Source organism: Rosa rugosa, chromosome 3 (assembly GCF_958449725.1).
Source record: "Rosa rugosa chromosome 3, drRosRugo1.1, whole genome shotgun sequence".
NCBI classification, from domain to species: Eukaryota; Viridiplantae; Streptophyta; class Magnoliopsida; order Rosales; family Rosaceae; genus Rosa; species Rosa rugosa.
Window position 1 is genome coordinate 21,016,313 of NC_084822.1, and position 70,290 is coordinate 21,086,602.

Below are 70,290 nucleotides of genomic sequence, written 5' to 3' on the forward strand. Positions count from 1 at the left end.
CCGAAATTTTATTAATATGGAAAAGAAAGTAACAATTAAATTAACTTCATAATTCAAATAATAATATCCATTTATCGGATATAAATTATTGGAAACTCAATGTCAAAAATAAATAGTAAAGCAAAGCCTTTCTCGAAAGTCAACATCGAAATAAATCATAATTAAATACTCCGAAATCCAATCATATGCTCCATTGATAAATAAAATTGTTCCTTCAGAAAAATAATTGCATGCACATAATTATTTAAAAAAAAAAGTCCACTCATAGTATACATCTAAGCCTGCCATCGATCAGCACTCACCTCATGTAGGGTCTCCTCTCTTCATGTACATAACAACACTCATAAACAACTAGACCATGTGTTGAAATATTTTTATGCTAATTAGAAATTGAACCCTAATCGTGGACCCTGAAAAACCTAAATGTTTCAAACTTCTCGGATTTAACCCAAACTTCACCACTAACATCGATTCGTTGATTTATAGGTTCTAGATTCTAAGGCAGAACCGTGAGAAATCCAAAGGTCGAATTTCCGTAAATCGACAATTCGAAACTCCGAACTTCGGAAATTCACGATCAATATCGAACCTTCTCCGATTTTCACCAAAAACATATCTACAAAATATACACGCTACATCCAATCCAACCAGCCAAAATAGAAGGTCAGAATCAGCCCAACGCGCCCCTAGGGCCACCAACAATTGCCGCGTGTGGGCATGCCGTCTCCAATCCCCAAACTGGGTGAAACCACCTATGCCAATTTCTTCCTCTCATCAAACCCAACAACTTTCACAACTACAACAAAGTCTAGAAATGCATAAATTAGCAAGAAATTACCTTGACAAATCGGGGTAAAAACCTAGAAATTCAAATCCTTAAGTCAGCCACCTCTGACGACAATTCTTGTCAGGTTTTGAAGCTTTTCGTACGTGCACCATTCCCTCCAAGTCTCCTGATCCAATTTAAAGTGTGGACATTTCTGTCTTCTCGAGCAGTGGCTACTCTTGATTTTTGCTTCGATTCGCTTTCCTCCGACCAAATCACCTCCAACCACCTCCATAGATTTCAGAGGACGACGACAAGGTTTGAACGATAGAAATATGGCTGTGGTTAGAGGTGATTTGGTCGGAGGTTTGGGTTGGGTTGGGTTTCCCGTCAACAGGAGAGAAATTGAACAGGGTAAAAGGCATGATTTTCCAGAAATGATAAGTAATCCAAAGTGAAAATTCTATTTATAGCCAATTTACCAGAACAATAACATTTTACGTTTTAGACTATAACTTCTTCATACGAACTCCGATTTAAGCGTGACACTAGTCCACAGAGTTGGTTTAACGTCATTGGATAACTTTCATGAAGAAAGTTTTCTCAAATTGTCATTCTATAAAAAGTCAACTCTTTGGACCCCTTTATCGGTAAAACGGAAATCTAGGAAAGTAAAACTTAAAGTAATTAACCTATGTACAGTAAAGGAGTAAACCAGATACGGGATGTACGTATCAAGTAGAGCAAAATGTTCATTTAGGAGAGCAAAATTGTTAAATATGTGGGAAGGTTATAAGTCTCGATCCAAATAGCTTAACAAAGGGGTAGAGTTTTTAAGGTTGTATCTTGTAAAGGGAAAACTTTCAATTTATACACTTCATCATTCAATTCAATATAGATTAATTTCTAAGTGTGACCATGGAATACACAAGCCAAACCTGCTAGAATACACCTACCTCCAGTCGCTAGCGGACACAAGTAAGGCCCAGTGAGGGCCACTACCCGCAGTGATTTTTTTATTTTTGTTTGATTTGCTTCATAGCTTCATACAATTAAGGTTGTGTTTCAGCAAGACAACTCCCATTGAAGTCCTCACTCCAAGGCAATACAAGACATTTTATATGTAGTCTTAGTAAAAGAACTGTGTTTGCTAGCTATAAACAAAAAAAAAAACTCTTTTTTCTATAGATGTATTGTTTGATTGATTGTGCTTTGCAGGTTGTTGATTGTCGTTCTCTTCCTATCTTTTTTTTTTTTTTTTCATCTATATATTTATAGTTGTATTAATTCTTAGCTATTTTGAGTTACTCATAAATGCATTTTTTTTTCTTTCCTATTGAGAAAGGGTGGTTTTAGTTGAACCTCCTAATTTACTCTTTGGACCTCCCATCCCAATTTTTTTTCAACAAACTTCCTATTTTGTCCTTGTTTGTATTTTACTTTTTTTTTTATATACCTCCTACTATGATACGTGCAGTTCCTTTGGACATCAATTTATCTTTGTCCGGTAAGGAACTATATACATAGAGAGGAGAGGAAGGATTAATATATGACCACACTACCAACTTTAAAGTCTAAACTCTATATATGGCATGAAGGGCCATCGACAGTTTCGTCAAAAGGGATAAATACAAGCATACAATAGAGTATTTAATTGAGAACTACAAGTGCAATTGTGTTGGAGTACAGAAGAAGGGCCAAGCTGGAGGCTATGTTCTCAACCCAAAAACCCACAAAAATTTATGGGTTCTTGCATAATTTAAAACCACCTACACATCTCAAGTGATGTAATCTGCTCTTTACTCGTTCTTCTTTTCCTCTTTAATTTCTCATGGCTATGGAGTTATGAAGTGCATCACAAATTTTGAATAAAAAAATTAAAAATAAAAACTCTATGATTCATATTTGTCAATTGGTTAAAACCAATTGCGAAGGAAGAGAGTGTTTTTAGAATAATGACTCTTGTGTATCAATGGTATTCATTCTATATATTCAGTTTTTTTTTTTAATTATAACAGAGGGTTAAAATAAGGATTAAATTTTGACATAAATTTAGATAGGTCCAAAGAGTAAATTGAGAGGTCTGAATAGAACCACTCACTGAGAAATGTATGAATTGGAAAAAAAAAAAAAATCTTGTTGTGAAAGTTGATATAGAATAACAGCAAAAATTAGCCTACCTTCTTCGTTAAGGTTTATTCCCCTTCTTTCAAATTTTTTTCCATGACATATTGTAGCCATTTAGTTGTTGCGGTTTTAGCAATGCGACATCAAGCTAGCATATCTAATTGTGTGCTTGTTTTTGACATCACTTGCACAATGAGTGACTAGATTAGATAACTCAAGAAAATTTCTTTTAGCTCCATTAAGCTAACTTCACACATGGTAAGTGATGAAACCTTTGTGTTGAGTTCCCACAGACGACGTCAATGTTAACTTATAGAGTCGGAGGGGGCTCTTGTTAACGTTAGAGATAAAGAAAGAGAGTGTGAGACACGAGAAGGATAGTGGTTTATCTCCCGCTTTGGGTAGGCTACGTCCACTTTAATATTGCACTATATGAGCTTGGGCGTTTGGGCCCAAATAGACTACAAATGTTGTAATGAGATGTTTGTTAAAAGGGAAGGAGTCCCCTTTTATAGGGAAGGAAGACTCCTCCACACAAAGTCCTTTCTAGTCTATAAAAGCTTATTGTGAAGCATCTTGGCAAGGCCCGAAATGTGGCTTTCCGACGAGGTCTTGGCAGCCTTCAACCATCACAGGGTAACTTGAATGTCGGGCTATGGAATGTATGCCACAGTCGGGTTCCACCATGGCTCGTGGATTCACTTATTTATATTTGGTAACATAAGAAATCCTCCATACTAGCTAGTGGAGGTATGTACACAAGAATCCCATAACTCAATCTTCAAATGTTGAAATCCTCAATAGCCAAATGAAAATCTTCAAGTTTTCTTCTTGGATAATTAAAACAAAATCATTAGTAATCACTACAAAAAAGAATTCAAATTGCCACGGCGTTGTGCCATTGCGGAAAGTGAAATTGCCGTCGCAAAAGACCAATGGCGACGGCTAGGCGACGGCAATTGCGCCGATGTCGTTGAGGGCGTCGCCATTGGTATTTGCGATGGCAATTGCGCGGTCGCAAGCTTAATAAAGACGGCAAACCTTGCCATCGCAAGAATTTTGCTACTGAAAAATGCCGTAGCAAATATCTATGGCGATGCCACCGACCACTACCAAAGCTTTGCGACGGCAATTTTGCCATCGTAAAAGTTTATTTATGAATAAAAAAAAAATCTAGCATGCAAAATATGCATGCTGGATTTTTTTTTTTTGGGTGGATAATAGCTATACAAAATGGAATTAAGCATATTGAAAAGGGAATGTTGCTTGTTAATTTTTCTCATGAATGTCACAAAGGAAATGAAGCTCTTAAACATGAGTTTACAAGATAATACAAGGTAGTTTTTTTTCCTATACTTCAAGATAAGCCTTGCCGGGACCTCCCAAGAACTTGAAGATGCTGTGAAACAGAATGGATGCTTTAAACCTGAACAATATCATGATTTAGTGGTAATCGCAGTTTACTTACTTTGTGCATGTCAGCTAAGCACCTAGTTGCTTCTTCAACTCGTCCCAGCTGAGCCTGAACCCTGTCTCTCACCTCCAACTTCTTCCTCTCAATCTCTTTCTCCTAGACATGGAAAATAGCCAATGCAGACCTTGATATATGTTCTTCCTTGTCGCAAAACTGGACTCCCACTGTAATAAACTGAGTACAAATTTTGCTCATCTCAAATTTTTACTTTTAGTTTTACATTAATGCAAAATAATAATGAAATAATGAGAAGAAAGAGTAGATATCAACTAAACTCTCACAATAGATGAATTCTGATGCATATAGAGATACCAATGGCAAAATAGGCATGAATCTGGTCATCCAGCCATTTTAGCCACTCCAAAAAATATCTGAAGACAAAATACCAAGTGATTGAGCAAACACTACTGAGGGCCTCCACGAAATTTTAGTGCCATCTCAAATGTCAATTTGTATTCATTTATTCTTTGATTGATAGAAAATTAAAGCACCATTAACAATTGATAGATGAACAATCGTAGCCTAAGATCGAATGCCAATCTCACAAAGGAAAGGATACTCTCTAGCCTTGGATAAGATCGAATGTTAATTGTCTAAGGTAGAGATGCCAGAAGAATATTTGCAAGTAATACATCTCATGAAACAATATCCATACGTACAGAAAGAACAAAACGTGTGTGTGTGTGTGTGTGTGTTATATATTGCTGACACGATAAAGTATGTTCTACCTATTTTAGATGTATAGATGGATCTTTAGCTTGCCAACTGAAGAAACAATTAGTAACCTAACCAAACAAAGGTGAGAAAGTTTAACCAAGTCTAAATGTCTACCATGACTTAAGGACAAGGACATAGCAACATCAAGCTCGACTTTAAAATAACAATCAATTTTAACATAATGGAACATTAAGTTAAGTTTTTCTTGCACCACACCATAAGTGAAAAGTAAATTAAAAGCTTTCCAACACTACCTTGAATTTATCTTTGGTCAATCATGCAACACAATATTAGGTCTGCAATTAAGAGAAAGAGCCTCATTTGGTGACTCAGCTAATGCAACCCCAGTTTGAGCAGAAGACTGATCTTGGTACTCCTCTGTTTTTTTTTTCACAAAAAGAAGAATTAATATTCGACAGATAATAGTGCTTGTAGACAGATATTGTCTTCCTCAGAAGATTGTAACTTTGGCCAGCAAGTTTTCACAAAAGGCCTCTTTAAATTCAATATTCAGTTCTTCATTCAATACCTCTATCATGCTAGAACTAAATTCAACAATCTATACGCGACATGGTTCAGTCATTGGTTCCTCTTTGCCACAACAAATTTTTTCTTTTCCTGATAACAAACAAATTTTATTAAAAAAAAGAAGCATGTACAACACAACATATACAACAGAGGACAAGTTGAAAACCATAAAAAGAAAGAAGCACAGGCAAAACAATTTACTAAAAACATGTGGCATTTAGGTTTGTTTCAAACCAATTTTTCTTAGAAACCCAAAAAGACACAACATGGTTTCATGATACAAATTAGAAGTTAATGGCTACTGGTCAAGGAGTTCATACCAATAGTTGGAGAAGGATGAACCTTTCTTCAACTAAAATTTTTGTTTGGCTCAGTGTTGATATGAATTTGTACTAAATTGAAACTAACTTTGCTTCCAATATAAAAAAAGCACACGACTCAGTTTCAGAAGGAATAGAAATATAAAGTTAAATAAAATAAAAAAGAGATAAAGAAATGGATTTGTCTCTAGATAGCTGAAGATAGAGGTCCAACAACTTAGAAATGCTTTAGATACAGGCCAATGAGAAATATTGGATCAAAAATATGTTAAGTATAATAATATTGCAGATAAGAACATTAGGGAAATTCTACAATGTGTTAACGTATGACATGCATACAATTGCCTTAAAAGTGGTAAAATGAGTCCTCAAAATAGTAATATTAGTCCTCAAAGTGGTAACATGAGTCCTTAAAGTGGTAAGTTTTCTTAGTTACCACATAAGTCCTCAAAATAATAATATTAGTCCTCAAAGTGGTAACATGAGTCCTTAAAGTGGTAAACTTTCTTAGTTTACCATATGAGTCCTCAAAATAGTAATATTAGTCCTCAAAGTGGTAACATGAGTCTTTAAAGTGGTAAAAATAGTTGATGTATGAGAAATGTTAACATACCATAGCTTTACCCAGAACATTAATCAAGACCAAAAGATTTTCAAATGTACACTGCTTACCCAAAGATCATATCTGATTTGGAACTACAAGGGATATCAGATGGGACACATACAACTACCAATCCTCCTGAATTAAGATACATTTGATATAGATAGCTTCAAGACATTGTGCATCGCAAGCAAGATCATCTTAAGTCAACATCTTGGCAAGTCCAAACAATCATCACCTGCACCCACATAGATCATTTGTTGTCAGCAAAACTATACGTCCCTTTGGGGAATATAGGAAATAAGAGGATAAATTACCAAAGCGTATAGTAGCGAACACTAAGAAAATGGAATATCAGTAAAAAACAACATCAGATCGAATTATGAAAGGAGATGGCAAAATTACCTTGGCCAAGTACGCAAGAACAAATATGTAATGAAACTTGACACTCTAGATGAAGAATATGATTCAAATGCAAATAGTCGAGGTTCATAAGAATTTGGCCAACAGGGCTTCTGATAAGAAAACCAATTCCCATGAATTAGTCATGCATAAAAGTAACTACTGAGAAAGCAAAAAAAAAAAAACTATAGAAGGAGAAAATAAAGAGAAAAACAAGAACTAAAATCATTTGAAACCTCTTCATGAAAGAGGAGAATATATTGGCCTTTTATATTTATATAACTTTTGCCTTGTAGCAGATCAAAGGCAGCATAAATGACCAAAATATGAAAATACTGCAAGTCAAAGCAGATGAATCCAATAATATAAAGGATATAGTTTCAACATATAAGCTAACTTACATCTCTAGTCTAGCACAATAACCCGTGAGTATGCATACATTTTTTTTTTTTGGGAAGCGAGATAAGGGCAAACTCAGCGCCCTCACCCGAAATTTTATTAATAACCAATAAAAAAGTACAAAGCAAGGGGGGCTAGACCAAAACCTTTCCTAGAGAGTACAAAGAAGAATGCACAAAACAAAAGTACTCAAGTCTCAAAAAGACATAAGAAAAACACAGAAAAAAATACTATAACCAAACTAGGAACACCGATAATAAACTGTAGAAATGATGTCTCTGCCAAATGGCCCAGAGATGAAATCAGGAACCTCGTCCCACCAAAGGGAGCCATCATTCGCGGCACCAAATCTTGCAAGACAATCTGCCACCGTATTTCCTTCTCGATAGACATGAGAAACTTTTATGTTTAACTGACGAGCAATATGCAGGCAATTCAACCAAGGAACCCGTAGCCGCCAAGGAATCAGAGTATGATTGTTAAAATAGTGAACTACCAGACGTGAGTATGCATACATGGAAACACTACAAACCAGAGAATCAATATAAACCAATTTTAGGTTATGAAAGCAATCATGCGCTAATACTGTTGTAACAGAAAATTAAAAACACAAAGTAAATCACAATTTAGAATACCAAAATAATATTGGATCACAATTTGAAGCAAAACAATTTTGGATCACAATTTGGTAAACATGAACTGGATGATGAATGCATATACTATTTATAAATGAGATTAGATTTGTCCATAACTTACTTGAAATTACCTAGGATTCATTGCATAGGATAGCACCAAATCTACAGACATTACAAACACTAAAACTTTGGATCAAGCTCACCAATTTAACAGAAGATTGTGTCGAGCAAAACTGCTCTCTAAAATGGCTGGCTTATAGAAAAGTACTCTGAATCTTAAGAAAACACTACGAAGTACGAACAGCTCAAATGAACCAAAAAAATGAAAAAAAAATACCGCAAGATATGGACGAACACTCACATTCAGATGTGAGTAGATCTCACCTTTTCCTTTGTGTTTCATCAAATTTCTTTCTAGATGAACGTCTGGGTTCGTAGATCTTCTAGCTAGTGAATCGACCGGATTTGATAGAAATCTAGTGAAGAAGTTCAATCTTAGCCAGCAAATTAAGTACATCGCTCTTTCTGGGCTCCTGGAGATTTAGGAATGGATGGGTGAGAAAGAAAGAGGAGAGGAGAAATTGGATTGAAGGGGTAGGAAATCTACAAAGGATGGTACGGATCGAGATGGACAAGATAGATGGCTGAGGGAGAGAACTTTTTCTCATCGAAGAGGGGCTAGGTTTTGTTGAGTAGATTTTTCTGCATAACATATAAGTAATGTAAACTGTTTTTCGTCTAAATTTGGGTGGCTAACGCGACGGTAGGTCGATGCGGTTGCAAATTTTAGGTAGCTTTGCCACTGCTAACGTTTGGCTACTGCCATTGCGACGGCACATAAACGGGGACGCAAATTTTTCATACTCTTGCGACGGCCAGCTATTGCCGACGCAAAATAGCTGTCCATGGCGACGACAAATGATTGCCGAAGCAAACCGGAGAAGCTAATGCAATTCTTTTTTGTAGTGAATTGAAATAAAGTGAATATATATTGGAATTGTATCAAAAGAACTCAAAAGAGATCAATATTGAAGGTCAACCAAATCTCATGCAAAGTTTCAGAGCCGAGTGTAATTAAATATAATTTTTTTTTTATATTTTATGCCATTGTTATAGTTTCTACCTATTTGGTTTTTGTTCCTTTTTTTTTTTTATACAAATAGTACTCAGACAACCAAGGGGTTGTAATAAACTCCTAAGAGGAATTGGAGAATAGCCGGAGAGCCTCTCGAACGCGCTGCACGCGCCTGCGAGAACAAGAGTGAGTTCCCCTCCTGTCCAGCGGCGTGCCCCTACGCCGTTGTCGGACGGGCTTTAGTCGACTCCGCGTGAGTTGGGTGTGAGGCCGGCTCCCTCAATCAACGTTTCGTTTCGATTGGGGAGAGTACGGTGGATGTCAGTGAAGGGAGGAAGATCGCCATTGTTGGCTGGCTCGGGTTCCCTCTTCGATGGCCTTCTGGTCTGTCTTGTTCGACGTTTCGGGGGCGGCCTTGTGTTGTGGCGGCAGGCGCGGCGTGGCCGGAGGATAAGCGGTGCGTCCGGATCTGGGTTGGATCTCTTGATCCCGATCAGGGCGGGCGACGTGGTCAGCTTCTCCGCGGTTCGACGAGGTTGGTGTCTCTGCTCGGCTTGGTTCCGATCTGATTTGACAGGGTCCCTTGGTGCATCGGAGTTGCCAGATCGGATTCGATGTGCTGGCGTAGTCGACTGGGCAGCGCTGTGCAGGTCTCGTTCGTGGTGGCGGTGGGGGAGTGGGGTCAGGCTCGGCCGGCAGGTGGTGGGCTTCCTCTTCCTTTGATTGTTGCTTGGGCCTGGGCTCCCTTCTTGGGCCCGGTTTGGGCTATCTATTTTATTTGTGTTTTTCAGTTTATTTATGCTTGTTTACTGTTTATAATAAGTCACTGCCATAGGTTGGTAGGTCTCGATGGGCTTCGTGCTTTAGGGCTAGTCGGGGGTAGTGCCTGTTTGTGCACTCTCTGTGCCTTGTCTGCTTAGGTAGGCGGCGAGTTCCTTGCATTTGCAAATGGTCGCAACCTTCTAGTAGCAGTAACGTCTCTGCTATAGGTTGGCGGTGAGTTCCTTGCTTGGTCAAATGGTCGCTGCCTCCTAGTGGCAGGGTGAAACTTGATGTCACTGGAAGTATTTTCCAGTGGCAACATGGTGGGAAAGCTGTGAGAATGGATATTATGCTATGCTGTCTTCGAGTTGTCGACCGAGTTATCTTTCCGTTGTGTCACCACTGGGAAGCAAATAGAACCGTCTGGAGCTCGTTCTTTGCTAGTTGGTGTGTATTTGAATACAATTGTTTAGTAGAGACTCAGGATATTGTTTCAGGATGTACTCTAGGTGCCTATTGTAATCAGGGGTTTAGGCTCAATGTCCCTCCCTTGTATTCGACGGTTTCATTAATCAAGGCTTGAGGGTAGCCGCACCAGCCCTTTATTCAAAAAAATAAAATAATAAACTCCTAAGAGAAGAGCCCGATCATAAACTCTAGTCCACAAGTAGTATTGTCAACGCACACTTTGGAGTCAAACAATAAAATAACTTGGGAAAAAAATTGGACAAAAAACTATAGATTTTGATTATGAAGATGTCACACCCCGATTTTCAATCACAATTAATAATACAATTTAAACAATCACAAATACTCCGGGCATGATGGTTCAGACATCAACACTAAATACTTATAATTTTTTTTTCTTTTAACACAAGCAACCAAAGATATCCTGAACCCACAATGTCAACACAGACTCAACCTTTAGAGTCACATATTACAATTTACCAAGTTTACACATTAAACTGAAACAATAATTCAATAAGTAAACTCACACACTATGCTCATTATACAGCGGAAGTCTAACAAGTGTTTAATACAATGAGGTTACTAAACCTATCACTGCAACAACAAGAAACCTCTACGGCTTCAACCATGTTCACCCTAATCTGTAGGATAAACCCTTAAACCATTGAATAGTGCACCGGGTTGAAACAATAAGCCTGGTAAGCTTATGAAGCTCGTGTGAGTAAACTCAAACTACCAAAACAGAAACGCATGCTTAAGTCATCTTAACCTAAGAAAATCGATAAGCATATATCACAACTACAACCATCAGTTTCACATCCTTCAATATCATGCTTACGTAAGTCAACTCATGACTAAAACCCATATGCTCTGACTCTTAACTCAGTATCCCATTTCACAAAACTTCAACTAAAACAATTCAAACTCAAGTTTTAACACATTTTGAAACGCAACAATCTACAAAATCGTCCTTCATTTGTCTCATCAAAAGTAATTGTCACCTTAGTGACATTTCAAATCATTTTTAGTAGCAATGAAAAATCACTAGGCCAATAACCTTAACATACAACACTTTTTACACAACGAAAAAAAAAAATTCGTTGTGTGATGTGGGAAAGTGAATCACACAACATGTTTACTAAACTTACGTTGTATAAGGTGGTTAAAATTCTGAATTTTTTTTTAGAAGGTCATTGCACAACGGTTACAAGAATAATCTGTTGTGTGAATCAAAAAAAAAAAATGCGGCGGATTTCCCTCCTAGATGGACTCAAATTTGGATCCAAATTGTACCCTAGATGCCACTAAATTGTACAACAGTTTAGTTACTTATGTTGTAGGAGTGTACTTGCAAATCATCATACAATGGTTTTTAATGTGCCGTTGTGCAAGTGAGTGGCAAAATTTGGAGAAGTCTCCAAAATGACATTCATTCTCTTCCCAAAACGAGTAAATTTGGCTTCAATGGTTTGTTATGCTTGCAAGTTCCTACAACACAATGAATTATTTCTGTTGTGTGATTGAGAAATGTCTAACCTTAGCGCCAAAACTGAAATTTTGATTGCACAGGCGGGAAATTTCCATCTTTATTCCCTCAGCTTTGCTACACTTCAGACAACATATATAACTCTATACGTTGTCTGAATAATTAAAAAAAAAAAATTAATGCGTGGTGCCTTATACAACTCGAGGGCACCATTACACACACTTTCGTTTTTCAAGTCTAAGAGCAAAACCCCGAGTCTTTCTTCACTTCGAGCAAAATCCCGAGCCTTAACATCTCTCACTCCCACTTTGGCCTTAGAGAGTTTTGTTGGATTGGGAATTTAGGGTTTTTTCGATTAACTGTTCAGCTCACTTTGCCTAGGCGAAGACGGAGGCTAGGTGGAAGACGGAGGTACAGTCCAATGACTTCGTCTTCATTCTCTCAAGTCTGATTGTCTCATCTAATTTCTGAAAACCCAAACCTCCTTAAAACCTTCAACCCAGTCTCTGCGACGATCGACGGCAGCGGCATGACGACCTCGTCTCGTTCTCGCAACGTCACTCTGTCAGTCACTCAATCTCGGTCTGTCCCTCTCTCAGATTCGATCTGATTTACCTTTTTGTTAAAAGATTGCTTGATAATTCGATTTGATTTACTTTTTCTCTGAAAAAGATAGCTTGATTTGATCTGCAAGCTTGAAATTTTATGTATTTGTTGCAGCTTTTGGTGGTGGAGCAGAAGAAAGAAAAGAAAAAAATAAGAAGGGGTCGGGAAAGAGAGGAGAAAGAAGAGAATAGAGGGATGTTGAGAAAGATAGAGAAGAAAAGAAGAAGAAATAGGAAGAGGGAAGAAGAAGATGTTTATCTTCCGGAGGGTTGCTTTCTAAGGGAGAGGAGATCATAAACGAGAGAGAAGGAGAGAGACGAGTTTGTTTGAAGTTAAAAGGCAAGAACATGGTGTTGGGTTCAGTTTCTTTTTGGTGAGTGGCTTCTATTTTCCGGATTGTGTTTGTTTCGTTAGATTATGTTCTTGTTGGTTATTCTTTGATTAATATAGCATGTTATTGATTTGGGTTAGTTCAATTGTGCTAGTTTTCCATCTTATTCCTGAATTTCATAGAAGTTTGGGAACTGGGCAAAAATACTTGAGCTTTGTTTCAATTCTATTTTTATTCCGTTTAGGATTTGAGGTGAGTGACTTCCTTAATTACTTGATTTCATTGGGGAATTTTGGGTTTAATGCAGTTTTGGATTTTCCGTTTGGTTTTCTTACAATTTTTGCAGGTAATATATGAGAAATTTATGAATGCTATACGTGAAAGTTGGTGTCTAGGTAGTAATTCGGTCTCATCTGTTCTTTTTGTCTTCAAGTAATCAATTTGTATGAAATTTGATTGGGAAGCAAGTGCTTCAATCTCATAGTTTTTGTTTTTGTTTTTCATCACTATCAAGCAGAGTAGGTATTATTTGAGATTAGGATTAAAACTCTACTGCACCCAACAAGCAAAGGAGCATGCAGTGGTAAATCCTTTTCATTATTTCTAGGGATACTAGTGAATTGCAGTGGTACTAGTAGTTGTATCACTAATCTTTTTTTTTTTTCCTGTATTGTTTTTGATTTGGTGCATAAGGGCAGCTTTGAGGTTTTCTTTCTTTGATCTCTTTAAGGTCAGAAAAGCCTCAATTTATTCCTTTTGTATTTGTTTGCTAACATTTTCTTTGAGCACATGCATATCTATAGTGTCACTGGATTTAGCTTTTACATTTAACCATTTAAAAGAGCTGCTGGTATTTGCCTTCTTGCATTTTCAGTTGAAGCTTGTAGGAGAAACATCAAGTTCAATGGTTCAGTTGCATGTTCAAAGGTGGAATCACATCTTGGTGATGTTCGTGTGCATATATATGTTAATTCCTTGATGGTCATTGCTTTCTTTTTTCAATTCTTTTGCCACTGGTTTTGTTAATCTCACTTGCCTTGATCAGAGTAGCTCTTTCAAGGTCTTTGTATTCCTTTCTTATAAAAAAACGTCATTTCAAACCATGAAGCATTGTTGACTTGTTGAGTTTCTGAAGCATGTTACCTTGCTATTTTTATTGAAGTTAATGTTGATAAAATTCAAGTTGTCTTGCTTTGTTGTCTTTGAGTAAAAATTAACCTGTTAGATTTCTTGTTGTGCTTCTAGAAATTTGAAAATTTAATATCAAGCATTTTTGATAGCTACCAAAATAAAAGCATATATGAAGGAAAATATCATTGGACAAGTGGTTCAACTATTTGTGTTGTAGATGCTTAATCCTTTGCAGACCATACAATGGTCTGAAGTGTAAGCTTGGCACTTTGGTAGGTTGCTCCATTGCAACCTGAAGGTCCCGGGTTTGAAGGGGGAGATAGCCTCTCCCAGATGGGGTCAACAGTCTCTAGGCTCTGCAATGGCTGGATTCCCATGCATATTGAGCTGTCTGTGTGAGTTGTGCTTGTTATTCTCTCTTTTGTCTTGTAACATCATGTATGTGATTTTAAGATGTTGCTCATTATTCTTTCTTTGCACGGTTTCATCATGCACTCCTTCTTGGCATAGACAAGGAAATTTAGCTATGAAGCTCACTGATATGCTATATATTTTTGCATTCCCAGAAAATAGACGAGAAGGCAATCAATGAGGTATTTCTGAAAGTCCTGGATAATTAGATCAAATGGTGCAAATACCTGCGGATCTGGCTTGTATGGAATATGTCATTTCAGTAACCTAACGATTTCCTAAATTTATTGATGCCTAAATGCCTTTGCACCCTGCTAATTGATATGTATTTCCACAGCACAAGCAATTAATCGGGACATAAACTTTTTCTGGTGTCATTGTACTTTCTGATATGGGGTGAGGCTGCAAATGTCCACTTTCTTCCTGAATGCATTTGCTACATGTTTGACCATGTAAGGCTCCGACATTTCTAGTTAACTTTGCATGCAGTTTGATCTGTTCAGTTTTTTCATAGTAGCTTTAAATATCTGGTTATTTATTTGTCTGCTAAATAGCCTCATTAACATTTTCTGTTATGGAGACTGAACTGAGCTAACTGCAAACGAGCTCCTTGTAATTTTTGATTGTTCTACTATACTAACAAATGCCTGGGATCATAAATCCAACTTCATCACAAAATCATTTGTCTGCAACATTGAAGAAATTTAAATATAGGATTTTTGGTTTATATCCAAAGTAATTTTGCAAGTTATAGTGGAATGATCTTTGTACTGAAGATGGTACTCTTAGAAAACTCTATTTTGTCAATATTTAACAACATTTCGCTGTTGAGGATGATATCTACATGATTTGTTTAGATTTTTTACGGCAAGTGGGAAATTGCTGGATATGCATCATGATACCGTTGCTTCTTTACTGTCAATTGTTTGTATTTTTGATTGTGCGGAGACTTTTCTGAGAGATATTAGCAGTACATTTATTCAAACTTTTCATATCATTACTCATGAGATTTAACATCATCACTTATGGTTCTGCAGATGGCGAAGGAGTTAGATGCTATTCCTGCTGCTGGCTGCACAATAGAAAATGATTATGTGTCCTTCCTCAAGCAGATTGTTTATCCTATGTATGAAACATTGGCAGCGGTCAGTGCATCTCCATTTGATTTTTAGTGATTGCACATTTTATGCATCTAGTTGTACTTTCTGTCCAAGTATAAATTAAATGTTCAAGTGTGCCAACTTTCTTGGATGCCTTCTCAGTGGTATTATTTGGTCTTTTACTTGTTTTTTATATCTTGAACAAGATCACACTTCTCTGAAAAGGTGTGATAAAAGCTTACTAGATCTTGCTTTATTTATTTATAATTTTTTCATGGGTGCGATTCTGGAGATCATAGTGGTGTCATTACATAAGATTCTACGACACCTTGGTTATCTTAAGTTGACTGGTCTGGAGTTTATATGAATTTATGGCTTCTTGATCAAATCTGCATGATTTTCATTTTCACCCAAAATAAATAAAAGAAAAAGAAGAAACAAGAAAGTAAGTCTTACTTTTTTAGGTTGCTCTTCAAGTCATTGAGGTAACAATTCAATATCTCAACTTCTGTGGTCCTTTGCTGTTGAACATTGCTGGAAATATTAGGAGTCTATTTGTGCGGTACCTATAGATTTGAAATGTTGAACGCATGGGTGGTATTTTCGGCATTATGGTATCACTTATTATTGTTAAGTAGTCGCATAGTCTGGCTGATATATACTCCAATGTGGGAAAGGGAGTAACGGTGGTTGCTTTGTGGGCATTACTAATATGGTGACTTCTTTCTGATGCTTCTTTCATTTTTGATAAAGCTATCTTGTCACATAGTCTACCTGATGTGTACTCCATTTGATCTTGAGAATAACTTCTGCTTTGCTTTAACCTTGCATGTAGGAAGCTGCTAGAAACAATAACGGGAAAGCTGCACATTTCAGTGTGGCGGAATTATGACGACTTCAATGAATACTTTTGCTTTGTTTGCTTGTCATTCAATTATGGATGAACAATGTGATTCCTTCTTTTTGGTGTGTGAAGTGTCTGTGGAATATGCAGGTCACCTGCTTGTTTAGTTGAGCTAAGAGATTGGATGAAGATTGTGGAATCGTAAGTCCCTTGTATTGATCATACATATTCGGTTGTTGCTGAAGGAAAACATCATTTTTGTGCTTCTCTGCTAGTCCAATATTCATGCACTGTGTGGCATGTTTTGTAACAAATAGTTTGTATTTGTATCAGCTTTTGATGTCCCAGGTAGATGGGCATGCATTTGAATGCTTTTCTTCTTTTAATGTTGGCTTGAATGATTGGGAAATCCTTCATTTTAACGTTTGAATGCTTTTCTTCAAATAGTATGAGTTGGATTACTTTTTATTCATAGATTCTAGTGTCTTTTCTTTACAATTAGTCACTGTTCATTAGGTAAAATGGAGCATTATTATCAATGCACAAAATCGAGAAAAGACGATTATCACACAACAGAATTTCTAATGTTAATAATGTTGTCTGAAGTAATAATTTGGATGTTCACACAATGAATCCTTATATAACATGCAACAGTTCTAACAAACATACGTTGTCTGATTTACAATCACACAACTGTAATAACTAGAATACGTTATCTAAAACTAACACACAACAATAAAATTTCCAAAAGTGAAGTGTGATGATAACTCATACAACAGATAAAATAAAATGCTGTTGTCTGATTCGCCTTTCATACAACGGCTCGGAGACAAACATCGTTGTGTGAATTATGCCAATGACATGTGCAGCATGACTGCGCGGCAACTATGGCTGCCATTTGCCGAGAGAAGGCACAACAGTTTTAACCAAATAAGTGTTGACTGTTTGTGATTCACACAACGGGTTTCCACCGTTGTGTCATTTTTCATCACACAACGCTCCGATACACAACGGAGATCGTCCAAATCACACAACGAATTTGGTCCGTTGTCTGATCGCTTTTTTGGCCTAGTGAATTCATGAAATCACACTCCTTTCCTTTCGATAGGAAGCATTTCTCATCATTGTGACATCATAAATCATTTCACGACTTACCACAATCTCGGGAAGAATATAAATCTCAAACCACAACCGCACTCACAATTTACACTAAGTAAAACCAGTAATCCCTGCATAGGAAATTAGTTCATGAGATCATCCAAAATCACACAATCCAAATCATAGTAATCCCTGCATATAATTTAGTTCAGGAGACTACATTAAAGAGGTCACACGCAAAACCCGAAAATATTACACAAATCTCATTAAAGGATTTCACACTCTTGTCATCCCCGTGACGCTCGGTACAAATACCAAAACATTTAACGAGGTCATCCAAGACCTGAAAATGTTACACAAATCTCAAACACTTTTCCAAAACAATATAAATTATCTTTTCCACAATATATTGCTTTCCTCGAAAAGTCACTTCTCAAAACAATAATATGAAAATTCACTAATATCACTTTTACCACACAACAAACGCACCAAGATATAATATTTCACGTAAATATATTTACTCAGGAATGCCACTAAAACCAACTATAGTTCACAGTTGAACAAATAACTCCAAGACGATAAGTAACTCCATTTGTAACTGAACATCACGAGATTTACTCACATCTGAATCTCGTTGCGTCTTCTTACACCGAACAAGACTAACCACAATACCACCAAAACTCCAGTCAAAATGATCTTGTTACGCACCCAAGCAACGAAGTCACAACTCAGTACAACGAAACATGAAAACGTATAAAGTTCAAAACACGTGAACGATAAACCGAAAACTACATCAATCGAGACGGAGCTTCATCCAAGACTGTCCAAAGTCTCCGGAACACTCCTATAATCAATTTATAAAAAAAAACAGGACGATCCAACGGTCGGATCCTCACGAATCAAAAACGGAACTAACCGAAGCTACGTTAAACCTAGCATGTTTTAAATTATCAAACTATGCCACAACCCATATATCAACACGCTTGTGTCGACGAGTGGAAGATCACAAATAAAACAGGAGCTCTAACACAGGCCGGAAGAGCCGCCACAAGCAGTTGTGCGTGAGCCCTACGCGCCGCCATATAAAACTCAATTCTACGGAAGTCAACCGATCAAAATGGAGACCTAGGTGAGAGAAGCAACTTTTTCATATCTGGAGCCAAGGCCAAGTCGGCCTAGATCGAGCTCGAAAGCTAGATCAGCCGTTGGATTTCAACTCAAGATTCCAACCACCACACCTCGAATCGAGTTGCAAGGCTGGTATGGTTGGAATGAGCATGAGGAGAGCTACAAAACCCAGTAGGTTTTGAGCCCTAAGATCGTCAGAATAAGATGGAGTAACATCGGCGGTCTGCCGCCGTGTTTCGGCCCTCGATCCACCGTGTACGGCGCAAATCGATGGAAACCAAACTTCCGGACTGGTGGCGCTGCGACGTCGGAAACAAAAAATAGGACCCCGACGGGTCAACCGTTTTATAGGGAGAATTAAGTTTTCTAGAATTTTCTGGAAATCTTCCGAAAATGGAAACTGATACATTTTCCCTATTTTTCTGTATTTATACTTAAATTTCTGAAAAAGGAAATAACTTCCGCTCATAACTTCTTCATACGATCACCATTTTTGGCGTGCCGCATGTCCACGAACTCATGATGCGCTCTACGATTTTCGTGAAGGAAGTTTTCAGAACAACTCAACGAATAAAAAGTCAACTAAAAAATAAAACGTTTCGAGTAATTATTTGTTCGAAACACTATCACTCTATCACAAAACAAACGACAGGCAACCAAAACAATTAATCACACAAATCGACAACTTATTAATTTTCAGAAATCATTACAAATTAATAATGAAAATTCCGGGTATTATAGAAGAAAAGGGGAAGGCAGAGGAAGTAGGTGATTAATTGATGATTTAATGATACAAGAGGTATTATAAATATACGCGGTAGAGTTTATATAGGCTTTTATTGATTTTAGGGTTAATTACATATAAATGCATCTTTAAATGTTTTTTTAGTCATAAGGCCACCAACTAGTTTTTTCCCTCATAAGGCCACTAGATTAAAAAAGGGTGTTATATTTTGGATATAAAAACCAACATATTTACAGAAATGCCACTAGAGTAAAAAGTCAACAATTATTCTCTCTCTCCTCTCCGGCAAGGTCTCCGGTCAACTCCGGCGAGTCTCCGGCCAACTCCGGCAACCACAAAAGCTACTGTGGCTAGCAACAAAAGCTACTATGGTGAGATTTCCGACAACTTCCAGCGAGGTCACAAAAACTACTGTCACTAGCACCAAAAGCTACTGTTGCTAGCAACAAAAGTTACTCTGGTGAGATTTCCGGCAACCTCCTGCGAGGTCACAAAAGCTACTGTCACCAGCAACAAAAGCTGTTGTTACGAACAAAACCTATGCTCACCGACACTAAAAGCTACTGTCATCACCAACAAAAGTTACTGTTACCAACACCAAAAACTAATCTAACCAGCAAGAGACGTTGCTGTCACCAACACCAGAAAGCTACTCTCGCCAGTAACAAAAGCTACTCTCACTATCACCAAAAGTTACTCTCATCAACACCAAAAGCTACAACCAAGCAGAACAAAAACTACTCCCAGAGACGAGAAAACTATTGTCAAAGACTAAGAAAGCTATGGAAATGTAAAGAATACAACCAAAGTAAAAACGCTACTGCAATAGAGAAAATAAAACATATTAGATGATACAAAAAGTATACAGGGTTCAACGATGATATAATTATGTAAAAAGCTACTTTTGTAATTGTAAAAAGTCACTACCATAGTTATGAAAATTTATTACAATAGTTGAATAAAGCTACTGTCAATGTTGTAATGCTACTGTCATTTTTCAATGCTAACACTCTAAACCCATAGGCATAATTTTGCCACCTTCAGCACGAGACTTCATTTCAGCATTTCTTAGTTAGCTGAATGATCTCTTGGTCAGTGGAGGCTTCAATATCCAAATTCACATGATTTTCGAAATCTACTCTACAAATGCAAAGGGGAAGAATTCTGCAAGAACAAAGATACAACAAAATATTAGTATTTGAAATGAAAACTAAAAACAGCAATGTACCGTTGCGCCGCAAACGTGACACTCTTTATCAACTTGATAATAAAAAACAAGCAATCTAAAATACTACTGACATAGGTACAGAAAGCTACTATAACACACGTACAAAGGTACTGAACCAGTAATAAAAAGCTACTGAATAGCTATATAAAGTTACTATAACACGTACAAGATTACTGGACTAGTAATAAAATGCTACTGACATAGGTATAGAAAACTACTATAACACATGTACAAAGCTACTTGACCAATAATAAAAAGCTACTGACATAGATACTGATTCCACAAAACCAGCTAATTTTACATGTTGATAGTGTAACACAAGTTTCAACAAGAAATGCTAGAGATACGAAATCACAACAAGAAGAAAATTAAATTTTATTCAAAATTATGCTTTTCCAATTTGATAAGCTATTGACAAAAGACCACTTGAAATCAATAAAAATGAAAACAAAAAAGCTACGGACATTATATTGAAAATATACTAACATAGGAATAGAAAGCTACTATCACTATGTTGAAAAACCACTATAACAGTTATAGAGAACTACTGACTTGAAATCAATCAAAAAGAAAATAAAAAAGCTGCTGGCATCAACTTAAAATTATGCTAACGTGCCCATAAAAAGGTACTAGTTCTGTGTTGAAAAGCCATTATAACAATCATGGAAAGCTATGCCAAATATTTCTAATGCATAAGTAAGGAAATCAACTCATGAAGTAAGGCATTAATGCCAACTATTCTAGCTTCAGAGCACATATCGAGGAACCTCCAAAAACAAGAGAATGACACAACAATAGAGCCTCAATGTGATTTGGCAAAACATAAAACATAAAACATCAAGTATATGATTTCATTATACATGCTTATCGAACTCAGATTTGGTAACTGTTTCAAGACCTAGAACTTAATTAGTAAGTCTCAATCTTCAAGTCATAATAAGCAAAACTAATGTCTATTCATTTCATATCCAAAGCTTCAAAACAAGAACAGTCCAAAAGCATAAACCTATTTACTTATCAGAATCAAAAATGGAAATTGAAGTAATCGAAAGCAATCAACAGAAACTAAAACTTAAAACAATCAAAATTCATCAAACTTTTACTGACCAATTGTAAAATGATGGAAAAATCGAAAATACCGTCTTCGCCTTATCAGCTTCCTACCGGCTCCGAACTCGCTCCTCCACCTCGTTCTCCACACCTCAGAAAACGCTCTCCGCTGGAGATCATAGCGCCGGAACGAGCCTATTATGATTGTTGATGGAATCCGTGACCTTGTTCTTCCTCTGGCCCGTTGCATAGGTCGCCTTCTGCCATCCACAGTCGTTATTATTACTACTGCCATCCATCGAAAGCAGCCGAGAATGAAATCCGGCGAGCGTTAGTGGAGAATGAAAGAATGAGCGAAGGAGTCGACAATTGAGCCCTAGACGATGTCATCGATGCCTGGGCTGCCTCGCCTTGTCGTGAAACTTTATCATCGTTGTGATTCTCCTTTCACCCCTCCGATCACGATCATCAAATAGCGATCGGACTGCAGCCGCAGACTTCCCAACGTTTTCGTCCGGTTTGTAATTTTTTGATAAGCTTTATTTTCTGGAAAATTGAAGGTGCAGATGGCGGTGCAAGGTCTGATAGCGTTGTGCCGGTGGTCGCCGGAATCGGAGGCGGAGACATCGACGTGAAGGCGGTGGTGCTCAAATTAGAGCAGCAGAGAAACAGAAGGGGAGCTTTCTCGTTAAAATTGGGAGGAGAGAGAGAAGCCTGGCCTGCCGCCTCGTCCAAACAGTGTCACCGACGTCTTCACCGCTAGAGAAGAGCAAGAAGGTCGCTACAGAGAGAGAGAGAGAGAGAGAGAGAGATCTGTGATTGATGTAAGACGGAAAGACCGATGCAATTGGGTTTGTTAGGCAGAAGGGTAAAATTGTCATGAAAAAAATAATTTGTGAATGTAAGTGGCCTTATGTAACACAAGAAAAATTAAGTGGCCTTATGGCTAATATAAGTCTCAAAATGACACTTATATGTAATTTTCTATTGATTTTATAGAAAATTACACGTAAGTGTCATTTTGAGACTTATATTAGTCATAAAGCCACCTGCATTTTTTTGTACAAATAAGGCCATCTGCATCCACATATTATTTTGTTTGTGACGATTTTACCCTTCATAAAAGAAAACCAACTGCATCCATTCATTCTCTCTATTGCAAAAACGAAAAAAAAATCACTCTCTCTCTCTCTCCCCCCGGCGAGAAAACCCATCCTCACGATCTTGCTCAGCTCCGGCAGCATCCTTCCTCACCATCTCGTTCGGCTCCGGCAGCACAAGACCGTCGGATGCGACAACTCCGTCGTCGATTCCGTTCTCCATTACCTTTCTCAACCGGAGCTGGCCCGAACGGAGACGAGCTGGAGTAGTTCGACCTCAGATCTTCGAATCCAAACGGCAAACCCGTCGCCGCATCGACGTGAGGTGAGGAGGCTGAAGACGAAGCTTCAAAGGACGAGATCGAGAGCGCAAAGAGCTCTCAACGACCTGAGATTCATCGGCACCGTCTTCCTCATCACCAGACCGCAACCACTTTAGCTTTATCTACCTGTAAGTTGAATCTTCGTCTCCGCCTTCGAAGGCAACTCCAACCTCTTCTGGCGGCTTCGACCTCGTTCCTACCGCCGAGATCTGAGATTGCATCTGAGCTCCAATTTGAATCCGTCAGGATATGAGATTGCATATCTGAGCTCCGATTTGCTTATTTGATGCGGTGTCGTTGACGTCCCTTCCCACACCACCTCTGTTTCGTCATCACCGACCTTAATTACACCTCCGATTTGCTTTTTTGGTTTTGTTAATGATTTTTGTTATCGGAAAAAAATTAGACGGCATGATTAGAATTTGTTTAGTTTGGTTTGATTTGATTGTGATTTATTGGAATAAATGGGCTTGGATTTGTTTGAATTCATCTGTTGTGGAATTTTGCAGGAGAGAGAAAGAGAGTTGTGCTCTTGTGTGATGGGGGGATGGTTTTGTGGTTGAATTCTGTTTTCTGATGGTGTTGTGATGTATTTTGATTGATGAATAATGAACCATTTCTTGTATGTTATTTGTTGCAGTTAGTAACTCTCTATAACTGTTATAGCGGCTTTTCAACATAGTGATAGTATCTTTCTATATCTATGTTAGTATTTTTTTCAACATGATGTCAATAGCTTCTATTTTCATTATTTCAAGTTAGCAGCTCCGTGTAATTGTTCTAGTGGCATTTCAATATCGTGATAGTAGCTTTATGTGTCTATGTTAGTATATTTTCAAGCTAATGTCAATAGATTTATTTTTTCAAATCAGTAGCTCTCTGTAACTATTGTAGTGGTTTTCCATCATAGTGATCGTAGCTTTCTGTACCTATGTTAGTAGCTCTCTAATGTTAGTGAGAGTAGCTCGTTGGTGTTGGTGACAGTAACTTTTGTTGTTTGTGAGAGTAGTTTTCTGGTGTTGGCTACTGGTGTTGGTGAGAGTAGTTTTCTGGTGTTGGTGAGAGTAGTTTTTGGTATTGGTGACAGTATCTTTTGTTGGTGGAGATAGTAGCTTTTTCGTTTTGGGGAGCATAGGTTTTTTTGGTAAGGAGTAGCTTTTGTTGTTGGTGATAGTAGCTTTTGTTATCTCGTCGGAGGTTGCCAGAAATCTCACCAGAGTAGCTTTTGTTGCTAGTGATAGTAGCTTTTGTGACCTCGCTGGAGGTGGCCGGGAATCTCATCAAAGTAGCTTTTGTTGCTAGCCACAGTAGCTTTTGGTGTTGGTGACAGTAGCTTTTGTGGTCGCCGGAGTTCGCCGGAAGTTGGCCGGAGTTCGGCCGGAGTTGGCCGGAGACCTCACCGGAGAGGAGAGAGATAATGATTGTTGACTTTTTACTCTAGTGGCATTGATGTAAATATGTTGATTTTTATATCCAAAAGTTAACACATTTTTTAATCTAGTGGCCTTATAAGGGAAAAAAATAGTTGGTGGCCTTATGACTAAAAAAATATTCAAATATGCACTTATATGTAATTAACCCTTGATTTTATTGGACAAAGGGTATTGTGGGAAAACTAAGGAGGTTTAGATAATATGTTTTGTAAACGTAAGTTAGATGTCTATTAAGTGGAGATGTCCAAATGTCAATTTTAGAGGTATGAGTAAAAACTTCCATTTTTTATGTAATTAACCCTTGATTTTATTGGACAAAGGGTATTGTGGGAAAACTAAGGAGGTTTAGATAATATGTTTTGTAAACGTAAGTTAGATGTCTATTAAGTGGAGATGTTCAAATGTCAATTTTAGAGGTATGAGTAAAAACTTCCATTTTTTATTCTAAAAAAAAAATATAGTTAATATACCTCCATTTCACAATAGATGATTCAAAGCACTGACGTATATTTATACCAACACGAATGAAGAGTATGATAACATTATATACACTTTTTAGTTCAAAAAAAAATTAACTATTCTCTAATAAGTGATGGGTTATTTAAACCGCGGTAAACTATTGAGTCCTTTTATCCTTCACTTTCACAAATCCTACACGTATTCAGTTCCCCATGAATTTCAGTATAACCGAACAGTTATTCTCTGCAAGCAGTCAGGCAGATCCAAGTCGACCAATACGTGTTGAGCACGTGAATTTACTGCAGGCCCACTTAACCTCTACAAAAAGAAATCTCCCTTCCTCGTCCTATTTCCCAAAGTGAAAGTAAAAACAACAGAAGCCTCGAGGGCACATTCACACGTGCGCCACCAATATTTATACCACAAACTCGCACGCTCGCCCTTCTTTCTTCCTTCCTTCCTTCCTCCTTCTTCTCTTTCAGGTATCTGGACGAACCAGGACTCCTCCTCCAGAATCGCGATCTAATTCCGGTAACCTTCTCGTTTCCTTTACGGAATTCTCTCGAATTTAAAATTGAGATTTCGAATCGTTTATTTTATATACATATATGACATCATCATTCCTAATCAAAATTCTTATACTTCATTTCATGTTTTAGCTAACCAAACACAGATTGGAATTTTTTTTTTTTTTTTTTTTTCAAGTTAGTTTTAGCAACTTGTTAATCATCAGATAATAGTGGTGGAGACTCTTTTTTTTTTTTTTTTTTCTGCAAAAAATTTGGCGATATTTTGATTGGATTTTTTTTTTTTTTTAATCCTATCTTTCTTGAATTTGGCGACTTTGCATTGGTATTTACTGTGTTATGATAATTTAAACTTGGCTAAGTTTCTATGCTGTACTGAAAGTGATATCTTGCATTCTTATTGTTACTTTTTGTTTCATCAGGTCTTTAGTGTTTTTGTATATGGAGATTCTTTTGGGTGCCTGTTTGGTTTTGTGAACTTTAGGGAGAATACCGCTTGTGTTTAAAGTTGTTACATTGCTTTGTGCACTCTATTCATATATCTTGTTTCTGTAGCATTTGAGTCTTTATTCATCGTTTTCAAGTTTCTATAAAGGGTTTTCTTTCATGCTGATCATGCTCCAATGTAAAGAGGAAATTTTCAAATAAATAAACTGATGCTAGATGTTGGATTCAGCCTTGTTTTGCTTGTGTGTGGTTCCATGCAAGCCAAGATGAGGCAGTAACCTAATTTAACTCTGGGACTGACCCATTATGCCTATATACTTTAGCCAAACAACTGATGTATGATTCTTCATCGGTATTCCGTGTTAGGATGCTTCTGTTTGGAAATTGGGCATCAAAGATGATGCAACACTCACTTGAATGCTTCATGGAGTAAATTAAGCACATAAGGTGTTCTAGGCATTTTTGTTTAAGGAAATTTTATTTCTCATACTTAATTTTCCATTTATATTTCTTACACATCATAAAGCACTTGAAATCTAGTTGATTCATATCTCGGGACATTATATACATTCCCAAGGACATTGATATAGACCTGCCCTCTGTTCAAGATTGTTGGGCTCTGATGTGTATGTCACCTCGAAGTTAAACATGAAATGCTTTCTGCATTCATTGGTACAAATGCCACCCTGTTTCTTTTCTGTTACACTTTTTTGGTTGATGCCTGAAAATGATTACTTTGCAAATATATTGATGTATGGGGTAGTCCATAACAGATAACAAGAAGTGCCATGTAGATTCACATGTACTGTATGAGCAAATGCTAGAGATTAAGCTCAACAAATGAAGATAACTTTGTGTGCATACTTGAAGGAAAGGACATGTGCGTTTTGTGATATTTTGTTGATTCTGAGCTAGGGGATTCACAATATGTAAGTTATGGACTTGGGATCTCTATCTACAATGTGAAAAGGACTAGATGAACTGAAGGAAGCTTTAGTTGAGCTGAAGGCTGTGCAAGGTAGAGGTCAGATTGACCTTTACCAGCCTTGCTTAACGTTATTTTTAATCAATGAACCTATTCCTGTGTTTTTGGTTTATTTTCTGTTTATGCAAGAGTTGCTTGAAGAGGCTACTATAGTGTAGAATGTTGTCACTAGTTAGTGTATATGCTCTATGTGCCAATAGTTTACTTGATGTTGTCATTGATGATATAGCTTTCCACTTTCTTTGTTACTGTTGTGGCTTTCCTTCAGCAAATTTTTGTTTGAAACTAAATAAACTCAAATTTTCTAATACATACATTCAAAAAAATGAACTTGCATAGCTTATTTTCTATTTTTTGGTTGTGAAGTTAAAGAATCGATTGCCTTGTTACTTTCTTACAGGGGCTTGTCACTTAAATAGGAATATGGAGCTAAATTCCATTAAAGATGCATTTGAGCGTGTTGTTAAGAAGCAAAAGCTATCTTCGTCTAAATCCCAAGAAGTAATTCAGCAAGTTGGTCGTGAAATTGAACAGGCACTGACACAGATCCTTTCAGCTCAAGATCCTTCTGCGCCTGTTGATCAAAAATCCATCCTTGCAGAGCTTAAACTCAAACTCAGTGCAGTTGGTCCAGTCCAGCAGTTAGAAGGGTCACATAAGGAACTGAACTTAAACCTCAGCAAGTACACTAAACTCCTTGAAAGAACCTTGAATCCAGACATATCAAAGGCATACAGAGATGTTGACTTTGACTACCATATTGTGAATCAGCTCATTGCTAATCATTTTTACCGGCAAGGGTTGTTTGATCTGGGAGATGGCATAATAGATGAGGCTGGAGAACCAGAGTTAACCATTGTAAAATCTCAGTTCTCGGTAATGCATCAGTTACTTGAGGCTATGAAGGTTAAGAATCTTGAGCCTGCTCTAAACTGGATCCGTGCTAACCGTGAACAACTGAATCAGAATGGTTTGAATCTTGAGCTGAAACTCCATAGTTTGCAGTTTCTGGAGATTTTACAAAATGGCACTCAAGCTGATGCACTTGTATATGCCAGGACTCACCTTGCTCCTTTTGCTTCTCCTTCCTCCTCTCACAAGGATGAGGTACTGAAGCTCATGGGTTGCCTTTTATATGCAGGAAGGCTCAACAACTCCCCTTATTCTGAGTTTACATCTCCAACTCATTGGGAGAAGGCGATGGAGGATCTTACAGGGCAGTTCTGTAGTCTCTTGGCACAGTCCTATAACAGCCCGTTGAGTATGACGATGGCTGCAGGATTTGAAGGGTTGCCTACTCTCTTGAAGCTGGCAAATGTAATGGCTGCAAAAAAGCAGGAGTGGCAAGCGATGAAACAGTTGCCAGTGCCTGTGGAGTTGGGGAAGGAGTTTCAGTTCCATTCTATATTTGTCTGTCCTGTGAGTAGAGATCAAGGCAGTGAAGACAATCCCCCCATGTTGATGCCGTGCTTGCATGTTCTCTGCAAGCAATCAATCATGAAGCTGTCGAAGAGCAGCACCAGGACATTTAAATGCCCATATTGTCCGGCAGAGGCATCAGTTGCTCAGTGCAAACAGCTACATTTCTGATGGTCATCTCTATTATTGCATCAATGTGTTATTATTAACTTTGTATATAGAAATTACTTCCAGATTCGTTGTTTGATTATTTAAGTACCCTTAGTTTGCATAAAGTTTGAACAAACATTTTTTAATCTCATCAAAGGCTTTGGTACAAGACCTGCATCCCAACCATATGTTGCTACATTAATGTCACGTAAAATAAAAGTTTTATCTGTTGGATTTACAACACCTCAAGTAGCTTGCTTAGTAGTTACTGCAGCAGGGTTAACAACACCTTCTAGTTTATCTGTTGGATTTACAACAACTCAAGTAGCTTGCTTAGTAGTTACTGCAGAAGGGTTAATACCACCTTCTACTCCGCAATTATAGTCTGCATTTAACGAATCCACCACAGGTGAGAAGAAGAAAAGTTATCCGTATCATTTGATTTAGTGTCATATGTCTCTCATTTATAAGTACGTGAATTCGATTAATAATAAACTAGTTCTTTTTGTATATGAATTCTTGTATACAGGTCATTTATTTGATGGAAGAAAAAAGAAAAAAATTCGATTGAAGTTAGGACTTGGGAAAAGATTGAAAGACCAAATTGAAGTTTTACATTGAGCAACGAAATGAATCTATTTGTCTTCTGAGAAACCCATCATCCTCTTTAAACCAGGAAACAAAGGGGATTTTGCAGGTGGGTTTCGGTGCTGCAGGTGCTCCTCGACCAAATCTTGAACAGATTTTGCAGACAGTGGGTGAAAATTGACACCCCACTCTGAAACAAAGCCTTTAACCAAAACGCGCTTCTCGTCCTCATCCAATTTCCCCCATTTCTTCTTGACTTCCTCTGGTTTTGAATCCAGGAATTGGCACAGCTCTGTGAAGAGAAGCTCTCTGCTCTTGTTCATGGCTTCGTCTCTCTGCGCGAAAAGGGTGGTCATCTTTGACAAATCTGATGCGAGCTCGGCATCGCTTATGCTCTTCTTTTTGCATTGGATTGTTCGGGTTTTGGGTCTGGTGGAGGGGAAGGGACTGGTGTGGAATTTTGGAGGTTGTCGGGGGGCTTTGGGGGAAAGGAGATGCATTCTCAGAGCCATGTTGAGATCAGTTTGAAGCAGCTGAATGATGGTAGTGAGAGGTGAAGACCCAGATGTTGAAAACTACGGCTTTGAATTCACCTTGAGTTCTGAATTGGATGGTTAAAAGTTAAAACGCAGAGTTTCTTACCCACCATTGTTACTACTAGTTTTTTTTTTTTTCCTGAGAATCCGTTTGACCCGCACAAAAAATTGTAGGTCAAAAATCTCCGAATGTTATGAAATGCAATGACAAGAAGTATCTATGTAAGAGTTGGTCGTGAAAAGGTTACATTTTAGGAGTGGCAAACTGGCAACGACACCTTAAGAACAACATATGAAGTCCCCAACTAGCCATCATGTGACGGATGTGTTCATAACAACGATGCTGCTTCTGGTTTTGTCATAAGAGATGCTCATGGTTTTCTTCTTGTTCTTGGAACAAGAAATCTTGGTTACAACAATATTCGTCTAGCTGAAACTCTTGCGTTATGCGAAGGTCTTCACAAAAGCCTTAGAGAGTGGTTTCAAGAAAGTCCAAGTTGAAGGTGATTCCAAAATTCTTATCAACTTCCGTCCAAAAATAAAAGTTCTAATCAAGGGTGTGTGCGGCATTGTGACATCCCTTGGCTGATAAAGAAAATAGTGAAAGACATCCAAGTTATTGCCTCATCTTTTGAAGCTATTCCTTCAAGCACATCTTCCGTGAAGCTAATTTTGCAACTGATTCTTTAGCAAAGTTGGGTAATTCCATTAGTTCAAGATCGATCTTGAGTCCACCAGTTGCCTCATTCAGCATCTTTGGCTAATAGTTATGATTTACTTAACTCTGGTTGCCCTCCAAGCTTTTCTCTTTAATTTTGTGTTGCAAGTATTTTCATATAAAAAGATTAATTAAAAAAAAAAAAAAACAAATACCTTCAGGAAAAAGCTGCATCAAGTTCACAGGGAAATTTTGCCTCCCGTATAACATTAAAGTGTAATGAAAGAACATGCTACTTATTTGTTACAATTTTCCCCTCTGGATCTAATTTTGTTACAATTCAAATACCATCTAACTCTCCTTTACAAAAAAATGGAACAGCAACCTTCATCAAAAAGCTGTCACCAAGTTCCCAGTCAGATTTGTGATGTGCTTGTATGCTCTCAATTCAAAACATTGTCGTGGCCTTCTTTGCCTACTCAGCATAGGGAAAGTTTAGGCTAAATCTGTCCTCCTTAGAAGCCATCCTGGAATGCAATTTTAGACCATATGTTCGACAAAGTGTTCATCATCCCAGCTCCAAACCAATACGGATCAGCTCTGATAAAATGTCAACCCATGTATCTGGTACACCAGGTAGGCACCAGTGCATGCAGTCCTGGCCCCAGACTTTGACGGCATCCTTCTGTCCCAACCAAATTGCTGGATGGGCATCTGCTCTGAACTCACTCAGATGAGTCAAGTTAAGCAATTGAATATCAGTTCCTTGCAATGCGTCTTCTATGAGACGATTCAGCAGTCTTTCTTCTTTATTTGGTCCATTGTTGCTGGGATCAAACCACAAGTCAAGCTGTTGAGGCATTACTATACAATTTTCTCAAGAAACCGTTGGGGGAGGGGGATGAAAAGCAGATACAGTAAAGAAAACATGAAGTACAAGATATGGATTTATGACATATTCTAGAATGTTTAAATGAAATCTGAAAGCAACTTAAAGAACTCTAGGCTTTTCATTCAAGATGGAAGACAACCAAACTGAATGTGATTGATGTATGAAAACCATGGTAAGTGGCATAAAGAAGGAAAGCATCATAATTCATACCTGGTGCTCCTCAAGGGGTTTATTAAACAAGCAACTGCCATTTTGATTCCAGTCACCCCCATGAAAATGCCTTGGTGATTGTAAACGCCATAACTTCAATGTCTTCAGAGGAATTTTGTTTTGTATGTATGAGGCCATATTCTCGACAACAACTTTAAATCCACCCAATATATCAAGCGGAGGATATATTGGTTCACCCGCACGATAGAAAGTGAGAGGAGTTTCTTTTGGGAATTTATCAAAGCCCCACCTAGTTAGTTAAGCAAAAAATACTTAGTCGGATGACGTTTCTGTAAAACTATGAATTGATAACAAAATCCAAAGAATGCAAACCAGCTAATGATGAGGCAGCTCAATGTAGCAAATTCCACAAGAGATTTAAAATGTATCTCATATTAAGAAGATTATGTTTACAGATTTAACATTTCCATATGTTATCTCTGTTCCTTTCCAAAACTAGTCATGATGACTTCTGTGCATGTGTCTGGGTGGGTAACAAACAATTTATTAATCTCTATGCCCAGAAAATTTTCCGATATCTATTTATTTTAAAATAGAATTAATTATCAGGAATAGAACATTTCATCAGTGCACATAGTGGTGAAAGGAAGAAACCATTCATTAACCAACATCTATGGTTAACTAGCAGATTGAGAAGGAAATTACCAAAGACCAGTATTGAAAACAAGGACATCAAAGAAATACCATCTTATGTTCTGACAACTCAAAAGAAACATGAGAATCCATACTAGCGGATTGAGAAGGAAGAAACCATTCATTAACCAACATCTACGGTTAACTAGCGGATTGAGAAGGAAATTACCAAAGACCAGTATTGAAAACAAGGACATCAAAGAAATACCAACTTTTGTTCTGACAACTCAAAAGAAACATGAGAATCCATACTGACATACAGAAGAGGAATGGAGGCTTGACTCAGCAATCAACCATGGACAAGAACATACTATGTTTGCACATTCTTGTGAAAAAATTAAACTGCAGTTAAGACCCCTAAATAAAATGGGTATTTCAGATACTCATGATTTAAACTTTTCAAATTATAATAAATGCCAGCGTCAAGCCAGTGCCTTGATGATTTCATACCAGAGCTTTAAATCAATTCATTCATGCCTTAGTGATTAGCATAAGGAAAAGGGAATTACCAATGGCCAGTGTTGAAAACAAGGACATCATAGAAATCACCAATGTTTGCCCAATCATCAGAAGGAATCTCAACATCTACTCGATATATTCCTTTGAGTCCATCTTGATCACCATCTGCATGCTGTTTTGGCTGCCACCTTGATTCAGTCATCTATGAGCATGTGAGATTTCCATTTTCATAATTATTAAGGAAAACAACAAAATACATTAGTTGAGATAAAGTCACTCAACTGAAGTTTTATTAACGCAGACAGCAAAATAGAATAAAGGACAACAAATCCACTTTCAAAAAACAAACAAAGAAAAGCTGCACTAAGGATTTCAAGGTTATCACGGAAATACAAACTTCCAAGATAATGTCACTTCATCAACTCACTGCAGTTTTCCAATCTAACAATAAAGATGATAGGGAACAATCTCTGAACTAAACAGTGACAAATACCACCTAACTCAATAAATAAACCAAAAACTAACTCGATCCCACAGCTCTTTCACCCCCAACCCTGAATACTGTTCAAAAACCCTTCTATTTCGCAGTATCCAAATAACCCATTAAAAGGCCAACATCTTCCAACCCGAAAGGGTTTCAGTTTTTTTTGCCTCTTCCTAGACCTTTAAACTGCACACTTACACCAGCTACCTTGATCTCCTTCAGATCTATAACGCAAAAAGACAATGAACGAAGGAAAAACGGATTACTTAATGCAAGGGTGTGCACTAATTCCTTCGAATGATAGATAAGTCCGGGAAACACCTCTTGGTCATCACTTCCCGTTCATATGGATCATTAACCGATCGTAAGACATCCAATGCTAAAGTGTGTGCTAATTTCCTCTAGTCTTCACATATTCAAAACTAGACAGACCAGCATAATGGGCGATTTTACACTAGCTTCAGTCATTTGAAAATGCAACGGTTGCATGTTTTTGTTTCTATGTGTTTGCGAACAATATGTTCCGGTTAGATTACATTACAACATTCATAATGACAACAGATAACACTAATTTCATTCTTAAGAACCTAATAAGTCAACTTTCACAATATAATGTTAGAGAATAAAAACTAAGTGCACAGACAAAGTAAATAGTCTTACTCATATTTGGAGAGCAACACAGCTCGATGATACCCCACCGTAACATTGAACTTGGGAAAATAGGCACCTCTCCAAGCCCCTTTCCTCTTCCACTTCTTAGCCCCCAAATCCGCCACTCTAAGTACGCACAAAAACGACACCAGAAAATTCTCATTCAAAGAGTCACCAACAAACCCAATGTTCCTGTTCCTCATCAGACCCAGAAACCGAACCGGGTCGATCCGAGGCAAGACGCAATCACGAGGAACCCATTTCCAGGAATTGATGACACCCATGTTGTCCCTCTTGTTCCTCAAGCAGTTCCACGCGTTCCTGTGAAATGGGCAGCTCTCGTCGTACATGGGTGTGCGGTCGGGGTCTTGGACCCAATGGCCATTGAAGAAATTGCAGGAGGGTAAAGTGGGGATTGGTTTGGGTAGCGGGGAGGATGTGTGGAAGGAGAGGAGTGAGGAGTAGAGAAAGAGGAGAAGGAGGGTTAGGAGAATGAGCCATTGGAAGAGGGGTGACAGTAGCTTCGGAGCCATTGTCGTCAGCAAAGGTTATTTGGTTCATATGGAGATCTCCAACTATAAATTGGGTTTTTATTAGGGAGTTTTTAATCATTTTAGAGAGAGTATCACAAATGGTCACTCAACTTTTACCTATTCAATATTTTAGTCACTCACCTTTTAAATATATCACTTTGGTCACAGGAAAAAGTAGAAAAACCCTAAGCGCCGTTTTGTACGTCGCCGCTACACTCCGGCAGCCTCCACCATGCTGCATGGTAGTATTCTAGTTTGGAATTGTCGAGGTATAGTTAACCTCGAAACGCAAAGGGCTCTTGTCGATCTTGTCCAGGCGCGAAAACCTTCTCTTATTTTTCTGGCTGAAACCCTAGCGCAGAAAACCCTAATCGACTCTCTTACAAGAAAGCTGGGGTTCAAAGACAATATTTGCTTCCAACATCAAAGAGAGGCTCAAGGTGTAGCCCTAATATGGAATGAAGACGTTCATGCGGAATTTTGATCCTCATCTGCGCATCACATCAATGTAGTAATCAGTCAACCTGGAGAAGCAACGAAATGGAGGTTTACTGGTATCTATGGTTTTGCAGCAAGGGAGGTGCGAACACGAACATGGGATCTGATCAGGTCTCTTGCGGCTGAACCATGCACCCTGCCTTGGTTAATGGCGGGGGATTTCAATGAGATTATGTCTCAAGCAGACAAGTCTGGGGGTCCATGAAGAGCAGCCCTGCCAATGGAAATTTTTAGGAGAACTATGGCAGCTTGTGGTTTTGTTGATATGGGGTTTGTGGGTAGTAGGTTTACCTGGAGTAACAAATATACCAAGGAGAGGTTGGATCAGAGCTTTCAAACCCTACAGTGGAGAAGCCTCTTCCCGTTTAGTAGAGTTATCACTCTTAATCCCTCGGAATCAGACCACTGCCCTATCTTAATCGAGGTTCATGCGGAGAAAGTGCAATCTACAAGGGTTAACAGGCCCTTTCGTTTTGAAGAGATTTGGCATGGTAATCAAACCTGTGCAGACATCATTCAGAAGGAGTGGGCTCTTCCTACGACAGGGAATGTTTTGCGACAGATTGGTTTCAAATTCCAAGCTATTGGTAAGAAGCTAATGCAGTGGCATAAGACTGATTTTGATAGGCAAAAGGCTGAAATGAGAATAATTCAGGAGAAGCTGAATGACATTATGAGACAACCTTTTTCTCCAGAACAATATGAGGAGCAGAGAACCTTGCATGCCAAGTATAGCCAATTACTGTCTCAGCAAGAAAAGTATTGGAGGCAAAGATCCAGAGCCGTGTGGCTTAAGGATGGAGACAGAAATTCTGCTTTCTTCCATCGTAGAGCCTGTAACAGGAAGAGCAGGAACTCCATTAGGGGTTTAACTGATGAGCAAGGACAATGGCAATCAGAGCCGGCTGAAATCCAACGATTATTGTTGACCTACTTTAAGACAGTCTTCTCTTCTGAAGGATGTGATGCTAGGGCCGTACAAACTGTGCTCGATGCTACACCAACAAAGTTAACTAGAAGCATGAATGAATCTCTTGTGCAGCCCTATACAGATGATGAAATCAAAGCAGCTTTATTTCAAATGCATCCCTCAAAGAGTCCGGGCCCGAATGGTATGTCCCCATTCTTCTTTCAAAAATATTGGAATGTGGTGAGCATGGATGTCTGTAATGCCATTAGAAATTTTCTTGAGAAAGGAGAGCTATGGCCAGAATCAAATTATACTTTCTTGTGTTTGATACCAAAAACCAAATCTCCTAAAGTAGCTGCACACTTCAGGCCAATTGCCCTATGCAATGTGATTTGTAGAATTGCTTCTAAAGTAGTGGCAAATCGGTTAAAATGTATTCTGCCTGAGATCATCTCACCACTTCAGAGTGCGTATGTGCTAGGGAGGTTAATCTCTGATAACACCTTAGTAGCTACTGAGGAAGCGCACTTCATGCATCAACTGAGAAGCCAAGAAACAGGTTTTTTCTCCTTGAAACTTGACATTAGCAAAGTGTATGATCGTTTAGAATGGCAGTTTATCCAAGCTATGTTGCTCAAGTTGGGTTTTCAGTCGTCATGGGTTCAAATGATTATGAGCTGCATTTCACAAGTAACTTATTCTATTCTCATTCAAGGGGAACCATCTGCAAAGCTTAGCCCTACTAGAGGTATTAGACAGGGTGATCCCCTATCTCCCTATCTATTTATTTTATGTGCAGAAGGCTGTCAGCCTTAATCTCAGATGCAGTTCATCACAATGCTATTGCTGGACTTAAAATGTGCCCCCAAGCTCCCACTCTTCATCACCTATTTTTTGCGGATGATAGCTTTCTGTTTGGGACTGCAATAGACGGTGAATGCTACAAATTTAAAGATATACTTGATACCTATGAACGTGCCTCAGGTCAACAGGTGAATTATCAGAAGAGCAGTATGGCATTTAGCAGGAATGTGGATATGGACACACAAAACAAGTTTGCTTCTATTCTGGCAGTTAAAAGAGTGGATGAGCATGACAGATACTTAGGTCTACCTCTGAGAGTTGGTAGATCAAAGACTGCGATTTTTGAGTACATTAAAGAGAAATTAACAAAGAAGCTTATTAATTGGAAAGCAAAGATTCTGAGTTGTGCCGGCAAGGAAATCTTGATAAAAGCAGTGGCACAAACAATGCCATTGTATGCCATGAATTGTTATCTTTTACCACGGGGGTTATGTGATGATATTCATAAGTTGTGTGCGTCTTTCTTTTGGGGGGACACCAATGAGAAGAAAAAGATCCATTGGAGGAGTTGGGACAAGCTGTGTCTGACAAAGAAAGAAGGAGGTATGGGATTCAAGAACTTGTATGCTTATAACCTTGCAATGTTGGCAAAGCAAGGCTGGAGACTGGTCACAAACCCTACATCACTTATAGCAAGATTGTTCAAAGCTAGGTACTTTCCCAATTGTTCTTTTTGGGAGGCTGATTTGGGAGACTCACCATCCTTTTCATGGAGAAGTATTCTCAGTGGCAGGCCAGTTCTAAAAGCTGGTATTCAGTGGAAAATTGGTGATGGTCATTCCGTAAGTATTTGGCATGACAGGTGGATCCTGGTGCATCATCCAGTCCATCTACAACCACCAGCCACTCCAGAGTTCCATTTAGTTGCTGATCTTATTAATCAGGAGACAAGAGAATGGATTCCAACCTCGGTGTATGCTTTATTTTCTAGTGAAATAGCTGAGAAGATCTTATGTATCCCACTTGGACGACGCCAATGCTCTGACAAACTAATATGGAGTCCAGAGAAAAAAGGTTTTTATTCTGTGAAGTCAGCCTACTGGATAGCTTGGGAACAAGTCTTACAGAATGTTCTCACTTCTACTTCTAATGGAGATCCGTTTAAAGAGCTTTGGCAGCAACTTTGGAAGGCCAAAATTCCGGGAAAGGTGATTATTTGTAACTGGAGGGCTTGTAACAATCTCTTGCCCACACGGGAGAGGTTACTAGCTAAAGGATATATTGGAACCACAGAATGCTTGCTATGTCAGAATCGCATTGAAGACAACTATCATCTCTTTTGTCAGTGTCCTCTGGCCAAACAGATACTCTCTGCACCTCCTTTTAATTTACAACATACTTTGTTGCCTAATATGAGTTTCAAGGAATGGATGCTTGAAAGGGCACAACAACTCAAACCCGAAACCCTAGAGAAGCTGATGATGGTTGTCTAGGCTCTATGGAAAAACAGGAACAATGTTCTGTGGGAAGGCAAAGTGCAAACTGCTCACTACCTTGTTCTAAGCTGCTTTACATGGCTTGCAGATTTCCAAAAATCTCGTAGCAGGAATCCACCAACAAACAGGTCCGTGAGGGCCAAATGGAAACCACCGACGTCGGGTTTCAAGTTGAATGTTGATGCAGCCTTCCTTCCCAACCAAACCAATGGTGGCATTGGAGGAGTATTAAGAGACTCGACAGGTCAGTTTAGAGCTACATTCTTTCAACCTGTAATGTTTGCAGCATCACCAAAGCAGTGTGAACTCCTAGCCATTCGAGCGGGTTTGGATCTATTATCCTCATGTGGTATACACAACGTCAGTGTTGAAAGTGATTGCATGGAGGCTGTCTCTGAAGCAAACTGTAGGAATTATGATCTGTTAGCTAATGGAGGCATAGTGGATGACATTCATGAAGTATGGAGTAGGTTGCAGGGAGTGACCATAAGTCATACTCCGAGAACGTGTAATGTTGTGGCACACCGCCTGGCAGCTTTAGGTTTTGAGAATCCTATTGGAGCCGTCTGGTTTGACCAAGCTCCTTCTTATATTAGTGATGTACTACAGCACGACTGTGCTCAACTCGTTTGAGTTGTTTGATCTATAAAGTTCTTTCTTTGATTCAAAAAAAAAAATATATATATATCACTTTGGTCACTCAACTTTAACTTTGTTATTCACTTTAGTCACTTAATTAATTTTTTTCATTAAAAAAAAATTATTTACCTCAATATTAATGATATTTTCATTCAATCAATTGTGAAAAATTGAGAAATCTGTGTTAGAATGATTGGGAGAAGTGATTACAGTGAGATAAAATGCCATTTGGGTGACTAAAGTGATTGACAGAGTAATAGTTGAGTGACCAAAGTGATATATTTGAAAGGTGAGTGACCAAAGTGTCGAATGAGTCATAGTTGAGTGACCATTTGTGGAATTCTCCCATCATTTTAACCGTTTTCGATCATTTTTTCACTTTTATTGATGTGGGCATGTGGAGACAATTTATTTTCTTTTTGTTCAAGTAAATCCAGAATATGTGTCTGGCTCAAATTTTAGGTTACTTGTGCAAGTTGTAATAGGATTTATGTTAGAGATATTCTCGGAGATATTCGTAGATATCTAATCATTGTACGATTATGTTTTCATGTACAACTCTACTTCTATACTTGTAATCCTCTATATAAAGAGACCCTTATTATCAATAAAAGCACAGCAAATTTTCTCCCAAATATCGATTCCCTAAAACACGTTATCAGCACGAAGCCCTAACTCTGAAACAAATAGCCAAACCCTGATTCAAGAAGCTAAAACCCTAAATCCGAATACAAAACCTTGAAACCTTTTCTGCCTCCGCCGCACACCTTGAAGCCCTCGACCCCAAGAATCCAGAACTGGCGGCAGAACCACCAGAACCGGCCGGAAACCTACGGAACCGGCCACTTGAAGCTCCAAACTGCCCTCAGCAAAAACTCTGTCGGTTCACCACCTTCCGGACCTTCATTGCCACCAAATTTTGTCAGCAGAAGCGCCTTGATCTCACGATTCCAGAACCGGTCAGATCGTTCCAAGAACCAGTCTAAAACTTGCTGAACCGGTCCCGGTCGCCTGACTGACTGGTCTGCAGGCAGAAAACCGGACAGAAACGTTTTTAGGGTAATTCTGACCACCACTTATTAATTCCGGCCACCACCGACTAGTTCCGACCGCCTCCGCCCAGCAACAACCACTGCTGGCCATCCCAATTTTCCGACGACCCTCAGACAACTTTCTGGCGATTTTTCGACAATTTTCAACATTTTTTTTAGGTAGTTTTAAAAGTTCTATCAGTTCCCCTTTTTGAAGTTTTATTCTTTTTCTCTTCTTTTTCTCGGGGACTGGCAACCTCCCTTCTTCTACCCCCCTTTCTTCTTCATAGGGGAGACTATAAGCCGAACTGTGGGGGTTTGTGCACACTCCAAGCTTGGAGCTTGTAGAGTTCTCTAAACTTAGAGTTTGTTGAGGAATTATGATCGACCACATACACGTGTTTCGATCTAATCCAATACCTCTTGGAATTTAATTACTTCGGAGCGACTACGCTCAGAAATTCCTAATTTCTTGGAAGTGATTACACTTGGAAATTCCTAATTTCATGGGAGTGATTACACTCAGAAATTTCTATTGTTTTCGTGGTAGCTTTTTCCACTCCGAAACTAACCCTTTTTCTTGTTCTATTTTCAGGATGAGTAACTTGAACAAACTGGACTTTGCTCCATTGGGAACAACTGGCTCTGGATATCATAAGTGGGTCCATGATGTCTGCCAGCATCTCAAGGCAGAAGGAACTGGATATGATTCTTGAGCCTAGCCAGGACGTGCTAACTGTTGAGCAAGCTCAAGCTTTGGAAGCAAATAGAGCAGCCTTAGAGGCAAATAAGGCGAAAGCCATCATTTGAATGACTCGTCATATGGATGATCCGCTCCAGTAAGAGTATGAAGAAGACCCCAGAAGGCTGTGGGTCTCACTCGAAGAAAGATTTGGCAACGTCCGTGACTCCCTGCTTCCTGACCTAGAAATGAGATGGCATAGCCTCCGCTTTTGTGATTTCAAGTCAGTTCTTGACTACAACTTGGAAGCACTTCGCATTAAATCCTTAATGGAATTATGTGGAAAAGATATCACAGATGTGATGTTGATTGAGAGGACTCTCTCTACTTTCCTCGTCTCTGCTGTGATGGTTGCTAAGAACTATCGAATCGATGTTAGTGCAGGACGGATCACAAGGTTTCATGAGCTCATTAGAGCTATGAATGTTGCTGAAAATCATGACAACATCCTTGTGAAGAACTATAATTTGAGGCCCGTGGGAACATAGATATTCCAGAGTGCAATTATAGTCGCGCCCCTAAGGAACGGCTCCAAGAGCGAAACCCTAAATCTAGGGACATTTCTGGACGTTTTGGTCCATATTCTCACTCTAATGAGGAAGGTAAACTCCAAAATAGGCGAACACGGAATTGAAGAGGTCAACGTGGAAAGAGAGAGGGAGGCAATGCCTCTGGCCATGTTGGTGGCACCACCAACATTAAGAGCCATCCAAATGACGCTTTCAAAGTGCCTCAATCAATGGAGTCTGAGCACAGAGAAACATGTTCCCGATGTGGAGTATCCAGTCATTGGGTACGCATTTGTAGAGCTCGTGAAGATATTGTCACCGCTACAAAGCATATTGTGAAGCAAGAGAAGTTCACTATGTGGAACAAGAAGATCAAGAAGGTGATCTAGAGTAAAGGGTTGAAGACTTCAAATCTGGTTGGGATCAATAGATCGCCAATTATGATGAAGTCTTTAATTTTCCAAGAGATGTAATAGGCAATTGCCATATATTTTGTATTAAATGCCATTGGTTTAGTTTTTCTTCCACTAGGCTCATCCAAAGTGAGTATGATGTCTAGGAAGATTTTGAGATAAGTGGTACTTAAGCGAGTTTTGCTCCACCGACATCTCTCTACTCACCTGGTCATATTTATTTTGGAGTTACAGAAAGAAGTCAAACGACTACCATTGTTTTGCATTAGTTAGAATTTGGATTAGATTCTCTTAATGGATAAAAAACAATGATGTACTCTGTTGACTTATGAATAAAATTTCGAGTTCTTTTCATTATGACTCCATTTTGATTCTAAGCATATTACTTTTGTGACTACGATGGCTGGGCCATTAGTATTAGTTCAAAGACATGGAATAGCGCAAGTTCCCCTTGCCAAATGGCATCTTGATTACTGTCACAGAAACTCTCTACACTCTTAGGGAAAATCGCACCCTATGAATAGCCAACGGATTCCATGCAGAAAGACATGTAGAGAACAGAAAAGAGTTCCTTTGCACTACCTCTAATGATTGCGAATAAAGATGTATCTTAGAGAAACGTATGTGTATCTCTAGTGGATTTTATGTCACCACTATTCGAGCTATTAAATCCAATAAAGTTATGAGAGAAGATCTCTTGAATTTAGACACATATTGGCTTTGTCACGACAGGATAGGTCGTCCTAGTCATGATATGATAATCCGTCTACAAAAACTTCACACGGACATCCATTCTTTCGAGCAAAACAAAGCATGAATCAAAAGTTGATTCCTGGACTAAGTGTGACCGCTGCCGCTGCCGCAGTCCACCACCTACCTAGGGCTGGCACAGTCCCTATCCATGACGCCATGGATGGCGTCCATCATGGTAATGGCGCCCCAGGTGATGCTGCAATCACCAACTTTGCTTCAAATGGCGTTTCAGGTGCTCAGGCCCAACCAAAATCCTCATTGGTTGCTTCTAAGGCCTCTCGCTCATTTTACAAAGCCTGTTCCTTAGGGAAATTAGGACTGAGACCGTCCTATGCAAAGGATATGAAAAATACTCATTCTGTTCTTACATTGAATTGTGGACTGATTCAACCAACTTGCGGACGTTTAAATATTTCATGATGTTGGTTGACACACAAACACGCTGGTCACGTGGTGTGCCATTGTCCACATGTAAATGCTGCTTATACTACACTCCTAACACATATCATATGACAATGGGCTCACTCCCCGAATCATCCTATTAAATCAATTGGACTTGACAATGCTAAAGAGTTTACATCAAAAACTTTCGATGGTTATTACAATGGGACTGATGTTAGACATCATATTCCCATGTACACACCCGAATGGTCTTGCGGAAATGACTACGATGGTAGCCCGAAAATTGATAATGAGCACCAATCTTCTTATATCCGCTTGGGGTGATGCAATATTGCATGCAGCTATGCTAATTCGTCTACAACACACCACAACTCAATCTACCTCTGCGTTATAGCTATTGACTGGTTACCAGTATCTCGTACTTACGCATATTTGAGTGTGCCATTTATGTACCAATTGCGCCGCCACAGTGCACTATGATGGGTCCTTATAGACGAATAGGCAACTAAGTTGGATTTGAGACTCCAACAATCGTTCGCCACTTAATGCCCTTGCTAGTCGATCTCCTTACCGCTAGATTTGTGGATTGTCACTTTGATGAGACAGTTTTCCCGTCGTTAGGGGAGATAAGAACACGGATGTTCAGCAGGAACGACATGAATTGTCGTGGTCTGTCCCCACTATGTCTAATCTCGATCCCTGCTAAAGTGATGAGATCACACATATCTGCTACAAACATTCCTACAAGGATAGACGTCCCTATGAGAGGACGTAGCACCACCCTACACGGAGGTAGGCATGACGCCAATGCCATAGAGAGTGGCACTCTGGCATTATAGGCCATGGCCCCTGCTAGGATGCGTGGGAGGCCCGTAGGTTCGAAGGATACTTTGGCACAACCCAATCCTTGGATCATTAACACTAAAAAAATCTGTCTCATAAGAACCTTCCTGATTATGGTTATCATTGGGGGATGCCTCAACGTCAGAACCTATTCCTGAGAATGTAGAGCTCTATGAAAATTACACTAGTTACATGATGTTAATGTCTAAGAATCAGCGGTAGCTGAACCTCGATTAACGCTATTTCGAGGGGCAAACCGCTACTTGTGATATTCTTTGCTGATTCCGCTATCTGTCAAATGAAATACAAAGGGCGTCAGAGGGAGACCGCGGTTGGCGGTCTTCTCTTCTCCGATGCGTAAGTCAGTCAATGTATTTATGTTGAAGAATAACAGTAGGTAAGTAGTAAATGCGTAATCAATGAGGAGAGAGGAGTGGACCTTTTATAGGTGGGGAAGAGACTGATCTCTTCCTTGTTTTCGATGTGGTACTGATATGCTTCAGTTTCCAGTTTCTGATGCTTCAGTGAGGTTATCTTGGCTCGGCGCGTCAGCGATGATCTCAGGGTGAGCCGGGGCGCAGATGATGGCCCGCCTGGCTGTGTTTCCGTAGGTCACACCGTCGATGGTTATCGGCACCGCTGATGGTGGCATGAGCGTGGCGCATTGTAGCTAATTATGCTTGGCAAATGCTCATGTAAGTACAAGTCCCCCAAGTCCTCAGTCAAGGAGGGCAATCTTGGTTGGGGAGTTGCCTAGCGGTTTGAAGTGTTACTTCTGCTAGTCTTGCAAAGGCATAATTAGCGTCAGTGCGTTGTCAACCATGGATTTATTTTGAGCAAACTCTTTATACCCTTTAGGGAGTCCCCCACTCCCCGGCTAAGATAGGCCTCCGTTTGGCTGGCATATTGTTTGGTGAGGGGAGCTGCGCTGAGCAGCGGGTGTTGGGTAGCGAGTCCAATCTTTGATACTTGAGTGGCGGGGGTCAACGTGCCTGATCAGGGCCTTCGAGGACTATGTTGACATGTCCCCTTACTTGTCCTGGAGGAACAGGTCTTGACTGCAACGCCTCATGGCGGTCGTTGTCATTATGAGGCGTTGCCTCGGGAGTCGCCCTTGGCGGGAGTCCCTCCGCTGAAGGTCAGCGGTATGATGTGTTGCAGGGACCTTGCCTGCAAGGTGGTGCTGAGTGGAGTTTCTCACTTGCAAGATGAAATGGAGAGGTTTCGCTAGCGGTGGTGCGCTGAGCGGAGACTGTTGCTTGCAAGATGAAAGTTGAGAAGTACCGCTAGCGGTGTTGCGCTCAGCGAAGACTATCTCGCTTGCAAAATGAAGATTGAGAAGTTCCGCTAGCGGTGTTGCGCTCAGCGGAGACTGTCTCGCTTGCAAGATGAGGATTGAGAAGTTGCGCTAGCGGTGTTGCGCTCAGCGGAGACTGTCTCGCTTGCAATATGAAGATTGAGAAGTTCCGCTAGTGGTGTTGCGCTCAGCGGAGACTGTCTCGCTTGCAAGGTAAAAATTGAGAAGTTCCGCTAGCGGTGTTGCCCTATCAATGTAGTAAGAATAAGTAGGGATCCTTCTCAACCGGGCATTAGGTCCTTATTAATTCCTGAAAAATAAATCATTAGACAAAACAAAACTAAACATATATACATTATTTACGATTTTACAAGGTAAGGGGATTTAGGATTTTATTTTCTAAATTAACTACTAATTATATACATGTGACACATCAAAACACAAAATCAAGATAGATTTGTATAATTCCCTTCTCTTTCGGAGTTAGGGTTGGAGTGCGACGCTAGGGTTTAATCGAAGTTGGATTCTACAGTACCGCCGCACCTGTATTTCTGGGGATCTCCGATCAACTGGTGCATGTTAGGACTTCTCTATGTCGTGCAGCGGGTGTGGCCGGTCGGTGTTTGAGACGGCTCTAGTGAACAAGGAGGACGTTGTGGGCGAGTTTTCTCGTCGTCTGGCTATTCAGGACGATGACGATTTTGAGGTAATTACAGTTGATGATCCAAAATCGCTTATGGCTGAGCGTGTTTGGCTGGTAGGGAAGGTCTTTACTGTCAAGAAGATAAATATTGAATCTTTCAGACGCATCATCAGAAAAATTTGGGTGACGAAGGAGGATTTTTCCATTATGGAGTGGGAGAAGTCGGAACGGTTCGTGTTTTCTTTTAAGTCTGAGGGGGATAGATTACGTATTTTGCAGGGGAGTCCATGGTCATTCGATAATTCCTTGTTATGTCTGGTCCCTATGGACGAAAGGCTTGATCCGAGTGATGTCCCTCTTACTACTCAAGAGTTCTGGATTAGGGTGAAAGCTGTTTACCCCCTGCGTTTTTGACTGATAGAATGGGGAGGAAAATAGGTGGAAGTATTGGAAGATTTATCATGACTGATCCAAATGTTTTTGGAAATGGAAGCGGCAGTTTTCTTAGGCTTAGAGTGGAGCTGAGGCTCTCGGACCCTCTAAGGAAAGGGTTACGGATGCAGTTGGATCTGATGGATACACAGTTGAGTAGGTTGACTTTTGAGTATGAACATTTGCCCCATTTTTGTCTTTTTTGTGGTCTACTGGACCATGTGGGAGCTAATTGTCAGGCAAGACTGGAAGGAAAGATTACGGAGGAACGATTTGGTAGATGGAGGACACTCTCAAAAGATGTTTACTCAATTGACTTGTATGGCTAGTTACAAGGAAGGTCTTTTGGATTGCTACAGGGTAAGGAAAAATGGACGATGAAGGCTCCTGAAATTGGCGTAAGTGGTGTGGTACGAGAACGTGAGGAAGTTACTGAACTGAACCGAGAAGAAGCTGAAGGGAGAGTGAGCAAAGCTGGTCGTTTTGAACCTTGCTGCGAGGTCAAACGTTGAAAACTCACGTGGGAGCAGCCTTTGAATGATGTGCATGAAGTGTCAATGGTTGAGTCTAGTGGGGCCATTGAACAGGTCTTAGAGGAAGGACGTAATGATACTACACTCTTCAATGTTCAACTGCATGTGGTTTTGGTGATGCTATAATTTCAAAGCTGGTCCCCCCAGTGCAAGGGAGAAAGAGTGATGGGACATTACAAGGAGGAAAAGGTCAGAGCTCTTCTCCAAAAAAGAAATCACGTGGGAAGAGTAAGAAGAGTAAGGAGGATGATGGTGGTATTAATGGTGTCTTGAAACATGGACTTCCCTCTCCGAGTAAAGGCAAGAAAAGCAAGGGATTTGTACTCAACTGCTTTCCCAGTAAGGTGTTCAGCTTTGGCTCTCCGAGCAAGAATTTGAAGAAAAAGAATGTTACTGCAAATGGTTCTAGTTCCGTGATGGGGACTAAAGTGGTGGGACCCGCTTCTCGGGCCCACCACGAACAATGAGTATTTTAAGTTGGAATGTGCGCGGGCTTGGGAACCCGTTCACATTCAATGCCCTGAAAAAGTTGTTAAGGGCTCAAGATCCCGACTTTGTTTTCCTGATGGAGACAAAGAAAAAGAAGAGTGTTATGGAGGAGTTGGCCAGTTTTTTGGGGTTTAATAATTGCAAGGCAGTGGAGCGGACAGGCAAACAAGGGGGAGGTTTGGTGTTTTGCTGGAAAGACTCACGGCAAGTGGACGCTCTGGTAACGGTTGACAATAAGCAAGTCAGGTTGACTGGTTTTTATGGTAATCCGGAGACAAGGGAGAGGCACCATTCTTGGGAGGCACTTTGGCGTCTCTCACAATCACTCCCTAATATAGCTTGGATTATTTTTGGGGACTTTAACGAAATTCTTAATGATGGGGAGAAGAGTGAAGGGAGGTTACGTCCTGCTTGTCAGATGGAGAGGTTTAGTAGAGCTATTGATGATTGTTCTCTCCAGGAAGTGGCTTTTTCTGGTCCTCTATTCACATGGAGCAATGGTTCAGTTCATGAAAGACTGGATAGGGGATTTATTAATAGTGCAACAGCAGTGGCCTTCCCACAATTGCATGAATTCCATATTGATGTCGGTGCAAGTGATCATCTCCCATTGGTGTTTGATTTGTTGGGAGTTGGTCTCCCAAAAAGACAAGTGGGAAAACGCCGTTTTCTTTTTGAAAACTTTTGGGTCAAAGAGTCAAAATGTGAGGAGATAATTAAGATGGTGTGGGAAGAAAATGTGAGTGGAGAATGTTTGAGCCCAAAAGTAATTTTGGCAAGATCCTTTAGTGGATTCAGCACAGCGGGCCGATACCTGCGGCCCAAAAATAAGTCTGCTCGATTTTGGGTTACAGCTTCACCCATTCCGTGATCCATAAGGAAAACGAAACCTTATTGGAGTCGGGTAGCGAGGATTGAATAGGAAACTTCAACCAATAATCCTTCTGTGGCAAGGAGCAGTCAAAACCCTAGGTATATATACCAGGTTTCAAGGACGAGCAAAGGACGTCTCTAAAATCAATCAATCCTAGCGATTACAAAGCCTCCCCGGAGCAAACCTTCAACCTCGTTGAAACCCGGTGACCGCACGCCAGTCCTAGTCTCTCCAAGAGCCGACTGTCAGCATCACCAGATCAACCCGGCGACCGTACTTTCAGTCCTAATCTCCCCAGGAGCCGACTGCTAGCGCAACCGCCACCGTTACTACCAGCGAAGCAAGGGTAACGCCCTCGCAACCCAGCGAAGCTAAAGTCACACTTTAGCGCAACCTGTGCTTTCTCCAAACTTCCCAGTGATTGCTCTGCTTAGTCTACAACATTAAGTATCGATTCGGTGACGCGAAGAGATCACATCCAAAGTCCTTATCCGTAAGGCAAGAAGTCCTTTTCCGGAAGGCTAGAGAAGAACCTTGTGGCGAGGTTGGTGCTCTCCTCGTCCACAACGCTTGAAGAAGAAGTCAGGTCAAGGGACTACCCCGACGACTGCACCCCACGGTGCTGGCACGCCTGCGCACACGCTCAAAAGAGACAGTTTGCAAGCCAACTGGTTTTTGCGCCAAACAGAGAAAACGACCTGGTGCTCAAACTAAAAAAATGTGCATCCCAACTTTCTGATTGGAATAAGAATGAAGTGGGGCATATACCCAAAAAGATAGCAACACTTAAAAATACCCTACAAAGTTTTCCTATTGATGTTAGCTCGGAGGAAGATAAAAAGCAGCGTAAACTCATCAAAACGGAGCTGGAAAAATTTTCCAGTTTCGAGGAGACTTTGTGGAAACAACAGTCCAAGGTTGATTGGCTTCAAGAGGGGGATCGTAATACGAAGTTCTTTCATGCACATGCTAAAGGTAGAGGACACCAAAACCAGGTATTAGGAATTTATGATGAAGCGGGCAATTGGTGCGAAAACATGTCTGATATTCAATCGGCTTTTGTATCCTACTTTACCAATCTGTACAGTACAGAAGGGTGTGGAAATATTGATCTCATTATTGATAAGATTCCACGGAAAGTGACAGATGCGGTGAATGCAAAGCTTTTGAAGAAGTTTGAGAGGTGGGAAGTGGAACATGCATTGAAACATATGGCTGCTCAGAAGTCTCCAGGGTTCGACGGTATGTCTGCTTTATTTTTCAAAACTTATTGGTTAGTAGTGGGTGATTCAGTAAGTGAGTTTTGTCTTGGAGTATTGAATGATGGTAAAGAGATTCAGGATTTCAATCATACACTTATTTCTATGATCCCTAAGTGTGTAAGTCCTCAGCAGGTGATAGAATTCAGACCTATTAGCCTTTGTTCCATTGTTTACAAGCTAATTTCAAAGACTATAGCTAACAGGCTCAAGGTTTTTCTCCCGGACATAATCTCTGGTACACATAGTGCTTTTGTGCCTGGGAGGAATATTCAGGACAATGTTATTGCAGCTTTTGAAACTATCCATACGATCCGAACACAAAAAGGCACTGCATCTCCTAAATTAGTTCTTAAGTTGGATATTAGTAAGGCGTATGACAGGGTGGAATGGATTTTCTTGAAGGCAGTGATATTAAAGTTGGGGTTTGCGGAGGGTTGGGTAGACTTAATAATGAAGTGTGTAAGCTCTGTCTCTTTTTCAGTTTTATGGAAAGGTCAGCCAATTGGTAATTTCAAGCCAACAAGGGGTATTAGGCAGGGTGACCCATTGTCACCCTACCTGTTCCTGTTTGTTTCTGAAGGCCTTTCGGCTTTATTACATCATGCTGACTCTTCTGGGTTGATACAAGGAGTTAAAGCAGCGTCTACATCACCTTCTATTTCACATTTGCTTTTTGCAGACGATAGCCTTCTTTTTGTCAATGCTACAACTCAGGAGAGTGTGTCATTAAAGCAATGTTTGCTTCTTTATGAGTCTGCAGCAGGCCAACGCATCAATTTTCAGAAATCAGCTTTGTCTTTTGGTCCGAATGTTGATAGTCAAGTGATGAATGAAATTAAAGATGTTTTGAATGTCCCGATCGTTGAATTTCATGAAAAGTATCTGGGGCTCCCTACTACTATAGGAAGGAATAAGAAAGAAGTCTTCAGGAAGTTAAATGGGCGGCTTGATTTTCATCTCCAAGGTTGGCAAGGGAAGTTCCTCTCAAAAGCGGGTAAGCTTGTATTGATTAAAGCAATTGCTCAAGCAATTCCCACTTATTCAATGAGTGTGTTCCAACAGCCTATTAGAGTTTGCAAGAAGTTTCAATCAAAAGTGAGTAGGTTTTGGTGGGGAAAAGGAGGCGAGATGCGAGGAATCCATTGGTGTAGTTGGGACAAGCTTTGTAAAAGAAAGGAGGAGGGGGGTCTTGGCTTTAGAGATTTGAGGGCCTTTAATCAAGCCATGCTAGCAAAAACGGTTTGGAGAATTTTTTGGGGTAAACATTCTTTGGTAAGCCAATTACTTCAAGCTAAATACTTCCCAAATTCTTGTTTTTTCACCTTCAGCTATATGGAGAAGTCTGTTGTGGGGAAAACAAGTGATTGATAATGGTACTCGTTGGCGAATTGGGAATGGAGCAAGAGTAAGTATAGTGAAGGATCAGTGGTTGCCTTGTCTAATTGGTTTTAAGGTGGTAAGTCCGGTTCCAATCCCCGTCCATCAGAAGGTGGACAGTTTGTTCACGGCTCAAGAGCATGGAATGTGCCTCTTGTGCAATCTATTTTCCTACCTCATGAAGCTGATATGATTCTTAGTATGCCTCTTGGATTGAGAACTGTACCTGACAAGCTTGTTTGGCATTTTACCAAGTCTGGTGTTTATAGTGTGAAATCAGGATATTGGGTGGCTAGAGACTTGCAATTTCAAAAAAATGGGACAGTAGTTGGTTCTAGTCATAATGGCAACAAGTCTTTGTGGAATAAACTATGGAGTCTCTATCTACCCCACAAAGTCAAAGTCTTAATGTGGAGGGCTGCACACAACTACCTACCATGTGGTCTAAATCTGAAAGTTAGAAAAATTCTTGAATATCTAAGTTGTTGGCAGTGTGGGGACTTTATGGAGTCGGTGATTCACATTTTGTGGGAGTGTCCTAGAGCAAAAGCAGTCTGGAAAGAGTCTTTTCTACGTGGGGTCCGTAAAAGTTGGCAGGAACCATCCTTTCTTGACCTTCTACATCATGTTTACTCCACTGCCTCTGTATCTGAGCTGACTAAATTTTGTTATATATCATGGTGGCTTTGGCGTAACCGGAATCTGCACAGACATGGGGAGAAAAGCCTGGGACCGGATGCATTGGTTCAGGCTATAGATGAGTGGCAACTGGAATTTGAAAAGGCTACACAAAAGGTTCAATCCATTAAGGTGGCAATTCGTCAAACTCAGGTCACCTGGCAACCTCCTTCTGTTGACTGTATCAAGATGAATTTTGATGGAGCCTGTGATATGAAGAACGGGCTCAGTGGGCTGGGGGTGGTTTTTCGAGATTGTAGTGGAGAGTAGAAAGGCGCGATGGCAGTACCACAAGTTGGTAAATCTTCTTCCAAGATCGGTGGAAGCCTTGGCATTGTTGCATGGTTTACGGTTTGCGTTGCACATGGGCTTCCTTAACCTGGAGGTGGAAGGTGATGCTCTTTCAGTCATTAGTAGTATCAATAATAGTCTTGATGATTTGAGTTTTGAAGGACATATTTTGGATGAAGTTAAGTTGTTAGTTCAGTCTTTTAGTTCCTGTAGTGGACACTTTGTGAAACGGGAAGGCAATGAAATTGCTCACCGGCTAGCAAAGGAAGCCTTAAAAATTAGTCAGCCTTTTCTTTGTTTGGAGTCGGGGCCTGAGTGGCTCCATCAGTGTGTCAGTATGGACTTTCAGTGTGAAGTCTAGTATGGGAAACTTTGGGCATTCCATCATCTTGGTGGTTGCTTACAGTCTTTCCACAACTCATTGTAATTGATTCATAGTCAATGAAGTTCTTATTTGATAAAAAAGAAGAAGATAGATTTGTATAGATGGAAGGAATTTAGATATAGTTAACTACTATTAACACGTTGGCAAGTTTTCAAAACATCATATCAATCACGAATCAAAATATGTCATAGCAAGGAATCAATCAAGAACAGAGATGAACGCATACAAAGTCCTTTTTACTTCCCTTAATTAAATTAACTAGATGAACGCACCATAGTTGACCCTATTAAACATGCAATTACTAGTGGTAGCTAATCACTAACAAAAATACAATCAATGCATTAAGCACTTTAGAAGTTTGATCAATTCAAGCCAAGAACACAAGTTAGAACGCTAATCAAGCATGCAAGACTCATTGTTAATTTACCTAAGGAACTATAAGTTTTCCACTTTAATTATTAAGACCTTGTTGAGTTAAAATTGCACAAAGTGTAAAATGTCACCCAACGTAATTTTATGTTGAGTTAAAATTGCACAAAGTGTAAGATGTCACCCAACGTAATTTTATGTTGAGTTAAAATTGCACAAAGTGTAAAATGTCACCCAACGTAATTTCACTCGTATTCATTAACAGAACAGAGTTTTAATTATTTCGGGTTCGACCCATTCAAGACAGAATGTGTCTCTTAATTACAATCCCTTGTTACAAGGGAACATCCTTTGATTCCATTTATAAAGAAACCAATGTGTGGTTGTTTGTTTTTGCGGCTGCACCCAAATTTTGGAATGGTTGCCTACGTACCCGGGAGGGGATCAAGCCACTCGTAGTTCAAGAGTTCCAATGAGTGAATAACCCATTGGAAGGCTTGGATTTTTGGAATTGGAATAGTGTTTAGGATGCGGTTGCATCTAGATTATTTGATTCCAGATTGCCTACATACCCTTGCGGGATCAAACCACATGTGGTTCCAGTATTTGGGATTTAAATGGGTAGATGACCCATTTATTTTTAGATTTGTGTTTGGGTTATTTGTCAGGGGTTTAGAACCCTTGAATTTGCTTTTGGGTAATTTGGGAGTGATTTGATTTTTTTGGTGTTTAGGTGAATTTGACTAATGAAGTCAGGGATTCTGTTTGGCTGAATTTGACTGGTGGAGTTAGGGATTTGATTTGACTTTGTGGTTGCATCTAGTGGGTTGCTAGATTGCCTACATACCCTGTAAAGGGATCAAACCATTGTAGTTCTGAAGTTTGTGGCTTTGAGCTTTCTTGGTTTTATACCAAAAACAATTTCATTTTGGGTTTCGATGTATTTCTTTTACGAAACTAAAGTTCGAGTACTCTTTAATTTGGACACCCGTAGCGTCGAGTAAACTCCGAGTCACACTTCTCAACTTTCGTTTGGAACTCGGGGGCACCCAATAAGCTTTTCTTCCGGGTACTGAATTTAATATGGACACCGAAGAAGTATTTTGAACCTCGAATTTGATATGGGCACCCGCAATGACCCATCTGTTTGAATTCTGCACCTCTCCCTTCATTTCCTTTTCATTTTTCACTTGTTCACCAAAACCAGACAAACACGAAGCGATGTCATAACATACTGCCGATCGATAAAAGATTTGGAGATGGACTGTATATCTCCCAATCTGATCTGGAAGTGGAATCGCATTTGTGTTCTTAGGAGGGGAGGATTTCATCATCTGAAGGTTGTGATTGGTCCTCTCACTTATCTTTTGGTCTTGCTAGTCAGTGAATTCAAACAGGTGGAGTGCATTGGGTTCCTGTAGGCAAGGCGGAGAAGTTAGCCAAGCTTCACCTTCCTGGCCTCCTCTTTCATGGCTCCAAAGGTGCTCCTCCATCACGAAGAATAGATTTAGCTTCGTGCAGTTTGTAGGAGAAAAATTAACTTCCTTTTTGCTTGTTTGCAGGTGTCATCAGAACTCTAAATTCAAATATTGTATTTTCGACAATAGGTGTCATCGAAGACGAGCACACACACGTCTTGTGGTAAACCTCTTTGCCTTGAACATTTTTAAATTGGTTTACCCTTTTCTTGACTTGTATTTTTCCCTTTTGTTTAGAATTCCAGTATACTTTGATGACAAGATATGTTAATTAAACTTTCATGCTTGGTCTTGCAAAACCCACCGCTCCTATGTAAAAAAGCTTCGTTTATCATGTTCTCCCTCTATTTTTGTTTTTTGCTGGCAGCAACATACTCCAAAACAAGAGTCCAGAACATGCCACTACCTCCATTATTTCCAATTGTGATCAACAAAGAAACACGTAGCTCTTGACGTAGTTTTTGTCTTCATCCAATCTTTTTTTACTTGATTAGGATACATTTATGTAAAACTCTAGCAATTGCTTTCATATTTTTGTTTCTTTTGCCTTATGTACCAATGCCATTTTGAGGTAGTTTAAATGCAAACTCCTTTAGCCAATACGTGGCTTTACAAGGGATAATATTTTCATGCTTTGCTAATTATATGCAAAGGCCAAAATTTGTTCCCTTTCAGCAACTTGGTCACCTAAAAGCCTCTGCATTACATTTATGAATGCAAAGTGTGTTGCAGCTTCATTTATCAATTTGGCCGGGTGATTTGTACATGTTTTGCAGCTTTTTTTATTTATTAATTTGTTGTGATGGTGTTCAGCTACGTAAGGAGCCTCGGCAAAGCTCCAGTAGTGACCAATTGCCTTGCTTCTGGCATGGAGGGAGCAGCTTTTCTTATTTGCTTCAAGACCAATGGTCATGGCTATGATCAAGGAATAGCACATCCAAAAGAAGAGAGGTGCGTGGCTCGTCAGTAGCAGTGGTAACCTGCAGCTTTGACTTTCTTTGTGAGTTTGAAAGTGCTACAGAGACGAGACGCTGCTGCCAGGATTTGAGAGAGCAAGTTGTCGCTGCTACAATATGGGGAGGCCTGTTGCTGGGATTTGAGAGCGCAAGGCCTGCAGCGGAGGCGCTGCTCTGATATGTTCATCGGGACGCTGCCCGACATGGTTCTTCGGGACGCTGTCCGGCATGGTCATCGGGACGTTGCCCGACATGGTATTTTTTTTTGCTTTTTGCTTTGGTATGGCATCGTTGAGAGGCTTGTGACATCAAAAGAAGGTGGAGCATGGAAGGGAGGGAGTATCAACCTTTGTGGTGTCTTGGATATCTCCTTTGAGCTTCGCCTTCCTCTGCAGCAGGGCTTCGGCTATTCTCCTTCCTCTCCGCGTCCTATCTTCTTGCTGTCTCTTCAAGCTGCTCTCTGCTTCTTCACCATCCTCCCCCCCTTGACGTACGTGGACTTCTTTTTTATAGGAGTCGTAGATAAGACTTTGAATTTCAATTAGCCTTAAACTCCAATACTTGCACGGCAACATATATTTTAGCTAGCTGTATGCTTAATTCCTTTCTTTTAGAGATAGATAGGAAACAATAATAATCCACATGAAGAGGTGGTATCTATTCTGGCTCTACACTCCCATTTCTATCTGAACGTACACTTCAACTTGTTTTCAACTTCTTTCAATAGTTTTGTTGTAGAATTTGAACAAAACTAGAAGGTAGATAATGTGTAAAATGGTAGCTCAAGAGGCAACGTGCTTCTTCTACTTTTTATAATTATTATTATTTTCATTTTATTTTTAATCAAAAGCACTCATGTTTTTTTTTTCTTTTATGGGCTTTTGATTTTTTTTTTCGGTTTCAACAGACCTAGAACGCTAGCACCTTAATATGAATTCAATTACATGCTCATCAATCAAAGTATGCATCCAAATATCAATAAACAAGCAAACGATGAGATTGAAGCTCAAAATTAACAATCATGCATAAACACATTGAAATCGCAATTAACACTTTGAAAACCTAAAACCTAAAACATGCTTCATAGTATTCGAAAACTAAATATCTAAAATCAACACTTAATCTAAAAAAGGGATCGCAAATTATAGAACAATAAAACAAAACCAGAAATCAAATAAGAAACTGAAATTGTTTTACAAAGTTCCGAAACCGAAAACATAAAATAGAGGTTCATAGTTACACTTTTGAATTCTTCAAGGATGCGAGAAGCTTCAAAGGTGGTGGAATAGATGATGGCTCATGGCAAGGATGCTTGAATGAAGATGACACTACTACAAAAATCGAAACACACAACACTCATCACACAACGGAACAGAAATCCGCTGTTGTGTGTTAACACAAACTCTGTCAGACAACGGTACAATTCTGTTTCTGTTGTGTGAATGTAAGCAAATTGAAAAAAAAAAAATTAGGAAGATATCACACAACTGAGTTAAGACGTTTCTGTTGTGTAAATTGGAAGCTGATTTCCCTCCATTCTGAGCTCATAATTCCCTCTCAGAACAAGCTCACCAACATGGAATTTGAACTCTACACACAACAGTTTTTTCTTATTCGTTGTGTGATTGAATGTTGTATGAAGTTCGAAAAATCCTACTAGGTGTACCTTGTGCAAGATGCACAAATTTGTACAACAGATTGTTAAAGATCTGTTGTCTGATCATGGAACTTGGTTGCAGAGCGCGGCAAAGTTTCACTCAAATCAAACATATGTAGGCATAGGCGGCAATTTTCCCTCCCCTTGTTTGTCTAAATTTTTACCTATATACATTCACACAACAGATTCTTAACCATACGTTGTCTGACAGACTTAAAAAAAAAAAAAAATCACTAGCTTACCCACGACCACGTTTCAATAAACTTCTCTGTCTTCCCCGACTCTCTCTCTCTTGCCCTCTCTCTCAATACTCCCTTATCTCTCACTCTATCCTTTCCCTCACACCTTCGCCACCTTCCTCTCCAGGAAGATGTCGTCGCTAGCCAAGCCTTCTCTCACCGCCTCCTCCACTCCTAGGTCCGCCTACCCCAACTTCCTTGCTTCTATTCTTTATCTCCTGAAATCCAAATCCTCTTTAGCGATGGAGGAGATAGAGTGCCCTAGATTCACTTTCTCTCTCCTCCTCCCCTCCAAATCCAAAGAGATGCAGAAGACTCTTCAGTTTCTCCGATTCTATAAAAAGAAAGAAAACAAAACCTCTCTCGACTAGCTCTCAACCCTCTCAGTCATCTTCTTCACCACTTTCTCTTCCGCTTCTTATACAAAATGAAATTCCTGTGCCCTCCTCACTTCTAATCCAAACCACTAATTCAATCCCTCAATTTTCCCCATTTTCCTCTCAATTTTTCGAAATCCATACCAAATTTTTCCTCAATTGAAAAAATCGGATTGCGAATTGAACATTCTAGGGTTCCAAGTAATCGAGCAGCAGTGAGATGAGCAACAACCCGGAGAGTTTAAATTTTTGATTCTTCTGGCGTTGAGACGGGTTGAGTCTAGCCATCCGCGACTCGACTCGTTTGGGGAATCTCGAGCCTCTGGTCGTCTTCGTCGAAGACCTCGATGTGCGGCAACAGATTCATTTCGTGTCGGTCGTCGTCCAGGCTCCACCAGTTTGGGCTGAACGACAAGGCGTCGCCGGTGAAGGACAGCTGGAACGAGGCCTACGAGAGCATTTTGATGCCGAATCTGGATCAGCAAGGCCACCTCCAGAAGGTATGTACTAGCTTATCTCTTCCTTCTTTTTCGAAGTATGGTGCTTTTTTGGTCAAGTTTTAATTGATGTGTTCATTTTGGATTTTGTGTTGTGATTAATGGAATTGAGAGGAAATGATACTGAAGATGTGTTTTAGTTAATCTAGAATTCACCTTCAGTCTTGCGCTTCCCTCATCAAGCTTCATCACTCTTCCTCTTCTGGGGGCACTCACTCTTTTTCTTTAATGTCATGTTTAATTGCCAATAATTGCAGGAAAAGAAAAAAGTCTAGACTTAAAATTTTAATTTGATTTCAGTGTTGCTATAGAGAAGCAGAGCTTGATGCCTGGAAAGCATTCAATAGATGGTGCTGTCTCTTCATTTTTGTCCTCTGTTTAGTTTATATATGAGTATCTGGAGCAGTCGTAGTTTCATTAACCAAAAAGCTGATCATATATGCATTATCAGAACTCATTGCAGTTACTTGAATTGAGATTGTATCTGAATACTTAATGAGATTTTGTTCTATTGGTCAAGGACATGTTGAAAACTCAACGAAATCACAGGGCTCTTCTCCTTGCAATGGTTCTTCGGATGATGGTACCTCTCTTTTTCTTTTTATGAGGGTCAATTGTAGTTTTTTGTGTCAAATAACTCGTGTTTGATCGTTCTGCCATTGTAGGAGAGGTAGATTGGAATTGTTTAATCAATTGCATAAATTTGAATTGTTGGAGCTTTACTTAGGAATTGCATTCAATCTAGTTGTTAAGCTTTTAGGGTTTGTTTCAAACTATATTATCTCATTTCCATTCAGGCCCTTAGGTTGCAGTGATAATTTGATACTTTACATTGCAGAAAACACAAATGAAAGCTGTATGATTTTGCCACATAACTATATAAGAGTATTAATGATATGGGCCATTAAAATTTGTGTGAGAGTTCTATCTTTAAACTATATTATAGTTTTACATGAATTTACATAGAATGTGCTATCTAGCAAAAGGAGTCTAGTGCTTTTCGTTGTCCATAGTTGACTAGGTTGGCAGAAATTTACCCCAAAGGCAGTTTCTTGACACCTTTTGTGGCTTTGTTTGTTTGTTTTCTTTTCTTTTTTTGTTTCTAATGAGATGGACTGGATATTAGATCCAACTATTACCTTGTTACTGTAGTTTTATTTACCCTTTTTCTATTATTCAAATGGCTCATTGTGTAAATGGCTTTGATTGCAGCTTGACTTAGAAGCAAGTTAAATATGTTCAAGAACACATTCCAATCTGGGTTTCTCTCCATTCTATGTAGCCTTAGGTATGCCTCATCGTCTTTCGCTCTTGTGTTTTTAGTTTTCGTTTATCATACTTGTTGTAATTTTGATGCTTAAGCTGTGCATTTTTCTGGATAATTAGGAGCAAACCTTTGCAGATATGGGATAAAGAATGTGAGTCCGGACAACCTAGTAATCAACTTCTGAGCTGCTTTTTAAATTTCAAGTACTTTTATTTGTTGTTCTTGTCTCTTGAGTATGGTCTGGACTGAAGAAGCAACTCCTTAGTTTCTTTTTTTGCTTGGTCTGAGCTTCTTTGAATCTGAAATAAGTCTTAAGGCCTTGTGCTGCCATTTAAAACTTATATGGGCTTCTATAGGCTTATTTGGATCTTAAATAAGTTTGAATCTGTAGCTCAAGGATTAAAGTGGTATGTTTTTTCTATTGGGTTTACATCAAGCTTCTTCTTTGTCCATTACAATATGTGTGCATAGAAACTACACGTAAGATAATATCTTAATGCGTGAGCTCGTTTGTTTTCCTTCCTCTGTTTTGTTGGAAGTGCATGTCCAGCTTGTGTCAATTCCTGACATGTTGCTATATGTGCAGATATCTCCTAGGTCAAGAAGCTATGCAACTGGTATATCAAATGGTAATTTTCTGTTGGAGATGTTCCTTTTCAACTCAGAGAAATTTCTTTAGGTAATGGATTGTGGCATCTCGTGAGGTGGTATATAGACATTTTGTGTTCCTATTTGATTTCAAGGATTTCATTCTTTTAGTGTTGTGTTTGTGTTTGTGTTCCTGTTGAGTTCATCATTCAGCTCTCTAATAAATGATTGTATGCCATGGCCTTAGCTTCTTTTTTTGCAAGTGCAGGTGCCAAATATGTAGATGAGACTAATGACCTGTTTGTCTTAGTAGCTCCTCAGAATGCTGTCGAGAATTGTCTTAGTAGTATTATTTCAAATGGCTAATTACTTTTCAATCTTGTTATTTCAGCATCCTTGAAGTCCAAGGTGCAGAGGAATAAAATGAAAACTGCTGGTCAAGATAGTGATATACAGATGTCTTATCCATGCAACTTAAGGGATCAAGACAATATCTACTTCGGTATGTATTTTTGTCTCTTCATGTGTATATGATTCTGTTGTGCTTCTTTTGTCATGAAACATGGACCTAGACATGCTTTTGAAATAGGGTTATAGATTGTTTTTTTTGTTGTTGTGTGCCTTCCCTTCTGGTATTGGATGTGTGATATATATGAAAGACTGCTAAATATCAGGCTCTTATTCTCTTGAAGTTTAGTAGTTTAGTCTATTAGTTGGGTAGTGAAATTGTTCTAGTTGCTAATGTTGGGTAAAACTATGAGTTTAATTGATGCCCTTGTGTTGTTGTCCTACTGGATTGGTATGAGTAGTTAAACCTGAGATTACTAACCAAAGTCTCCATGCTCACATGTTTTTACTGTTAAGCAATATATTTACTAGCCAAATATATTTAATTTTAAGCAACTGGATACATAGTGATGCATTCACTTTGAGGAGCAGCAACAGCTCTTATAGGAGAGTTAGTTTGACCTTTCATAAAGCTGTGAACTAACCCCCCCTCCCCTCTTCTCCTTTCCTTTGTGGCCCTTAAAATTTTGTATTTGATTTCTATTTATCAGTGTATTTCACCTGTTTTTTTTTTTTTTTTTTTTTATTCCTTGGACTCTAGAGTTTGAATCTCAAATTATTGAAATAACTATTTGAATCTTGGCTTGTTGCAGGGATATCAAACTAGACAACATTTACAAGTGATGTTGTCTTCGACATGTAAATTAAACTGATGTTTGGTAAATAATCTATGTTAAGTTCTGGATAAAGATATATTATTGATCTCCCCTCACTAGGTGTTATAGTTTTACAGCTAGCTTATGGTTGAAGGAGTCACTAATGGTCTGTTTAAAATATTAAAGGCTCATTAGTATATGCATATGATTGTCATTTCCTTAGTGACAGAATGAATGAAACTTGTTGGAGTCTATTGGCCTATGTATGTGATAGGAACTCTTATAAATACTCTTATGTAAAATTACTCATTGGAGCTTATAGCTAGTGGATTTTTGGCATTTTGTTAATAAGCTGCAGTTAATGTCACGTTTTTACATGCGTCATTAATATTTAAATGTTCAGCAGCAGATTATGTTGCCAAATTTACATAATCTTTATTGTGCTTGTATATCAATAAACAATCTCATGATGACACTTTCCCTTTACATTGCTTTACGTCAATATTTCCCACTTTTCTGATTGGTTAGGGTATAGTTGACAAATTGACTGATTGCAATTCTAAGTTTTTGGTTAATCTGATAGTTATCTAGTCTGCCTCTTCTACCAACTCTCAAGACCTCATTACATGTTTTATTGATCTGCCATTTTCTGGGTTTCATCTTTTGCAAGTGTGCTGCCAAAGTATTTCAGCTCAGAATGGTCAGTGGCCAAATTTCACTTGCAGGAAGGTCTGCAGCATATTGTTGCCTTTGGCAAGCGGAAGAATACCATCATGATCATTGGCATGGATGGAAGGTACCCAAAATTGCTTCCTGGTTTCCTCACTTTTGTTCATGTCTTGATTCGTGATTTCAATTTTGTAACAAGAATACAGTGAATCAATTGAAATTTATTGCAATGCTTATAAAATTGTATATGGTGAATCAATTGAAGTTTGTTTGATGTATCAAAATGGCTTATTCCATGTCATTTTGGCATCTTATAGCAGAAAATGATGCAAAAAATGAAGATGCTGATATTGAGGGGCTCATCAAAGCAGTTGCAGATCAGGTCGCCAAGTAGTTGTCAGTGGAACAGCAGTTGGAATGAATGATATCTAGGAATAATTTTATATCAGCTTTTGATTCAAGTGTACGCAGCTAGGAATGATTTCTTGTTTGGTACATTATCTAGTTACTTGAATGTATGGATGTTTGAAAAATGGTAATGGAATGATATGAATTAGAGTATTGTTTTTGTGGTAATTACTACCCAATTTGATTACAATATTCACACCACAGCTAACCAAATAGAGTAGTTGTGTGAACTAACAACCAACAACAAAAGAAAACAAAGTTCTGTTGTGTGAGATTCATAACACACAACAGAAATGAAATCATATCTGTTGTCTGAGTAATCAACAGACAAGGGAGATAATTTCACTTCAGTTGTGTGTTATTAATATCAGACAACAAAGGATGAGTAATATCTGTTGTGTGTTACATATCTCAGACAACAAAGAATGAGTAATATCTGTTGTGTGTTATGAACCTCAGACAACAAAGAATGAGTTATATCTGTTGTGTGTTATGAATCTCACACAACGGTGAATTCCTTCTTCTGTTGTCTGAATGTACCGACACATCCCCGTGCATGCCATGCTAGGCACATGCCTGCGCAGAATTCACACAACGAAAACAGATATTCTGTTAAGCAAAGTATTGTCACACAACGGTGAAATCACCGTTGTCTGATTTTTCAATCACACAATACTCGTTTAGACCACAGTGAGGCTGGTCATCACACAACTACAAATACCCGTCGTCTGATTAACTTATTGTAGAAGTGTGAGGATGCTTCACGGTCTTGAACTTTGGAGATTATGAAGTTGCCGAAATCTTTAGATCGAGGAGAAGGGGACGAATTTGTGTGTTTGATTCTAAATTTTGTGGTGTATAAAACATCTTCAAAAGCCTCCCTATATATAGTGTACAGCATGGCTTAGGTATTAAGGCCGAAATCTACTTCATGACATCATTCAACCAATGAAAATATTCCTTGAGAAGTAGAGAACAATCTTGATTCTTCATGAATATCTCTTTGCCAAAATTACTATGCATCTTTCCTCAAAATGGTCTTCATTCAACTCATATGCAATTAGGAAACCTAAATCAATATTTATTCTCTTTATTTTCTTTTCCATAATTCACACGAATTAGATTTTCTCCAAATTAAACTCTTCCTTTTTGAAATATGCTGAAATCTTTTCTTCTTTTCCTTTATTTTTCATGGCAAAAGCAATATTTATGAGACACAAACTCCTTCAAGACGTCATAGATGATTCTAGAGACTCATGTGCAAGTCACATGCTTCAATCTTTGGACCAGGCTTCTTCAATTGGACATTTTCGAAGCCCATATTCAAATGTGACGTCATTCTTGTTATTCTAGAACATTTTTGAACAATCTTGAGTCATCTTGAAGCCACAACATCTCCTAGTCTTCCCAGGTCTCCTAGTGCAAGCAGATTTCCTAGTCCAACTGGGACTCTGTCATTTCTCATTTCCGATCATTGTTTTCCCGAGCTCACTTCTAGTTGACTTAGGATTCCTACTTCAACTGGGATTCCTTTTCCTAGTCGAACTGGAACAACTTCATTTATCTATTTCTTTCCATTTTTGCGCATATAACTCCTTGCCTTTCATTTCTAGACTAAAAAATACCTAAAAACGAAAACTAAGTTAGAAATGACATTGTTAAGGAAATAACTAAGTAAAATGTAGAGAGAAATGCATTAAAAACATAGCAAATATTAGTCTCATCAATCAGCATAAACTTTGACAAATGAATGCATATCTGATTCAAATAGGATTTTGATTTTGAGAATGATAATAGGATATAAAAGAAGCCTAAAAACACACACAAAAAGAAAAAGATAATGAACCTACTAGAAGTTAACTGGACTATCATCAGCCTTCTCCTTCCAAATCTTCGATAAGGTGGACTCCCCAGCTTCCCTCCAAAATGAAATGATTGATACGATTATCTTCAAAACGAAACATAACTCGAAACATATTAGGTGGCGGCATCCCACACTCACTCAACCTCCTTATTATTGTAACGAATGGAATATAATGCACCCACCCTTTATTCCTTGACATGAATTTCTCATCAAACTTCATTCCATTGATGTAAAGAAAATGAGTGACCTCAAAAACACACGGTTGAATACAGAGAGCCAACCCTTTGTTGTCCCAATTGGAGTTTTGAGGAATTTCAATGCAAAACTCATGCTCTATAATTATCACTTCACTACTCACATCCCAATTCACATCCCATTCCACATCCCCATTCTCATCCCATTTCACATCCCAATTCACATCTTCATAGCTGGTGAACCAGTTTGGAATCGGAATCCAAGCACTTGAGGGAAATTGTACTTGGAATTCTTCAGATTTGGCACAAGAGAAAAAAAGAGTCAATAGAGCCGTAAATTTCTCTGCCTCTCCCATGAATTCTTTGGTTCCCGCAAATGGTGATGATGTCATCTTGTTTCTCTTCTTGGCCAGATTAAATAGTCGCTTGTCAACTTCTACCTTTGATACCACTCGATGAGCCAGATTGCTGCAGAGTCTCTAGCAGTCAGTCAAGTCCAACCAATCGAACATTTTTGAATCTTTACCCTCCAAAATTCTTGACAACTTTGAAATTCTTTCCAATGAACGACAACCTTCCAAAGATAAGAAATCTATTTCTCGTGGAAATTCTGAAATTTCTTCAAGCCGCCTGCAATAGTCCAGACGAACTTGTAATCTCGTCAGGATAGTTGAAAAGACCGGTGGAGGAAGTGATTCTGACTTTGTTGGAAATGTAACAAGGTTAGAGCAGCTTGTTAGATTAAGATCCTCCAGATGTTGCAATTCATAGAAAATGCTTGATGGTACATTTGTAAGATTATCACAGCAAAGTAGAGACAAGGATTTAAGGCCAGTGAGATTTCCAACTGAGCAAGGTAACTCTTTGATGTCAGTCCTCCTTAGATCCAGGTGCTTCAAAGACTTCATGTCTTCCTCAATTTCTGGGAAGAACTTAAGCGGGCAATCAGAGAGACTCAGAGTTTCCAAAGATTTCAAGTTGATCCTCTTTAGAAACATCTGGAGCTTTCCACAAGCACTAAGTTTCAAATAGGCGAGCTTATCGAGACGGCCAACCGAAGGATCAACTTCAACTAAATCTTTACAATAAGACAGTTTCAAATACTCCAAGCTTTTTAATCCAGACAAGTTGGGAATTCTTGTCAGACCATCACAGAACGACAATTTGATAGATTTCAAATATCGCATATTCTGTTTGGGAGAAAGAGAACCGAAAAATTAAATCAGAAAGGTAGAAATGATAAGTTAAAAAGCATAAATATGTGTAAAAACTAAAAAGTGATCGAATTCTTTCAAATACCTTCAATCCCTCGGCTAGTTGGGTCGTGCCGGGCCCACCCATGTGCAGTATACTGAGTTTCCTCGGATTAAAACTCGTTGGCAATGATCGTAATGAACATTCAAACCAGTTAAGGACCCTCAACTGGTTGGGAAGATAATCCACGCCCTCTCCACAAAGCATCGCATAATCGACTTTAAAAATGTGAAGACTTTCCAAGTTTGTGAAGCTTCCGCTGTTCAACCATATCTTTTGTGAATAGTAACCTCTTCTCAACATGATGCCTTTTATATTATCCGTTCCCTAATATGAAATAGCAATTAGCTAGGTCCAATTAAGCAAGTTTTTCTCATAATAAATATTGACATAAAATTCTAAAATTCTTAAAGATTTTATACGCGAGGATGTGTTAAATATCATAAAGCCAAATAAATATTACTTACTTTGTTTTCTTCAAGAACTTCGCGAATATCATCATATAACCACAATCTACTGCGTTGTCCTGGCTTATTAGGGGACTCCTGCCTAACAATTTCTTTTCCCATGTCTTGTAGAAGGTCATGCATCCAAATCTCATTGTCATTGTCATAGTCTTTCTCAATTTTTATTAAGGCCTTTTCTATGAGGACTTTGAGAGCATACCTGGGATTTAAGTCACAGCCTTGTAGTGCATCAATCACATAGCTTTCTTTATCGCCTTTAAAGAAACATGCAATATGAAGAAAAACTTCTTTTATCCAATCCTCCAGTGCCTCGTAACTTCTCTTGAGAGCTTGTTGAATATCTGGGTTAGGATATCTGTTATGATACTCTAATGCATCTTTCCACTCATCCTTGGTTTTACCACATAGATCTGACCCCAAAACTTCCAAAACTAACGGAACCCCTTTAGCATAACGTATTACATCAGTTGCAAGTTCAATGAAATCATCCATACATTTTTTTCCTTTGAAGGCGTTGAAATTAAAGAGCTCTGAAGCTTCTTGATGATTCAATTCCTTCACCTCATATATTGGATTAACTTTATGAGCCCTTAGGCAATTCATATCTCTTGTTGTTATGATAATCCTACTTCTTGGACCAAACCAATCACACCCTCCAGCAAGTTTTCTTAACTGATCCAAGTGATCCACATCATCAAGAACCAAGAGAACCCTTTTCTGGCTTAGTTTTTGCTTAAGCGCACTGATTCCTTCAGCAACATTGGTTACATTAGGTGGATTCCTCTCTATAATCTTAGAAAGAAAATTGTTTTGTAGCTTGACAAGACCTCCATATGAAAATGATTCTTCTCTTACATTTCCGAGGAAACAACTATGTTCAAACTTATGGCTAATTGAATTAAAAACAGCTTTTGCAAGTGTTGTCTTTCCTATTCCCCCAATTCCCCATATCCCTACCATGTGAGGATCGTCTTGCCCTACATTTAAGAGCTTAAGTATATCTTCTTCACGAGATTCTATTCCAACAGGATATGTAGCCACATCTAAAGGGGTGCATTTCATTAGTTTGGTTGATATCTCTTTAACAATTTCATCAATGACATTCGCTTCATGCCTACAAATTAATGAAAAAGCATATGAAACATTTAGTTTAAACTTTCCTACATGTCTGTTTTTTTTTTAAGGGTAGACGGACTAAATCATATTCAAGACTATACTCTAATTCTACTCCATTAGTTAGTGAAACTATTGCTGCATGGGTGAGATTAAACATATGTTATATGTTAACTAAGTTAACTATCTGTTAACGATGAAATGTTAAAATCTGCATTATAAAGTTGAGATGCTTGAGATTGAACATACATACCCTTCATCCGAGATGGGCCACCCGTACAAAGTTGCTGCTTGTGTAAGAGCTGCCTTCCAACTCTCCACCTTCTCTAAGTTATCCTTGTGTTTGCTAAGGCGAGCAATTGCATCACCAACCTGGGCATTTTGGTATCGTATCTCCGACGCATTTATCTTGTAGAAAATTGGGTAAACTATTTGTTGCTTGGATTCTTTACATTGAATTATCTTGACAAGTTCATCCAAGCACCACTTTGAAGATGCATAGTTGGCAGAAAATACAACGATGGAAATCCTTGATCTCTCAACTACTTCGAGAAGCTCCTTTTTTATATCTTCTCCTCTTGTAAGGTCATTATCAATGAAGGTGTTAATTCCCTCCTGAACCAAATTGCGGTACAAATAGCCAGTGAAATTGTTGCGCGTATCCGCACCTCTGAAGCTCAGAAAGACATCGTGTGTGAACGAATGGGTGGAAGAAGAAGATGAAGAGGAAGAGACTCCGAATTGAGCTGCGCTGAAATCCATATTGATTGATTGCATATAAGCGGACAAGTAAGGGGGCTGAACTGAAAGGTTTGGGATGGTATTGGTCACGTCGAAGACCACCTCTTATATATGTGAGGCCTTTTGGTTCGCCGTCTAATTATGCATAGCAGTTTCTTGGTACCTTCCGTCAAAGTAATCTAGAGACACCAATGTTTCTTGTACCTTCCGCCAAAGTAATCCAGAGACATCAACGTGATTGGCAGCTTTAGAGAAACACAAATGACCTTCTAGTTATTATAAAAAATTATATAATATATATATATTATTAGGCCTATTTGTTTGGCATCCAATTATTCAAAGCAGTCCCCCTTTTGAGGGTGAAAATAGACGACGGTTCAGATGCTCTTTAACTTTTGTGCCCATTCTCATGGCTTTAATTAGGGATGAGAATCTGATTCTGTGTTCGATATAAGGATTCCCTAATTCAAATTACAAATTTTCAGCGGTAAAAATTGTTCGAATTGTATATATAATCGTCAATTACTGACATCAGTAAACCACCCATCTTAAACAAAAATTTTCAGCGGCCACCTGTGCTTTACATTTTTCGTAATCGATTGTTGATTTTTGTTTTCTGTTTTCTGTTCTGTATAAGTGAAATTGTAAGATACAGTAATTAGCTAGCCCATGCAAGAACCAGTTTACTGTTCATATAATTAAATAACATGAGTAAACATGTTCTAGAACTTCTCTACCATCTAGCTAGCTAGGCTAGCAAACAACTCCTTAATTAGAGTGGTGATTAGTACACATACAAAGGACGAACTCCTTTTTTTTTGGTTAAAGTAGTAACATATATTTTCAATGGATTGTTGGTTTGTTAGTCTGGTGTCAGTGTTGGCTTACTTAGAGTTTTCAGACCGGTTTTCTCAAGTCTATAATTCGACAATCACACTGAGCCATATTTCGGTGTTTCTTTGGAGGCTTAAACTTACCATATGTACTTTCAGTGTTACAACCACAATACTGTTATTGATTTGAAAGTTAAGCAAATAGAAAGATATATATGAAGCAAAAAGATGAAGGGTTTTTATCACCACTACTCACTGTGGTCAAAACTTTCTTGCACCGCACATAATAACATCCAATTTTCGAAAGTAGTGATCAAAGAGGTACTTAGACTTATAAAAATTGATCTACTTTATAGGGCTGCTGACATCGTTGTCTCACTATTAGTTTAAAGAACAGGACAAAACTACAAAGCATAGTTCTCTTTGCTAATCATATATCATAAATTCTTGAAACAATAAGTTAAAAAGTAAATACAAATTGAAGATGTCGACATATTAACTGACAACAAAGAACAAAGAGAAAACGAGCATACATCGAACTATGAAACACTTGAGTTATTTGTTAATTTCTGGCCACATTAGTTTGTTCACTGTTTGTTGATGTCCAGCAACACTAGATTGTTCATGGCTATAAGTGACAAACACTCTGACCGCACAAGTTTAATCTGTTAGAGAATTGGTCAATAATGTAGGTATACATTTGTGAACCGAAACTAGGCTATTGACTTCTTGGCTAGCTAGCTCATAATTCCCTTCCTCTACGACTAAGTACGTAGCTTGCATTACCTTGATGCCTTTGTAATATCTAGTGCCTGGAATCATGACAGGAACAAAGAAGATTTCGTCCGAGTCTGCAGTGCAGTCTTTCTCAAGCTGCCTTAGCAAGGGCTCATCCGTGACACTCATTAGCATGCAACACATCGCATCAAATGTCACCTGCATATCAGATATATTTCCGATTGAAGAGCACGTATTGAAGCATAGTATTCAAGTTAAACGTAAGCACATATTTTTAAGTGGTTGCACTCAATTTCTATTAAAAAAAAAATTTCGATAATTGATTTCTATAAACATGTTGAAGCACGGAATGAAGAGCACATATTGATTTCTACATATTAAGAAACATGACAACAGTAAACAAAGAGAAAAGACCTCCAATAGACGTCTATTGCCTCCCAATAGGACTTTCAGTTGCCAAAATGTAAACTAATGGGGATGCTAGTCAATGATTTTGCCCTCGAAGACACGGAGTTGTTCTTTGTTTATGGGTCCGCTTCCAAAGCGGGCCCAAAATCGACTTGTAATGAGTTTACATGACTTAGATAAAAGCGTGGTAGTTACCCCGCCATTTTTCTGTCTTTAAGTGTATGTTAGACTCTGGCTTTTTGGCTGGTCATCTAATGAAATGAACCTTTGTTTCAAAAAAAAAAAGAGAAAAGACCTCCAGTGCAGCAAACTAGGAAATACTTGTACAGTAGTTGTTAGAAAAAAGAGTTCTAGCTAGAAATAATTCGGGATAAAAAAAGAACACAAGAAACACGCTAAACCCTAATTCAAATCCACTTCCCCCTAAACCCTAATTCCAAACATGCTATGCTATTCGGGTAAAAAGTAAAAAAATAAAAAAAATAAAAAAAACTAACCACGTTTAGGCAGAGCTTTTGTTGAAGATGCTTGCGAGGAAACTGAAATCAAATTGAGAAGTTGATCAATTGAAGAGGAGGTGAGAGGGTGAAAGAGGGATGAGAGGAGTTGAAAAAAAAACAACGTCTAAGAAGACGTCTCGAATATCAAATCACAAAGAAAAAATAGGGTTTAAAAATAAAATCAAGAAATAAATAAATAAATAAAAAAGGAATTTTCTTAATTAAGAAAAATATAGAAATATAAAAATCAGAAATTACGCTTTGATGATATGGATCTGCCACATCAGCTGCCACCTACGGTGGGCTATAGGTGGTTCCCCAAAAGGTGGTTTACCTAGCATTACTCATATAGAAAATACAAACATGTAGGACTTGGAAGCAACAATGGTGAGTGGTTGCGCTTGGTATGCATATACAAGTAATGATTCAACCTCGCAATGGATATCACCTCGCCAAGGACTTTTGAGAGTCCGTGAGTTTACCCTTGCGGAGATTTATTAGCACTTTGTTGACCTTGAAGACAAATCTCACCCAAAATTCTCTGATGTTGCACATTTGGAGTTTCTTATGTTCCCAAGGGATGAACAGAAGCCTGGCCCTTCTGCAAGGATAATCTCACTAGGTGAAGCCGGCCGTATCTTCTAAGGTTGGTTTCTATCTCATTTTACCTTAATTACCTTGGTTTTGTTCTTCTCTGTATTTCATTAACGGTGTTATTTAATATCATTTAGGATTCTAAAATTGTTGACAACGAAACCCTTGGCTGCTTTATTGGGAGAGTATACCTCTTCCTCACTCGTCTGGGTATAGACAAGAACCGTTTAAGGTTCTGGCAGCACCTTGCCAATGAAATGGCTCACTATGCCCAGGACTGTTGGGATGCTGAGAATGAGCCTTCCTATATATGGTTGGATTGAGTGCGTTGGTATTGCAGATAGATCTGCATATGACTTGAAGGCTCATTCGGTAAGGATTTGTTAACTATTGCTAATGGACTTTAACAACTAAGGTATAGATTTGCAGTAAAAAAGTATAAATATGCAGTCTTCTTTTCAGTGATCATTATCACCGGATGGTAGGATTTTAAATCAATAAAGCAATTGTACGTCATTGTACGTTCTAGTTAATACTTAATACTTGTCTGTTTCAGTGGTATTTTGAATGTGAACTAAAATTTCACTTTTTAAAATAAATTCATATACCTTCTAAATAGAAGATTTAATTTACAGCATAACTGTTGCTATGAGGCTTGATATGATAGCTTTATGC

At 38.9% G+C, this 70,290-nt stretch overlaps 5 protein-coding genes, 5 long non-coding RNA genes and 1 pseudogene across 21 annotated transcripts; 6 read left to right on the forward strand and 5 right to left on the reverse strand.

Moving 5' to 3' along the window:
* Positions 1-6,609: 6,609 nt before the first annotated feature.
* On the reverse strand, positions 6,610-8,665 carry LOC133741176 (uncharacterized). Its single transcript, XR_009861666.1, has 3 exons — positions 8,354-8,665; positions 6,939-7,048; positions 6,610-6,771 (listed from the first exon to the last, which is right to left on the reverse strand). It is a non-coding gene; the product is annotated as an uncharacterized LOC133741176 (long non-coding RNA).
* A 3,282-nt stretch (positions 8,666-11,947) lies between these two features.
* On the forward strand, positions 11,948-16,655 carry LOC133741449 (uncharacterized). 11 transcript variants are annotated; one of them, XR_009861929.1, is made up of 9 exons: positions 11,948-12,342; positions 12,481-12,739; positions 13,044-13,092; positions 13,215-13,280; positions 13,396-14,223; positions 14,395-14,481; positions 14,577-14,691; positions 15,277-15,384; positions 16,175-16,655. It is a non-coding gene; the product is annotated as an uncharacterized LOC133741449 (long non-coding RNA). The 11 variants fall into 11 exon arrangements; XR_009861927.1 differs by having other exon boundaries at positions 13,215-14,223; XR_009861925.1 differs by having other exon boundaries at positions 13,044-14,223.
* Positions 16,656-19,980: 3,325 nt separating this feature from the next.
* Positions 19,981-23,334, reverse strand: LOC133739891 (uncharacterized). The gene is made up of 2 exons (XR_009860874.1): positions 21,490-23,334; positions 19,981-20,318 (listed from the first exon to the last, which is right to left on the reverse strand). It is a non-coding gene; the product is annotated as an uncharacterized LOC133739891 (long non-coding RNA).
* Positions 23,335-25,121: 1,787 nt separating this feature from the next.
* LOC133738559 (protein RMD5 homolog) lies at positions 25,122-28,444 on the forward strand. 2 transcript variants are annotated; one of them, XM_062166116.1, is made up of 2 exons: positions 25,122-25,278; positions 27,107-28,444. In XM_062166116.1, the coding sequence occupies exon 2, from the start codon at positions 27,130-27,132 to the stop codon at positions 28,294-28,296; it is 1,167 nt and encodes a 388-aa protein (XP_062022100.1). In that variant the 5' UTR covers positions 25,122-25,278; positions 27,107-27,129; the 3' UTR covers positions 28,297-28,444. The 2 variants fall into 2 exon arrangements, with proteins under 2 accessions (XP_062022100.1, XP_062022101.1); XM_062166117.1 differs by lacking the exon at positions 25,122-25,278 and adding an exon at positions 25,727-26,168.
* Positions 28,445-28,808: 364 nt separating this feature from the next.
* On the reverse strand, positions 28,809-29,442 carry LOC133738560 (uncharacterized). Its single transcript, XM_062166118.1, has one exon. It carries the CDS (start codon positions 29,373-29,375, stop codon positions 28,911-28,913), a length of 465 nt encoding a protein of 154 aa, XP_062022102.1. The 5' UTR covers positions 29,376-29,442; the 3' UTR covers positions 28,809-28,910.
* An 846-nt stretch (positions 29,443-30,288) lies between these two features.
* LOC133740735 (protein trichome birefringence-like 12) lies at positions 30,289-33,948 on the reverse strand. The gene is made up of 4 exons (XM_062168678.1): positions 33,417-33,948; positions 32,323-32,460; positions 31,160-31,409; positions 30,289-30,907 (listed from the first exon to the last, which is right to left on the reverse strand). Exons 1-4 carry the CDS (start codon positions 33,938-33,940, stop codon positions 30,626-30,628), a joined length of 1,194 nt encoding a protein of 397 aa, XP_062024662.1. The 5' UTR covers positions 33,941-33,948; the 3' UTR covers positions 30,289-30,625.
* Positions 33,949-34,679: 731 nt separating this feature from the next.
* On the forward strand, positions 34,680-38,281 carry LOC133737412 (uncharacterized). The gene is made up of 3 exons (XM_062164968.1): positions 34,680-35,941; positions 36,148-37,493; positions 37,737-38,281. Exons 1-3 carry the CDS (start codon positions 34,680-34,682, stop codon positions 38,279-38,281), a joined length of 3,153 nt encoding a protein of 1,050 aa, XP_062020952.1.
* A 14,537-nt stretch (positions 38,282-52,818) lies between these two features.
* Positions 52,819-54,590, forward strand: LOC133736258 (uncharacterized). Its single transcript, XR_009859473.1, has 3 exons — positions 52,819-53,091; positions 53,173-53,251; positions 53,902-54,590. It is a non-coding gene; the product is annotated as an uncharacterized LOC133736258 (long non-coding RNA).
* Positions 54,591-58,626: 4,036 nt separating this feature from the next.
* LOC133736555 (uncharacterized) lies at positions 58,627-59,895 on the forward strand. The gene is made up of 3 exons (XR_009859611.1): positions 58,627-58,760; positions 59,061-59,171; positions 59,830-59,895. It is a non-coding gene; the product is annotated as an uncharacterized LOC133736555 (long non-coding RNA).
* A 3,551-nt stretch (positions 59,896-63,446) lies between these two features.
* Positions 63,447-66,563, reverse strand: LOC133737413 (disease resistance protein RPV1-like). Its single transcript, XM_062164969.1, has 4 exons — positions 66,055-66,563; positions 64,689-65,802; positions 64,267-64,548; positions 63,447-64,157 (listed from the first exon to the last, which is right to left on the reverse strand). The coding sequence occupies exons 1-4, from the start codon at positions 66,561-66,563 to the stop codon at positions 63,447-63,449; spliced, it is 2,616 nt and encodes an 871-aa protein (XP_062020953.1).
* Positions 66,564-69,405: 2,842 nt separating this feature from the next.
* LOC133737414 (glycine--tRNA ligase, mitochondrial 1-like) overlaps positions 69,406-70,290 on the forward strand; it is a 2,591-nt pseudogene continuing 1,706 nt past the window's right edge.

Coding starts and splice junctions, on each gene's coding strand:
- LOC133738559 (XM_062166116.1), top strand. CDS start 27,130: ATGGAGCTAAATTCCATTAAAGATGCATTTGAGCGTGTTGTTAAGAAG.
- LOC133738560 (XM_062166118.1), bottom strand. CDS start 29,375: ATGGCTCTGAGAATGCATCTCCTTTCCCCCAAAGCCCCCCGACAACCT.
- LOC133740735 (XM_062168678.1), bottom strand. CDS start 33,940: ATGGCTCCGAAGCTACTGTCACCCCTCTTCCAATGGCTCATTCTCCTA. Junction 32,461..33,416: donor GTGTTGCTCTCCAAATATGA/GTAAGACTATTT, acceptor GACTGAATCAAG/GTGGCAGCCAAAACAGCATG. Junction 30,908..31,159: donor AACCCCTTGAGGAGCACCAG/GTATGAATTATG, acceptor ATGCCTCAACAG/CTTGACTTGTGGTTTGATCC.
- LOC133737412 (XM_062164968.1), top strand. CDS start 34,680: ATGGCAGCTTGTGGTTTTGTTGATATGGGGTTTGTGGGTAGTAGGTTT. Junction 35,942..36,147: donor AAACTTGACATTAGCAAAGT/GTATGATCGTTT, acceptor TTTTATGTGCAG/AAGGCTGTCAGCCTTAATCT. Junction 37,494..37,736: donor AGACAACTATCATCTCTTTT/GTCAGTGTCCTC, acceptor CATGGCTTGCAG/ATTTCCAAAAATCTCGTAGC.
- LOC133737413 (XM_062164969.1), bottom strand. CDS start 66,563: ATGGATTTCAGCGCAGCTCAATTCGGAGTCTCTTCCTCTTCATCTTCT. Junction 64,549..64,688: donor AAGTTCTTGAAGAAAACAAA/GTAAGTAATATT, acceptor ATTTCATATTAG/GGAACGGATAATATAAAAGG. Junction 64,158..64,266: donor AACTAGCCGAGGGATTGAAG/GTATTTGAAAGA, acceptor TCTCCCAAACAG/AATATGCGATATTTGAAATC.